Source organism: Equus quagga, chromosome 7 (genome assembly GCF_021613505.1).
Source record: "Equus quagga isolate Etosha38 chromosome 7, UCLA_HA_Equagga_1.0, whole genome shotgun sequence".
Taxonomy (NCBI): Eukaryota; Metazoa; Chordata; class Mammalia; order Perissodactyla; family Equidae; genus Equus; species Equus quagga.
In genome coordinates this window covers 40,104,844-40,171,096 of record NC_060273.1, presented here as the reverse complement: position 1 = coordinate 40,171,096, position 66,253 = coordinate 40,104,844, and the positions used below count along the sequence as shown (strand labels likewise).

General features: G+C 55.1%; 6 protein-coding genes and 1 non-coding gene across 19 annotated transcripts; 3 read left to right on the top strand and 4 right to left on the bottom strand.

Moving 5' to 3' along the window:
- Positions 1 to 9,485: 9,485 nt before the first annotated feature.
- On the top strand, positions 9,486 to 13,129 carry ABHD11 (abhydrolase domain containing 11). 5 transcript variants are annotated; one of them, XM_046667499.1, is made up of 7 exons: positions 9,506 to 9,698; positions 9,970 to 10,807; positions 10,970 to 11,105; positions 11,784 to 11,957; positions 12,126 to 12,296; positions 12,406 to 12,587; positions 12,871 to 13,129. In XM_046667499.1, exons 2-7 carry the CDS (start codon positions 10,689 to 10,691, stop codon positions 13,121 to 13,123), a joined length of 1,035 nt encoding a protein of 344 aa, XP_046523455.1. In that variant the 5' UTR covers positions 9,506 to 9,698; positions 9,970 to 10,688; the 3' UTR covers positions 13,124 to 13,129. The 5 variants fall into 5 exon arrangements, with proteins under 5 accessions (XP_046523458.1, XP_046523455.1, XP_046523459.1 ...); XM_046667501.1 differs by having other exon boundaries at positions 9,539 to 9,698; positions 12,825 to 13,113; XM_046667502.1 differs by lacking the exon at positions 12,126 to 12,296 and having other exon boundaries at positions 9,486 to 9,698.
- LOC124242450 (bicaudal D-related protein homolog) lies at positions 13,048 to 38,239 on the bottom strand. Of its 2 annotated transcripts, none has more exons than XM_046667507.1 (7): positions 38,157 to 38,239; positions 21,241 to 21,349; positions 17,207 to 17,331; positions 14,083 to 15,245; positions 13,707 to 13,801; positions 13,360 to 13,480; positions 13,048 to 13,276 (listed from the first exon to the last, which is right to left on the bottom strand). In XM_046667507.1, the coding sequence occupies exons 4-7, from the start codon at positions 14,299 to 14,301 to the stop codon at positions 13,130 to 13,132; spliced, it is 582 nt and encodes a 193-aa protein (XP_046523463.1). In that variant the 5' UTR covers positions 14,302 to 15,245; positions 17,207 to 17,331; positions 21,241 to 21,349; positions 38,157 to 38,239; the 3' UTR covers positions 13,048 to 13,129. The 2 variants fall into 2 exon arrangements, with proteins under 2 accessions (XP_046523463.1, XP_046523464.1); XM_046667508.1 differs by having other exon boundaries at positions 13,375 to 13,480.
- On the top strand, positions 23,309 to 39,631 carry STX1A (syntaxin 1A). 4 transcript variants are annotated; one of them, XR_006889451.1, is made up of 10 exons: positions 23,309 to 23,364; positions 31,056 to 31,133; positions 31,480 to 31,579; positions 34,216 to 34,290; positions 35,027 to 35,100; positions 35,188 to 35,296; positions 35,384 to 35,457; positions 36,193 to 36,330; positions 37,737 to 37,930; positions 38,246 to 38,282. XR_006889451.1 is itself a non-coding variant. In XM_046667504.1 (10 exons), the coding sequence occupies exons 1-10, from the start codon at positions 23,335 to 23,337 to the stop codon at positions 38,321 to 38,323; spliced, it is 867 nt and encodes a 288-aa protein (XP_046523460.1). In that variant the 5' UTR covers positions 23,309 to 23,334; the 3' UTR covers positions 38,324 to 39,631. The 4 variants fall into 4 exon arrangements, 2 of the variants coding, with proteins under 2 accessions (XP_046523460.1, XP_046523462.1); XM_046667504.1 differs by having other exon boundaries at positions 37,820 to 37,930; positions 38,246 to 39,631; XR_006889452.1 differs by lacking the exon at positions 38,246 to 38,282 and having other exon boundaries at positions 36,193 to 37,156; positions 37,737 to 37,858.
- A 751-nt stretch (positions 39,632 to 40,382) lies between these two features.
- BUD23 (BUD23 rRNA methyltransferase and ribosome maturation factor) lies at positions 40,383 to 51,410 on the bottom strand. 3 transcript variants are annotated; one of them, XR_006889414.1, is made up of 13 exons: positions 51,287 to 51,410; positions 51,157 to 51,194; positions 49,404 to 49,499; positions 49,232 to 49,314; positions 49,036 to 49,132; positions 46,980 to 47,076; positions 45,955 to 46,005; positions 45,110 to 45,195; positions 44,841 to 44,886; positions 44,632 to 44,690; positions 42,745 to 42,838; positions 40,780 to 40,869; positions 40,606 to 40,643 (listed from the first exon to the last, which is right to left on the bottom strand). XR_006889414.1 is itself a non-coding variant. In XM_046667171.1 (12 exons), exons 1-12 carry the CDS (start codon positions 51,332 to 51,334, stop codon positions 40,589 to 40,591), a joined length of 846 nt encoding a protein of 281 aa, XP_046523127.1. In that variant the 5' UTR covers positions 51,335 to 51,408; the 3' UTR covers positions 40,383 to 40,588. The 3 variants fall into 3 exon arrangements, 1 of the variants encoding a protein (XP_046523127.1); XR_006889415.1 differs by having other exon boundaries at positions 40,607 to 40,643; positions 42,745 to 42,802; XM_046667171.1 differs by lacking the exon at positions 42,745 to 42,838 and having other exon boundaries at positions 40,383 to 40,643; positions 51,287 to 51,408.
- Positions 41,306 to 41,437, bottom strand: LOC124243151 (small Cajal body-specific RNA 20). Its single transcript, XR_006889645.1, has one exon. It is a non-coding gene; the product is annotated as a small Cajal body-specific RNA 20 (non-coding RNA).
- A 126-nt stretch (positions 51,411 to 51,536) lies between the features above and the next one.
- On the top strand, positions 51,537 to 54,129 carry DNAJC30 (DnaJ heat shock protein family (Hsp40) member C30). Its single transcript, XM_046667173.1, has one exon. The coding sequence runs from the start codon at positions 51,542 to 51,544 to the stop codon at positions 52,220 to 52,222; it is 681 nt and encodes a 226-aa protein (XP_046523129.1). The 5' UTR covers positions 51,537 to 51,541; the 3' UTR covers positions 52,223 to 54,129.
- A 5,039-nt stretch (positions 54,130 to 59,168) lies between these two features.
- VPS37D (VPS37D subunit of ESCRT-I) lies at positions 59,169 to 63,162 on the bottom strand. Of its 3 annotated transcripts, none has more exons than XM_046667519.1 (4): positions 62,972 to 63,162; positions 61,450 to 61,621; positions 60,876 to 60,958; positions 59,169 to 60,258 (listed from the first exon to the last, which is right to left on the bottom strand). In XM_046667519.1, exons 1-4 carry the CDS (start codon positions 63,107 to 63,109, stop codon positions 59,896 to 59,898), a joined length of 756 nt encoding a protein of 251 aa, XP_046523475.1. In that variant the 5' UTR covers positions 63,110 to 63,162; the 3' UTR covers positions 59,169 to 59,895. The 3 variants fall into 3 exon arrangements, with proteins under 3 accessions (XP_046523475.1, XP_046523476.1, XP_046523474.1); XM_046667520.1 differs by lacking the exon at positions 62,972 to 63,162 and adding an exon at positions 62,703 to 62,945 and having other exon boundaries at positions 59,169 to 60,252; XM_046667518.1 differs by lacking the exon at positions 62,972 to 63,162 and adding an exon at positions 62,703 to 62,939.
- Positions 63,163 to 66,253: the final 3,091 nt, after the last annotated feature.

The window sequence follows — 66,253 nt, the reverse complement described above, 5'->3', positions numbered from 1 at the left end:
GACATATGCTACAATATAGATCAGCCTTGAGCATGTTATGCTAATTGAAACAAGCCAGTCACAAACGAAAACCCACAAATATTGGATGAGTCCACTTGTGTGAAGTACATAGAGCAGTCAAATTCATAGAAACAGAAAGTAGAATGATGGTTACTGGGGGCTGAGAGGGAGGGAAAAGGGAGTTGTTGTTTAATAGATACAGTTTCAAATTTGCAAGATGAAAAAGTTCTGGATAGGGGCCGGCCCAGTGGCACAGCAGTTAAGTTTGCCCATTCCGCTTCAGCGGCCCGGGGTTTGCCGGTTCGGATCCCAGGTGCGGACATGGCACCGCTTGGCAAAACCCATGCTGTGGCAGGCGTCCCACATATAAAGTAGAGGAAGATGGGCACGGATGTTAGCTCAGGGCCAGTCTTCCTCAGCAAAAAAAAAGAGGAGGATTGGTGGTAGATGTTAGCTCAGGGCTAATCTTCCTAAAAAAAAAAAGTTCTGGATATGTTTCACAACAATGTGAATACACTTAAAATTACTGAACTGTACTCCACGGTTAAGATAGTAAATTTTACATTATGTGTTTTTTACAGTAAAAAAAATTTATATAGAGGGAAAAAAATTCGAAGATAGGTAAGAAACATGGAGAGAATATTTGCAACATATGTAACAGAAAAATGGTTAATATACCTAATATAAAAAGAGTTCCTGCAAATCAACAGGAGAAAGTATAACGATCCAATAAAATAACTGGTAAAGGAGAAGACGCAATTATTAAAAAAAACTATCAAGGCTAGTAAACATATGAAAAGATGCATCACTTCCCCATGAATTGGTATTTCTCTAAATTCTCTAAATGAAACAAAATTTTCTTCCCCATTCAGACTGGGAACTTTAAACACTGGTTGTATCATGGAGGGCCCAGCAGGAAGCACACAGCATGCTAGGTTTTGAAGAGATGTTATTGGAAGGTCTTACGTACAGAGAGGTCTGGGTAGAGTTAGGGGATTCAGCAAAGGATACTGAGGTATCGAGAGACTAACACTGGGGAGTTGTTACCACCCCCAAGCCCAAAGCAGCAACAGAGAAAGCCGAGTTACAGGAGCCAGGTTGAAAGATGGAGCTGTGGGAAAAGGGTTCCTGGACCACAGCCAGTGGAAGGAAAAACCCTCTGCTGGAACCACAGCAAACCAGGGAGCAGCAGGAGAAACAAAATACCTCAGCATCTCTCTTTTCTCACCCTCAGAAGCCAGAAGGCAAGGATGATACAGTCTGCAAAGGTCACTCCCAGAGGCAGAGAAGGGAACAGAATGGATTTGGGGAGAGTAACCAGCACCTTGATGATATCCAATATTTCAGAAAAGAACAGCAGCTAACAATTTTTAAGTGCAAGTGTTGAGGGAAGAGTGGTATTATCATCATCATTCCCATTTTACGGATAGGAAAACTAAGGCAAGAGGTGTTATACTATTTGTCCAAATTTCACGCAGATATTCCACAGGGGAGCTGACCCAGCCAGCCTGGCTTGCTAGAGCCCAGGTTTTGAACCACTGCTCTCCCCTGCCTCTTTTGTTTTCCTCTTTCCTGTTGGTGAAGTATATATTGATACAATAACTGATTTTTGAGGGCAATTTGACCACTTCTATTAAAAAATAAAGTACTTGGGCCAGGCTGGTGGCATAGTGGTTAAGTTTGCATGCTCCACTTCGGCAGCCTGGGGTTCACAGGTTTGGATCCCGGGCACAGACCTATGCACCACACATCAAGCTATGCTGTGGCAGAGTCTCACATACAAAATAGAGGGAGATTGGCACAGATGTTAGCTCAGGGCCAATCTTCCTCACCAAAAAATAAATAAATAAAGTCCCTTATAAAAACAGTCGGAGGGGCCTGCCCCGTGGCCAAGTGGTTAAGTTCACATGCTCCGCTTCGGCAGCCCAGGGTTTCGCCAGTTCAGATTCCAGGCGCGGACATGGCACCACTTGTCAGGCCATGCTGAGGCGGCGTCCCACACAGCACAACCAGAGGGACCTACAACTGGAGTATACAACTATGTACTGGGGGACTTTGGGGAGGAAACAAAGGAAAAAAAAAAAGAAGATGATTGGCAACAGTTGTTAGCTCAGGTGCCAATCTTAAAAAAAAAGTCTGAAACCCAGCAATTCCACTTCTAGGTAACTTTGCTCAGAAACACACAGTGTGCAAGGATGTGGGGTATTCGTTTTATGCAGCCGTAGATGACTGGCACAGACCCCATCCCTGCTGCACGGGTAAGTCCTGATTAGACTAAGCCCGTCATGGTGGTTGGCTCCCTTCCCTCCATGGCGATTGGTTTAGAGTGGGCATGTGACAGTTCCAGCTCAGGAGACAAGAGGGAAGGTCTGTCGGGGGCAGCAGGGCTAGGCTTCCACTTTCCTAAGAAAGACAGCACCGCGTCTTCCCCTGGATGTTGTCCTGCCAGGTGGTGACATCTGGAATTCTATTACCAACTTGAACCTCAAAGAGAATGAGCCCCAGGAGAAGGACATCAGTCTGGAGAGGAGGCACCTGGAACCCTGGAAACACTTTCTCTCTAGTAACCGTCTCCTCCCCGGGGCCCTCCTTTCCTCCAGCTCTCTGGCTGTGGGAGATGCGGCCCTTCTTATTGCTCAAGCCGATTTGACTTGGGGTTTCCAGCCGAAGATGTCCTAACCAGGACAACTTGGCTGCCGTAAAAAAGCAACCAAGTACAATGTCTCCTGTAAGTAGTCTTGGAGAAAAATGTTAAAAAATAATCAAATCTGAATCTGACCAATTTTCTAGATTCAAAATCAACTTACAGGACATGCAAAGGAGAGAGGAAGACATTAACCCAGAATCCAGTCAGCAAAGTGCAGATGTGGAGAACTCCACAGGGCAAATAAATAGGTTCTCCAACCAAAAAATTCCAAGGGAAAGAAAAAGAGATGTAGAGAAACCTTAGAGCAGTAGAAACTTAAAAGACACAGCCACCAATCAGAGTTCTGGACCTTCACTGCCTCCTGATTCAAACTTCAAGTTTACGGAATTTGTGAGACAATTGAACAGTGAGTGGATAATTGATAACATTGAGGAATTAAGTACTACTTGTTAAAGTGTGTAAATGATGCAGTGGTTAATATTTAAAAAACTAAAAAAATCTTTAACTTTGAGAAAAACATACTGAAATATTTACAGACGAAATGGTATGATGTCTGAGATTCACTTCAAAATACAACGTGCAGGTGGGAGAGAAGATACGCGGGGTGTAAATGAAACAGGATTGGCCTAGAGTTGATAATTGTTGAAGCTGGGCGATGGTGATAATGATTCGATCTTCCTTCATACGTGTTTAAAATTTTTTGCAATAAAAAGTTGTGGGCCAGCCTGGTGGTGCAGCGGTTGAGTTCACATGTTCCGCTTCGATGGCCCAGGGTTCGCCGGTTCGGATCCCGGGTGCAGACATGGCACCGCTTGGCATGCCATGCTGTGGCGGCATCCCACATATAAAGTAGAGGAAGATGGGCACGGATGTTAGCTCAGGGCCAGTCTTCCTCAGCACAAAGAGGAGAATTGGCAGCAGATATTAGCTCAGGGCTAATCTTCCTAAAAAAAATTAAATTAAATTAAATTAAATTTTAAAAAAATAAAAAGTTTATTTAAAAACGGTGGATCTGTATTGACGTATAAACATCTCCCTCAGAAATATCTTCTTTCACTTACATTGTGAAATGCCACACCCTCTCTAGTGTACTCTTCACACCAACATGTAAACACGTTTGTGTATTGCCTATCTTTAAAAAAAAAAAAAGTTTCCTGGACTTCACATCTCCAAACAGATGCCAGCCCCTTTCTCTGCTCACCTTCTCAAGAGTTATCTCTCCCCTGATCTTCCTCCCTCCCCGCCCACATGCCCATCAGCCACTCCTGTCTGCTCCTGCCCCACTCCAACCTGCTCCTGGCAAGGTCCCCAGTGGCCTCCAGGTTGCCATGGCCAATGGTCGCTATTCTATCTGGGGCTTACTCCCGCTCTCAGCACTTTTGACATAGGTGGGTTGATTATTCCCTCCTCCTCAGAACTCTCAGCACGCTTCTCCTTGTGACACCACCCTCACCTGGCCTTCCTCCTCCCCTACCCACACTCCCCTGTCTCCCTTCCAGAGTCCTCCTCTACTTGACCCCAAGCATCCTCTGTCCTGGGCTCTTTTCTCTTCCTTCAATGCACTATTGTCCCCTTTGAGCGTCTCACCCATTCCCATGGCTTTAACATCCTCTAGCTCCTGGACCTCTCCTCCGCGCTCCCCACTCATGCACCTAGCTGCCTCGTTGGACGCCGTGGAGGTGGTGGAGGGCAGCGGTTAACAGCATGGCCCCTGGAGCCCAGCTACTTGGGATTGGATCCTGGCCCTGCAGCTTCCAAGCTGTGTGATCGTGGGCAATTAATTAACCTCTCTGTAGCTCAGTTCTCTCAGCTATAAAGGAAGGACCATAAATAATACATGGACCTTCTCATAGTCATTATGAGGATTAAATGAATTGATGGACACAAAGCACTTAGAACAGAGCTTGGCACATGTTAAGCTCTCAGTAAATGGTAACTTATGATAGCTCATGGCATCTCAAACTTAACATGCCTCAAGTGGAACTCCAATAGAACCCCGCCAATAGAACCTCCACCAATAGTGGAGGGAAAAAAGGTTCTGCTCCAGCCTTCCCCATCTCAGTAATTGCTGCAACTACCCACCCTTATGTTCAGTCCGGAAACCTAGGGATTGTCCCAATTCCTTCCTTTCTCTCATCATCTTCCTCTCCACCCATCCAGTTCTTCATCAAATCCTATTAATTCTAACTCAAAATATATCTGAAACTCATTACCTCTGTCTACCTCTGCAGCCACCTCCCAGTCAAAAGTTGCCATCATGTCTCAACTGGACAACTAGAATAGCCTCTTTCCTTGCCTTCACTTCCCCTCTAATCTGTGCCCCCACCTTCTCCCTTCTCCCTGCAGCTGAACAGTCCTACAAAAATGTAAATCCTGTCTCTCCCTGCTTAAACCCTTCACTGGCTCACATTTCTCTTAGAATAAAGACTAAATTCCCTACGGGCCCCTGCTTGGACCAACCCCAGCCCATCTCATATATGCCTTCTCCTCTTGCTTTCTCTGTTCCAGCTTCCTCTGCCTTCCTCTCTGTTCCTCTAACAAGAGATGTTCTTGTGCACCTCAGGGCCTTTGCACATGCTATTCACGCTGCCTTAGAACACTTTTCCTCCTGGCGTTCATATGACTACTTCCTTCTTATCCTTCAGATTTCACCTGACCTGAGCCTTTTCCTTACCGCCCTACTTAATATCTCCCACCCCAATTATTAGTAAACACAGCACCCCACTCACTGAACTTATCACAGTTTGTACTTACATATTTCTTTCTTTCTTTCTTTCTTTCTTTTGAGGAAGATTAGCCCTGAGCTAACATCTGCTGCCAATCCTCCTCTTTTTTTTGCTGAGGTAGACTGGCCCTGAGCTAACATCCATGCCCATCTTCCTCTACTTTATATGTGGGACGCCAACCACAGCATGGCTTGCCAAGCAGTGCCATGTCTGTACCTGGGATCCGAACCAGCGAACCCCGGGCCCCCGAAGCGGAACATGCAAACTTAACTGCTGCGCCACCGGGCCAGCCCCTACATATTTATTTCTTTGTTTATTTGTTCATGGCCTGCCTCCCCCACTGCAGAGTAGAAGAGCCAGGGGATTTAAGTCAGTCTACAGACAGACGTGCCATGACATTATTTCCTTGATGCTCCATTCTGCTGAGGCAGTTGGAAACGAGTTGAACTTCAATCCTCCTGAGGTTGGGCCACAATTCTAGGATATTCAGCAGGGCCAGATGTGCTGGGGGGGCAGGTAGGAGGCTGAGGGGAGGAGAAGTTGGAGAGCATGCAGCACTCAGGCCAGAATGGTCACTGTTGAGACATCAGCATCCTGTCTCAGTGGCCGTTTGGTCCTGGGGCTTGCACTGTGTCTGCTTCAAGTGTGGGACTGGGAAATATTTTGCAGCTTGCCTGTGGCCCTACCTGCCTGGTAGACCCATGAGCCATTCCTCTCTGGGGACCCTGCCAAGAAACAGGTGGCAGACCCCCCTCCCATTCTTGGCCAAGATGGTTGTCTCAGCTGAGGTATTCCTTCCCCTGGGGGCTTCGGCTTTTGAAACACAGAAACCAGCTTTTCTACTCTTAGGTCTGCCACACGCTTCCCCGGGGGCAGAACCCAGAGCACGGAAAAATAGGAAACTGCAGGAAGGAACAGACTAGATTAGCATGGAAATACATTATACGTTTGGAAAAGATCATGCTGAATACCATGCAGGGAAATGACCGAAGGGGCCAAACTGGGCGAGTCCAGGGAGGCGGTGGAACGCAAGGGAGAGATGGGGCAGCAGAGATGGAAAGTGGATGGATGTGAGAGCTATTTGGGAGATAATCGTCAGAACCAGGTGAGGGAGTGGATGGGGGTGGGGGAGGAAGGCAGAAGGAGGTGTCGGAACAACTCCAAAGAGTCTGCCTTGGGATAGAGAAGGCTTCGCCATGGCACCCGCTGTTCCCACTTCTGGAACACCCTCCTCCGCTGTAACCCCTCCACCTGGCCCACTCCTACTCATCCTTCAGATCTCCATTCAACGTCACTCCTGCAGAGCCACCTTACCTGACCCCAGGGCCCGTCAGATTCCTGGGTTTTATGCTCTCACTCTCCTTTGCATATTTACTGGGCGTGTGAGTACACATCCGTTAGCATCTTCCCCACTAGACTGTCAGGTCTTGAGTTGATCTGGGCTCACCCTTGCATCCTAGTGCCTGGCACATAGTAGGTCCTCAATGAATGAAGGCTCCAAAATGCAGGCAGAGGAGGCTAGAGTGTATTCCGAACGCTGGTGTTTCTCAAGGGGAATGGAAGTTGCTGGGGTGCAAAATACATAGACTCCCCACACCACCTCTGCTCCAAAAGAGGTGCCCTCACTCCGCCTACTTTAAGAATCTGTGCGTGTGTGATGAGACTGTTGCTGGGGGTACAGTGGCTGGGCACAGGAGTCTGAAAGGAGAAAAGCTGAACAGAGTTGCTGTTAGCAGGGCCTGTGGGGGTTTCTGGAGCAGAGGAGTGGGAGACGAAAGCAGGAGATGGAGAACCCGTGGGCCTGTGGGGAAGCTCGGAGGCAGGAGGTGTGGGTGGGGCCCCCAGAGGTGTTCTTTACACCAGAGCTAGGGGATCAGCATGCAGACCCGCCTTCTATCAATGGTCCCCAGAGGCCTCCCCAGCTGCTCTGAAAAAAATAAATATAATCCACTGTTGTATGGTTCACAAGTTTATTGTTTTGTTCATGGCTATGTCTAGAAAGGCACACAGTAGAGGCTCCCAAAAGTATCTGTTGATCATTGAAGGAAAAATCGAATGTTCTCAAAGTACTCAGGGAGTCTGGGGAGGCAATGGGATTACCATTCCCACGTGGGACAGGCTGCTGCGGGATTAAAGATAATGTATATGAAAGTCCTGGCAGCTTAATAAACTCAGGTTCAAAATCTGAGAAGAGAAGCGGGGCTGGGCGTTAGGGAGATGGGAGGGGAAGAGGCTGGTGGGAGTCACACAGGGGCTCCCCTAAACCTCCAAGGGTCTTCCGGGAGCTGGATCCGCCTCAGCACTATTGACACCCCTGCCCCACCCGGCCAGCCGGCAGGAATTTGCCCCATGACCTCCCCAGGCACCCTCCTGTCACCATGGCGACCAACAGCGGAACAAGCAGCCTGATTGTCCCTGCTCAGCGGGGCAGGTGAAACCCTGGCCACGTGACCGATACTGGGCCAGGTGCAGTTATGGGACACCCACCGCCTCCCAGCCTTAACCCATTCCATGCCACAGCCACCCGGGCTGGCCGCAGTGTCCCTGCCGCCTCGGGCCGCTCCCCTTGGGTGGGACGAAACACACGGAGCACTGCTCTAGGAGTCACAGTGGCCAGGAAGGAGTCGGACTGGGCTGTGCACAGGCTGAGTGATTTGGGGCTGACCTACTTTGCCTCCCGCGTCCCCATTTTCTCCCCAGTAAAATGAGGATGACACCCTCCCACTCACAGGGAGGTGGGGACTGCTGGGAACACGGACGTGCAAGTGTAGATGTGACCTCCTCAAGGACGTAGCGCGTACTCCGTTTGCACCCCGTTTCTCCCCCATCACCTCAGCCTACCAGGGGCTCCAGGAGACCACTCCTCCAGCAGCTTCACATCCCCCATGAGTGACAGCAAGTCCACTGGCCGGGTCCTAACATGTTGGGGAGGGGTGGGCAGCCCCAGGTTGACCCCTCCCCAACACACCATTTCCCGAGTCCTTCCCAGGCAGCAACAACCCGTCTCCTGGCCCCTTTGCTTTCTTTGGAGTGTTCAAGTGGAAACCTCAAGCCGACTGGTTTTTCTGCTTGCCAGCGAGGCCCTAACCAGCCATGTGACAGGGCTGGGGCCCAGGACTCAGGGATGTCTCAAGGTCCTTTCTGCCCCTAGACCCAGGGCTCTGGCTCCCAGCAGATGGTCAAGGGTCCTGGGCCAGACTAGGCTGGGGTGGGGGTGGAGGACAGTTGGAAACCACCTTTGAAATACCACCCTTCTGAATCACCAACATTATGTCACTTCCCTTCCCTTTCAGTCTCAAACTCTAGAAAAACACCCTGCTTCATCATCTCCTCCAAGGACCCCTCCCAGGCCTGGGACCACTCCCCATCTGGGGCTCAGATGCCCTCATCATTCCCCTAATGACTATGCTGGCAAGAAATGATCACAGCACCTGGTGTGTTTAGAGTCCCCAGTGACCTCAAAGCCCTCCTCTCATTAGAAGAAAACACCTGCCAGTCCCCAGGCTGACTCAAGACGGGGGCCATTTATTAGGTAAGGCATTTACCAGCTAGAGTTAGGATGCATCCTACTGGTCCTTACTCCATCAGGCCTGCCCTAAAGAGGTTGGGGAGAGGCCGGGGTAACCCTGGCTAGCCCAGGGGTCATCTCCTGGAGGGGGCACTGACCCAGCCACCAGCTGAACCTTCACCTGAGCCTCAGCTCATGCCCTGAATCTCTCCCGGACCATTCAATAAAATTACTATTGCACTTTGCAACAGATAAACCAAACGACTCCAGTCCTGCAGGAGCCCCCAGCCCATGGTGGACACAGAGAAGGCCGGTTCCATAATACTGTACAGTAGACTCTGACAAATGCTTTGAGGACATGGGGTGGATGAGATTCGTTTCAACTAGGGAAATCTGGGAAGGCTTGAGGAGGTGGCAGTTGTCCGGGACCTTAAAAGATGTATAGGACTTGGACAGCTGGCTATCTGAGGGGCAGACACAACGTCCCAGCAGGGGGAGTTGTGGGGTAAAGATCTAAAGGGAGGTGCACAGTGTCATCCTTGGGGTGCCCGGTTGGGGAGTAAAAGAATGTGGAGCATAGGTAGGAAGGCAGGTAGGATCAGACTGGGAGAAGCTTGGGATGCTGTGAAGTTTCAACTCTCAACTTTACAGATGGGGAGTCCCTGAAGGTCTCTGAGCAGAAGTATGCTGCAGCAAGAGCAGGTACTCTTGCAGCTGCCGAAGGATGCACTGCAGTGGAAGCCAGCTGAGACCTGAGCTAATGCCACTGCGGCCACCACTACTCTAGACTGGGGAGAAAAGATAAAGATGGCAACAGGTCAGGGCTCCTGAGGGAGGCGATTTCCCTGCAGACTGTGCTGAGTTCTATGGGTGGGAGGATTGTTTATTTCTCTGCTGGTAAATGGGGGTGGGGGTGGGGGTGGGTGACGGGAGCATATCTGAGGTATTTCAGCTCAGCGCAATCAACGCCCTCTCTAGGACAAATACCTGGCCTCCCCCCTTGACCACATCAGGAATGACAAACCAGACAGAGGTTCTGCTTCTGCCTCCTGTACAAGTCATTGGCTTCAGTTTCCCCCTCTATACAGGACGCGAGTGGAGAGCAGTTGCAGACGACCTCTAGAGCCCCTCCTAGCTCTTTCTAGAGTCGACGACTTCAAGATGGGTAAGAGGTACTCCCACCGGCCTGCCTGGGCCCCGGGCTGTGGAGCACGGCGCCTCCAAGCTGGCGCCCTGACGACCAGAGCCACTCCTGACGCCTCTCGCCAGCGCCCGCCCGCGGCACGGAAAGTATGGCACGCACCCAGGGTGGTGCGTGAGGGCAGAGGAGCAGGACAGGAGCGCGGCCGGGCATGGGCCGAGGCAGGGCCTTCTCGGCTTGCCATGGACCTGCCTCGCGGCAGCCCAGACCTCACGCCCCAAACCCAGGACATCCAGAGCGGCGGGGACCGGATTCCCAGACCGCAGGGCCCGGACACGCTGCGAGGAGGCTGCGCGGGGAAGGGCTGGGCGGAGCTCCGCGGGGGCGGGGACAGGTGATTGGGTGGCACCGCCAGGGGCGTGTCCAGGGGCGGTGCTCCCGCCTGCCGGCGCGTTGGCTGCGGGGATTACGTAAGGGGCGGAGCTGGGGTACGGAAACAGACTCTTCTCTGGGATTACGTAAGGAAACGTGAGCGAAGGAGGGGAATCCCGCGATAGGAGGCGGAGAGAACGGAGCTCCAGTCGGAAGTGGGCGGGGCTCTGAGCGAAGGCGGGAGGTGGAACGAGCGCGCCGGCCCAGGTGCGCTTCGGCCGGCGGTTCTGGAGCATGCTCCGCTGGGCCCGCGCCTGGGGGCTCCCCCGTAGGGGCCTCCGTCCCTGCAGTCCCAGCTTCTCCACGGGGCCCGTCGCACCCAGCAGCAGCGGCCGAGGCGGCGCCGAGCCGAGGTCAGTCAAGGGCACCCGGTGGGAGACGGTCCTTCGCTCCTCCCCCTCCAGTCCGGTCCCGACGGCCCCGCCCCCTCCCTTAGGCCCGCCCCCCCGGCCCCTCCCCCAAACCCCTTCCCCAGCCTGCTCAGACCCTTCCCCCATCCTTGCTCCTCCCGACAGGTCGGTGCCTCTTTCCTACAAGCTTTTGGATGGGGAGGCGGCCCGCCCGGCCCTCGTCTTTCTGCACGGACTCTTCGGCTGCAAAACCAACTTCAACTCTATCGCTAAGGCCCTGGCCCAGCAGACAGGCCGGAGGGTGAGCTTCCGGGAGAGGTGGGGTCCCGCGGGAGGCGGGGACTGGGCGGGCGGGGCCAGTTTCTCTGCCCTCGCTGCTGGGCTCCAGCTGAGGAGTGGCGTGTCTCTCTGGGCAGACATGAAAGGACAGGTTGGCCATCTGAGGATGTGGGCTGCAGGGCAGACCCAGGCCCTAGATGGACCCCATTCATTCCCTCGTGCTTGCATTCATCCAGTCCTTCGTTCGTGTTGTAGATTTCCATCTGTGGGGTCCACTCTGGGCTAGGCTCAGCTGTCCAATGCCTAAGCAACAACACCCTCCCTGCTAAGGGGCTAGCAGCTACTTGTTCACCAGGGACGGCAGGGGGTGTATACCTCTTACAGCAGCCCATGCTTCTGTGCTCCAACCCTTGTAATTCTTGGCGTCTCTTCTTTGTGGGGTTGCCACCCAGCCAGGCCAGACCTTCAGAAAAGATGTCACACTCTTTGGTTCTTCTCCTCTTTGGCAGAGTGGCTCCAGGTTCTTCATCTGGGCTTCCTAGGCCTGGGAACAAGGCCCTCTCACCCTCTGGGCCCTTCTTCCACTTCAGGATCTCTCCCCAGGTTCTCCACCCTTCAACCTGCAAGTCTCCCAGGCCTTTGACTGTCTGTGCCCCAAATATGGATGCCAGCGCTGCCTCCTTCTCACCCCACTTCCCAGGTGCTGACAGTGGATGCTCGTAACCATGGTGACAGCCCCCACAGCCCAGACGTGAGCTACGAGGCCATGAGCCAGGACCTGCAGGACCTCCTGCCCCAGCTGGACCTAGTGCCCTGTGTCCTCATTGGCCACAGCATGGGAGGCAAGACAGCTATGCTGCTGGCACTACAGAGGGTGAGCTGTCCCTCTCTGGGGCATCCTCCCATCCACTGTAGAGCCTGAGTGCCCAGCAGTCAACCTGGGACCCAAGCCTTGAATGGCCAAGTTCAGGATCCGGGAACTATGCCTGAGACCCGTTGTACCTGCCCTAAGGCTGGTCCCCAGTCCAGTTCTCTCCCGCAGCCAGAGCTAGTGGAACGCCTGATTGCTGTGGACATCAGCCCCGTGGAGACCACATCTAGCTCAGACTTCCCAACCTACATGGCAGCCATGAGGGCCATCAGTATCCCTGACAAGGTGTCCCGCTCCTGTGCCCGCAAACTGGCCGATGAGCAGCTCAGCCCTGTCGTCCAGGTGATGCACCCAAACCCTTGGATAGTGTTGTGAGCCGGGACCCGTTAAGGGAAGAGTGGCAGCCCCAGGCCTCACAAGGAGCACCTCCCAACTGCCAGACCCTCCACAGGACATGGCTGTGCGGCAATTCCTGCTCACCAACCTGGTGGAGGTAGACGGGCGCTTCGTGTGGAGGGTGAACTTGGATGCCTTGGCCCAGCATGTGGACAAGATCATGGCCTTCCCACCACGACAAGAATCCTACCCTGGGCCAACCCTCTTCCTCCTCGGTGGAAACTCTCAATATGTGCCGTAAGCCAGACTGGGTGGCGGGAGGGCCATGCCTTACTTCTCAGTCCCCAGCCCCTCCGCCTGGGGAGCCTGCCTCCAGGAGGACTTGGGCGTGGGCAGGGGGCGCCTGAGAGCCAGAAGCAGCACTGGGCAGGTGGGGTCATGTGACTCTCCATCTCTCCCTGCTCTGCCTCCTCTCTTTCTCTCCCCATCTTCCCTTTTTCACCCCTTCTGGGCGACGTTTTCTTCGGTGGACAGTCCCAGCCACCACCCTGAGATTAGGCGGCTCTTCCCTCGGGCCCAGATGCAGACCGTGCCTAATGCTGGCCACTGGATCCACGCCGACCGCCCGCAGGACTTCCTGGCTGCCATTCGAGGCTTCCTGGCCTAAGAGTTGCTGGCCAAAGGGGACACAGAACCCCAGGCTTCAAGGCCCTGTCGTGTGCTCCACATTTCTGCACGGAAGAACTCAGGCGGGCACTGAGGGCGTGAGGGTACAGAGGGTCAGACCTCAAGCTTTAATGAATAAAGACACTGTTCCCAAGGTCCTGGGCTGAGCTCGCTCACCGCCATCGTCCCCACCGACCCAGGGGGAATCGGACCCGCGGGGCCCTGGCAGTTCCGGGGTCCACGGGGTCTCCCAGAGTGCCCCTGGACTCTCTCTGCAGCTGACTCTCGACCCGCTGCCTCACCAGCTGCTGCATGTCCTCCTGAGGGCAGGAGAGCTGATTCAGGGCCCACTCGGTGCCCTTCTCCCCCTGCCTCCCAGGCCCGGCCAGCCTTCCCACCCTACCTCCCAGGCCTCCACCTCCTGCCTCAGTCTCAGTTTCTCCTCCAGGACCTCCAGCAGCTGGGCCTCCACAGCTCGCAACTTAGCTCTGCATGTGTCCAGCTCAGCCTCCACTGCCCGCTTCCTGCAGACGACAGGGAGAGCAGCCTGAGGCTCAGGCCCTGCCGATCTGGTTCTGGGCCCTGGGGCTGAGCAAGTATGGCCACAGCCTCTACCTTGTGACAGGGTAGGTGTTGATGTGGCTTTTCTCCTGGAATACCTGACTTCCCCCCTCCCCTCCTCTCGCAGGACTGAGCCCTGAGGGTGAGCCGCCCACTGCTCTCCCACCCCTGCAGGCAGCTGCCTCTCACTTGGCAATGGCTTCATCCCGCTCCTGGAGGACTTGGTCCAGCGAGGGCTCTGTCTGGGTGTCCCCCAGTGCTCCAGCCGCCTGGGATTCTGGGGTCTGGTTGGGTGACAGAGGAGGGAGCCGTGATCTGGGATGAGGCCCCACCCTGGGACCTTCCACCCTGGCCTTGGTCCTGATGCTGATGTCAGGAGTGGGGGGGGTCTGGGACGTTCTGCACCCTCCCCCCAGTGCCCCAGTCTCGTGGACCTCGGAAGTAGAGCAGACTTCCAGACTGGACTGCCATGCCGAGGGGGAGGTGTTTGGACCCCCCCAGCGGGGAAAGGAGTTCTCACCTGATCCCCAGGAAAGAGACAAGGTGGGTTCAGAAGGACACTTACCTCTCGACGGCCCCAGACAGGTTGGCCTGGTGACTGGGACTCTTGTCGGCGGGGTGTGGCAGACAGAGGACAGGGCCCTTTGCCCTCCCTTCCGGGTAAGGCACTCCCGGTCAGGCCCCGCCCCCAGCAGGCCAGCCAGGCCCCTGCCTTCTCTTCTGGATCCTGGAGCTCTGGCCAGACCCGGAGCTCCTCAGCCCCTTCCTGTCCAGTCACATACATCCCTCACCCCAAGGGGGCGCTCTACCCACATCAGGAGATGAGAAAGGAGGAAAAGAGCCAGGACTGCTCCCATGCTGGGACACAGGTGTCCCAGACCCCCATCCTGAAGAGCTGGCATCTTGGAACCCTGAATGGCATCACCCACACATATAACTACAACCTTAGTTCAGCAGAAAACTAAAGGAAAAAAGTTTCATCATTCCTGGCAAATTCTTCCTGACATCTTGAATGTCCATCCTCCCTAGCAATATGGCTCATTATTCCTCCAACATTCCCAACGTTCTGATCCTTGAGCATGGACGGGTCCACTGTGCTCTGGGGGTGGGGGCATGGGTCTGGGTATCCCACACCTCCCTTCTGGTGACTGTTGAGCACACCACTGACATCTAAGATGTAAGAGGGAATTTCCTCCATTGAGAGGCCTCTTTAGCAAGGTTACTTCTCGAGGATCAGGTCCTCAGGTCAGCCCTAAACAGTAAATACTTTCTCCAAGACCCCCCAGGAAACCCCCTGCAGACCTGACTCCTGGTTGTTGTGGGTCCCACCCAGCCAGGTGTGCCTACAACAGCCAAACTCCACCGTTTGTTTGGTTGAACCCTAGGTGAAGAGGTGGGGTTGAGCTGTGCCCCCAAAGACACTGCTGTTGTGGAGGAGATTCACTGTGTTTCCAGAGATTGCTCTGCGCGATCCAGGCAGGACCCCTGGTCTAAGGGACCTCCAGGGCAAGAAGAGATAAAGCACAGATACAGTCAGAAAAGAGAGTCAGAGGCCTGGGGCAGTGGGGGCACAAAGGAGGCCCCCCGTGCCCAGACAGTCCCAGGAGTTCCGCAGGAGCTTGTCCAGAATGCGTCCTGCAGGCTGGTGGGAGTCAGCCAGAAGCAGCGAGGCATTTCGTTTATTTTAACTTTTCATTTGGAAACAACTTCAAATTGCTCTTCAGTGTCCTTTTAGGGTAAAAGAAAAAAAATCTGATATGGTACCAAGCATTGTACCCAGTTGTCACATCTCTCTGGTCTCCCTCAATCTGGAACAATTTGCAGCCTTACTTTGAATTCATGACCTTGACATTTTTGAAGACTACAGGGAAGTTATTTTGTAGACTGTCCTTCAGTTGGGGTTTGTCTAATCTTTCCTCATGATTAGACCTCTATTAGACATTTTGGGCAGAAATATCACAGAAATGGGGCTGTGTTCTTGTATCCAGTATCATTTGGAACCATGACCAGTGGTATTAATGTTGATCACTTGATCATGATTAATAAGTATTGGGGAAGGGAGGTACTTTGAAGCTATGAAACATCCTTTCCTTCATCCGACTTTCACCCATACGTTTCAGCATCTGTTGATGTTTTCTTGCCCAAATTAATTATTACTACAATGGTTCACAAATGGTGATTTTGTTTTCTTTTTTCTTTTTTTTCTTTTTTTGCTTTTTCTCCCCAAATACCCCCAGTACACAGTTGCAGGGTTTTTTTTAGTTGTGGGTCCTAGTTGTGGCATGTGGGACACCGCCTCAGCATGGCCTGACGAGCAGTGCCATGTCTGTGCCCAGGATCCAAACCGGTGAAACCCTGGACACCAAAGCAGAGCCTGCGAACTTAACCACCGTACCTCGGGGCCGTCCCCAGACAAATGGCGATTTTCTAATTTCATCATTCCTTTTACATTTATTATATGGCATTCTATTGTAAAGAACTTTCTCTTCATCTCCATTTATTTATATCAGATGGACTTGTGGTTTCCTGTTTCATTCAATGGATCATAACCCATTCCTATCATTTATTTCGATGCTCCCACTGTCCCAGGTTTGGTCACTGGGTGCCCCTTGCTGACCTCTTGTGTTGATATGTGCCATCACTCTTTCAACACTTCCTTTCCTTCTAGCTCCACAAGATATTCCAGGGTCGTCTTGTTTTTCCCTGCCCCAGCCCTGGAATTAGCCATTTCTGCAAGAATATCTGGTTCTTTTTGGTGGAGAATGGTATTTAGAAACAAAGATCTGGGTGTCAGCTGTGCTCATTGCAATTAGAGTAATCTGTATGCCCAGGCCCGCTCAGCAGACACACATTTTTACACATACGTAAACACATTTACATCTATGTTTATTTCTTTTTCTGTGTGGTGGTTAATTTTACTTGTCAACTTGACTGGGTCACAGGGTGCCAAGATAGGTGGTTAAACATTTCTGAGTGTGTCTGTGAGGGTGTTTCTGGAAGAGAGTAGCATTTGACTTGGTGACCTGAGTAAAGCAGATGGCCCTCCCTGATGTGGGTGGGCATCCTCCAATCTGTTAAGGGCCCAAATAGAACAAAAAGGCAGAGGAAGGTTGAATTCTCTTCCAGACAGCTTGAGCTGGGATATCGGTCTTCTGCCCTCCACCTGGGACTTGCACCATCGGTGCTCCTGGTTCTCATGCCTTCGGACTCAGACTGGACTACACCGTGGCTTTCTAAATCTCCAGCTTGCAGACAGCAGACTGTGGGACTTCTCAGCCTCCATAATCACATGAGTCAATGCCTCATAATACATGTTTTTCTCAATGTTTATCCTGTTGGTTCTGGTTCTAATAGAACTTATACATATTGAAAAAAGTTTATATTTAATCCTGAATTCCAGTCCAATGGCACAGGGTTCATCCTAGCCTTCCTCCATTCCATATTTTACCCCCCTCCCCAATGTCGTCAATATATTTCATAATTTGTTCAGTCTCCCTGTATGTAGCTAGTCCCCCCAAAACCTCTGGGCTCTCCCTGACATAGATGCCCCCATTGTGTGGGCTTGGCTCCTGCAGGGCTGCCCTCCCACCCAACTCCAGCGCCATCCTCGTGCATGGCCCTGCCTGCCGCTGGGCTGTCGAACATTCCTAAGAGCGTCACATTCATTCATTCGTTCCACAGATACTTACTGGGCACCTGCTGTGTTCCAGGCATGTTTCCAGGTGAGGGACATTAAGAGGAAGACGGACGAAACGCTCTGACCTCACGGAGCTCGCCCTCTAGGGAAGGGAGGGAGGCCAGATGGTAGGAGGTGCTGTGGAAGAAGAGAAAGCGGGAAAGGAGAAGGAGGAAGGACCAGGGCATTGCTATTTTATATAATTCTCTGCTACCCTAAGGAGATCACATACTAACCTACCACTTAGATGAAAAATAACCGTTCTCATGACTTGGAATAATATTTCCAGCAACAGCGTCATTCGTGGATTCAAAAAGTTTTGTATTTCTAAGCACAAGTGAAGATGACGTATTCGAGAAAACTGCATTAGGGGGCTCACAGGAGGTGCTAGGGATGACACGTGACAATGAGAGGCAGAAATGCAAGTGAAGGGTTGGAATACACTTTCACACGCCGTGAGAGTGGAAAAGAATTGTTTTGAAATAGTTATTCCAAAAATGTGATTTTAAATATTTAAATGCTACGTGTTTTAACTAAATGTTCTAGGTAGGGAGTTGATAACCTCACGTGTAGCCCTAAAAGTTTAAATTAGAATTTGGGGCCAAATTTATTTTCTTTTAATCTTCTCACTGGGGAAGGGAGGAAATAAGCTTATATTCAGGCATATAGCGAATTCCATCACAAGGCTGTGCCTCAGACATCGCACGCCGAGCAGTCAGACTCATTCCTCAGCTGCCCACATCTCCCTCCTCCCCACTGCCTGGGCTGGCCGAGCCCTCACCTCAGGGCGGAGCTGGAAGATAGTTACAGGTTGGGGTGGGGGGGCGCCAAGAGAGGGAAGGAGCTGCCAGCAGGATGGCGGGCTGGGCTTTGTGGGCAAAACAGCTGGGATCTGCAGGGCTGGGGGGCTTACAAACCGTGTCACCCAACCCTCCTGACCTGGTGTGTGTTTATCTCCCTAAGCCTCATCGTCCCCATCTATGAAGTGGAACTAATGCAGGGCCTCCCTGATAGGGTGAAACGAGGCGAGGCCCCTCACTTTGTACAATAGTGGGCCGGGTCAGACCTCCCAGGAGTGGAGAAAGAATAAGCCTGCCAGACCCAAGAAACAACAACAGAACTTCGCACACACACGCACACACACACACACACACACTCTCCCCCCCAGCCACGGAGCCTGGGTCAGCTGCCCTTCCTGCTCTGCACCCCCACAACTCTGCCCCCAGGACAGCTCTGTTCCTGAATCTCACACAGCTGCCTCCTCTTCCTCCTCCAGAGCTCTACAGCCCCTCCACTTCCCCATCATTCTCTTGTCACTGTCAAGGTGTCTCCCCCACCAGCCTGAGGCTGCTGGAGGACACGTGGTGACTGTCCTCCCAACCTAGGCACTCAGGTGCTCAGCAGTGACGACGTCCTGGAGGCAACACCGGCCTTGCCCAGCAGGTGGCAGCAGTTCCCAATACCAGGCCTCTGGGCAAGAGGCGCCCCCCCCCCCCCCCCCCACCAGCCCGCCTGTGGGATGGAAACCCCAGACCGCACCCAGGGGCTGTGGGAGCCCCAGATGCCCAGCCTTTCCCTCAGTCCCCTTTATAGGACACTGCTCAGTCATGCCTGCACGTGTTTATCGCTCACTCCACAAACACACTTTCTGTGCCAGCCTTGGGAAATCAGCAAGAACATGACCCTGTTCCTTCCCTTGAGATGTGCCCATCCAATTGGGGGAAAGATGCCTCACACAGACTGTGTCCACACAGGACAATAAGTGCTACAATTGGGATAAATACAAGTCTTTGTGGGGCCACACAGAAGGAGCCCAAAACTAGGTAGTCAGGGACACGATGTCCAGGTGCACAGGAGGAAGAGGGAACTGGGGGAGAGTGTGCCAGGCCTGAGAGGAGGGTGTGGAGTGGGCGTTATTGGGAGGGTTGCGGCCTCCAAGAGGTGAGGCAGGGCCAGACCACAGAGGACATGGAAAGCCATATTAGGGTATCAGGATTGCCCCCAGGGCAATAGGGAAATCTCACGGCCCTGAACAAGTGTGCAGGGGTGCAGAATGCCAATATTGGGGCTTAGAGATGCCCCTGTGACTAGAGTGGGGACAGGGCTTTACAGAGCATTGGTCTGGACTGAATGTCCATCAATAATCCACAGTAAAGAATGTGGTGGGAGTGACTTCTGTTATGGGGACTGCCTGGTTCCCCCGGGGAGGAAGCCCTGCTCTCTCTCTATCCCTGTCCCTGTTCACACCCCTGGTCCAGAATGCCTTTCCCCAACTCTCCACCTGGCCACCTCCTACTCATCCTTTAAGCCCCAATTCAAATGCCCTGCCTCTGCGAGTGGTCCTGATCCCAGGGAGTAGGCTGCCCTGGGGACCCATGGTATCTTGTGCAGCAGTTTCTCTTTTTTTTTTTAAGGATTGGCACCTGGGCTAACAACTGTTGCCAACCTTTTTTTTTTTTTTTCTGCTTTATCTCCCCAAACCCCCCCTGTACACAGTTGTATATCTTAGTTGCGTGTCCTTCTAGTTGTGGGATGTGGGACGCCACCTCAACGTGGCCTGACGAGCGGTGCCATGTCCGTGCCCAGGATCCGAACCCTGGGCCGCCACAGTGGAGCACGCGAACTTAACCACTCAGCCACGGAGCCGGCCCCCTGTGCAGCAGTTTCTATTTTAGCCCCCACCATGTTTCTGCCTCCTCCATCTCTGCCTGTCCCTCACCTGTCAGGGAACATTCCAGTTCTATCTTCAGCCCTTGTTTCTTCTTCCATAGAAACACACACACACAGACACACATGCACACACTCCCTGCACCGTGGCCCACAACTTTCATCTCCAGCCCAAGCCAGACTACTCCTTCCAGCCAGGCAGCCACGTTAACTGCTCGTTGACCATCTGCACGTCTCCCCTGGATGTGGGGGCAGGCCCCTTAAATGCTACCCGTCCAAGTCTGAACTCCTCCCCTGCCCACCCCCACATTTGGGATCTGCTCCTCCTCCAGGTGACACTTACGCTCTTATCTGCACATGGTCAGTCACCAGGGCCTGTTGCTTCTAGTTTGTAATATCTGTCATGGTTTTACAACAAACATATTCTTTTCATAATTGAAATAAAGTATAGTATTATTAAATAAGTCTCTTGAATGCCTCTGACCCTTCTTTCCAGCCGGACGGGTCCTGCTTCTGTTCAGTCACAGTTTCTCAGGACACCACAGTGGCCGTTCAGCGTCCAGCTGTCCTCCATGCTGTGACAGAGGCAGCTTTAAGAACCGCCTATGCTGGCTGCTTCTGGCTGGACCTCTCCCAAGAATTCCAGACTCATAGAGGCAATGGCCTACTTGCCCTCCCACTTAATAGGCCCAAACCTGAAATGCTGATTTACCCCGCCCCCAAGCTGCTCCTCCTCCAGTCAGCCCCCACCTTTGCAAACGGCAGCCCCGTCCTTCCGGGTGTCCAAGTCAAAACCCAGACTCCACTCATCCTTGAGCCCTGTCTTTCTCTCAGCTGGCTCCACCTTTAAAACGTATCCAGAATATGGCCACTTCTCACCACCACCGCCGCCACCACCTTTGTCCCAGCCACCTGCATTATTGCAATCGCTTCCCACAGTCAGAGCAGTCCTGTGAAAGCCCAAGATGAATCAGGTCCTTCCTCTGCTCGAACCCTCCCAGGGCTCCCATCCCACTCAGTGGAAAAGCCCAAGGACCCACAGTCACTTAGAAGGCCCCTCTGCGACTTCTCTGACTTCACCTCCTCTGAGCTCTGCCCCACCCGCCATGCACCAGGCATCCTCGCCTCCTTGTTGTTTCTCCAACATGCTGGGCATGCTCCCTGCTCATGGTCATTGCAATTGAAGTTCTCTCTGCCCAGAATGCTCTCCCGCTAGAGACCTACATGGCTCACTCCCTCACCTCCTTCAGATATTTACTCCAATGCCACCTTCTCAGCAAGGCCCTCCTTGACCTTCGAATTTAAAGCTGGGATCCCCCCTTAAACCCAGCAACCCCACCCATTCTTTCCTACTTTATTTTCCCCATAGCATATTCTCACCATTATAGATGTTATTCATTTGTTTACCATCTCTTTCCTCTGCTAGAATGCGTACTCCATAAGGGCAAGGACTTTTGTCTGTCTTGTTTTCACGTCACGTCCCCAGCATCTAGAACAGTCAGCACATAGTAGATGCTCAATTAATACTCTTTAATTAAAGGAATGAAAATCTGACCCTCAATTGCCTCCCCTGGTCTGTGTAATCAAGTTTAACATTCAAGGCCTCCCTCTCTGGCCTCATCTCTCACCCATGCTTACCCTCACACGTGAGCGCCACAGCAGGCTGCTGACCTTCTCCAAATGCTCCCCCACCCCCGCCCCCACCCCAGTGTCTTTGGGAACACTCCTGTCCAGAATGCCTGTACCACTCCTTGATGCAACCTCACTCCTCGAACGCCACCTCTGGGAAGCCCTCCAGGATCCCTCACATATTGAAACCATGTCTGTCTCTCCCACTATGCTAGGAGCATCTTGAATGCAAAACAGTGGCCCCACAGCGTGGTTTCCCAGGAAATGTTTGACGAATGATTGAATGAGGGTAAGACCTATTATCAGAAAGGCAGAGTTTAAGGTGAAGGGCGCACACTCATTCTTTATTCATTTTTTCTGCTACCCTTTAATATGCGTCTCAGTAAGTGATGGTTGGCATGACATTGGGGTTCTCTAAGACCAGAAGCTGTGTTTCCCCTTCCTGCCCTCTCCCCACAGGGTCAGACACTGGGCTCTGGGGGTGTACCCATGACCCACCCCACTGAATCAGCCTGCACACAGTTAGGCAGCACCTTCCCTGCCACCTGTTCCCTGTAACCCCGGGCAAGTCCTAGCAGGTGAGTCCCGGTTTCGCATCTGTCAGACTACCACCAATACTTGCTCTGTGGGACACTTCAGGTTGAGGTCTGGACAATTGGAAGGGGTGTGGCTGTCTCTCCTGCCAGGCCACATCTGAGCTAGTCTCGGGGCCAGATTTTCCAAGAAAGGAGGGATGGCTGGGACAGTGTCTCCAGCCTGCCTGCCAGCCAGCTAACCTGTGCCCACAGTCTGGGAGAAATGCCAGGCTCGGACACACTGGGCAGCAGGGGGCTGGCCCAGCTCCAGAGCAACACCTTGGCAGCCCTGGGGAAAAGGAGGGGGAGCGCTTGGCTCGAGGTCAAGAGGGTCTGGGCCAGGACACAGAAGGAACAGCTGGGTGTGTGTGGCTGCCATCTGAACAAGAGTCTGGCAGGGACCAGAAAAGGAGCATCTGCTACTGACTAGCCCCCACCCACCACCCCTCTAGGGTACTGCTAAGATTTTCCCATTAGTGCCAGAGGGAGCTGGGCCTCTGATTGGGATGCCCCCAGCTTGTAGATAGGAAGTAGGATCTCAGGCCTGAGGCTGGGACCTAGGGCTGAGATGAGGGAAAGAGGGACGTGAGGGCTATAAGTCAGATCGCCCTTCCCCAAAGACAGAAGGTTTCCTACATCCTTCTGGGAGTGGAAACTAAACGAAAAGCGTGGTCACCCAGCAGCAGACCTGTGAACGGAGAAATCCTGGGGAAGAGGGCCCAGAGCCTGAGTCGGGGTGAGATGAGGGGGAAAGTGGTAAGGGTAGGGGCTCCGAGGCTGGAACTGGGGAGGAGGTTTTTGGAGGGGGGTGCTGGAAGTTCCAAGGCAATAAAATCAAGGCGGGGCGGGGTCCAACCTCCAGCAAGTACCCAGGGATGTGAGGGGCTCTGGGGGTGAAGATCCAGGATCCAGAACGAGGGATGCTGAGCGGCTGAGTCGAGGGCAGCTTGAAGCAGGGCAGGGAGCAGGTGCTCTGGGGCCCGATCGCAGGCAGAGAACCCGCGTCGAGAACACAGGGGGACGAGGTCCCAGGCTTCGACCCCAGCAGGGGACCCTGTGGGGGATGGGGGCCGGGAGCCGGATTCCCAGCCCCAGGTGCCAGGCTGGGGCCCAGCCGGACCGGCCGACGCTGGGCGGGGCCGGGCTGGGGGCTGGGCCGGGGTCCCGGGGGCCGGGGCGGGGCCGGGCTGGCGCTGCGCAGCCGCGGGGCGGCCGCCGCGCATGCGGGGCTCATAAGGCTGCAGCCGGCGCCGCGGCCACTCCCGGGAGCATGAAGGACCGAACCCAGGAGCTCCGCACGGTGAGTCCGGGCCCGCGCGTCACCGCGCGCCGCCGGCGCCCCGCGCGCCGCTCTCCCCGCCGGGCTCCGGCGGCCCCGCGGGCTACAGCCCCTGCGCCCCGGCCGCGCCGGAGGGAGCGGTGCGGGGCCGGAGACCCCGACCCCCTCCGGGTCCCGCCCCTCGGACCCTCTCGGGGCCACGGGCTCGCGTGAGCTCGGGCCCGTTGGCCCGCGGGCTGGAGGCTGGAGCCTGGGGTCCTGGATAAACTTTTCGGCGCCCCCGTGTTTTGGGGGGTCGGAGGGGTATCATCGGATATCGGTGACGGGACAGGAGCCTGACCTCTCCCTCGCCCCGCGGAGCAGGTCCCGTCTATGTCCCCCCACTGTGCCTCATCACTGAGCCTCCTGTACCCCCTTGTGGTCTCGACAGCCGGCAGGACCGCGGTGGGAAGGGGCCGGGGCGGTCCCCTGCCCAGAGCCCGCTGCGGGCGCGCTGCGGAAACCCGGCGGGCGGTCGGGTGGGGCGCGCTCCTCCGACGGGCGTGGTCTCCCGGGGCTCCCCGACGCCCCCATCCCCTCCCGTCACCTGTAGCTCGCATCACCTGTGGCTTCCCATCCGCCTGCGATCAGGATCTGCTGCCCGCCGGGGTCCCTGAAAGGTCCAGACCTGCCCTCAGCCCACCTTCCCGGCTTCTGGGCAGTCCGGGCTGGCTTTCTAGACCCTTCCGAGGTTCCCTGGTCTGATTCCTACCTGAACCTATTTTTCCACCTGTGCCTTGGTAGGCCCCTGGGGTGTGGCTGTAGGAGCGGGGTTTTGGGGGGGTAGGAGGATGCGCAAAGGTTGTGAGTCAGAGCCCACCTTCTCCCAGCCCTGACGGAGACCCTTGCAGCCTGCTCCTCATCAGCAGGGCCCCCTTCCCCTGGCCTCTGCCATTTACCAGGATGTTCACACCTCTGCCCTTAGGGATGGCTATCCGGGGGCCTGTTGGGGGCAGTGAAGGAGATGAAGCCTGGCTGTAGGGAGGAGGCATCAGAGGTCTAGACGGGGTTGAGTCTCATCAGACCTTCTGATAGAGCACGCTGCTGGCAGACCCTGCCTGCCAATCTCTGGGGAGACTCTGGGCTCCCCAGTCCTCCCCCTGCTGCCCAGCTTAGAGCCAGAGACCTGGTTCCCTCATAGGGAAAGTTTCAAGTGTCCTTTGGCCTTTCGATCACTTGGCTGTCCACTCTGCTCGGGGGCTCCCTGCGTTCATGCCTGGGTCTCCCCCATTATCCAGCCTTGTCTGCTGGGCGTCGTGGAGCTGGGAACTGTGCTCTCCTGCCTCCATCTTCCCCTGCCCTGCTGCCAGCCCCCACCCTCCTGTCAGACCTGTGTGATTCCTGGCTGAGTGCCCAGCCCCTGGAGAGAAGAAGCTGGTCCCTCTTGTCTTATGTGGTGTCTAAACACTTCACCAGCCAGCCCTTGCGGCTGCCCTCAGTTTCCTGTCCTTGGGTGAGTCAGAAAGAAGGTTGCGATGAATGGCTGTGTGGTGCATCTGCTGATGTTTGGGCGCCTGGTGGTCAGATGAGAGTACATGTGGGCACCATGTGGTTGGGCGAGCACCGTCCTTTACATCTAACAGGGCCTTTGGCTCATCAGCCTTCATCCCCTCTGCTGAAGGGGAAACTGAGGCACAAGAGAGAATTGACTTGTCTGGTAGATCAAGTGGGGTGGTAGAAAGAGGCTTTGCCTGGTCATGAAGATGGTCAGACTTAGGCTTGCCTGCGACTGGGGGATCCTCAGAACTTGGGTTGTAGGGAGCTAACCCTAGGTCTCGTGCTCTGGTGTGTGTCTCTCTGACCCCTTCCCCCTACACACACACGCGCGCGCACACACACACACACAGGGTGGTCCAGGGTGGTCCCCTAGACGGTGAGGCCTTGCTTCTCTGAGTCTACTGAGGCTTCCTCTCCAGACGCCACACCAGGCGTTTGGAGCCCCTGCAGGCTGCTGTACTCACTGCTGGGTGGCCCTGCCCACTGGTGTTTCTAGCCGCCTCAAGGAAGAGCTGGCAGGAGCCCACCCCGGCTGGGGTGGAACGGTTAGTCTGGGGGGCTGCCATTCCCACAAGGCTCCTGCCCTCTGGGTCTTGGGTTCCCATCTATGAAGTGGAGGCAGGAAAACCTAGAACCCAGCTTCTCAGGGCAAGAGGAGTGCTCACAGGTCTCCTGTCTCTGACTCCATATTTGGGGGAGACCTGGCGCCCCAGGAGTCAGAATTTTCAGACCAGAATCCCCAGAACTAAGAGGCCAGTACTGGCTGGGCTGGACAGGGGTGGTGCTTGGGACAGTGACTTGTACCACCCCCAACACTCGCTCCCTCGTCCCCTCCTCCTCCTTTCCCTCCCGACGCCACCACATTTGGAAGGGAGGGAAGGGAGCTTATTTATAAAAGTCACACTTGGGGAAGGAGCTGGCGCGTTTCCTCCGTGCTCTCCAGCCCTCCAGCCTTCTCCAGCCCCCACCTCTCATGGGGCTCATCCTCCCGTTGTGCAGACAGAGCATAAAGGGATCTTCGGGGGCCACTGTGGGGGCCTCAATGCTGTAGGCAGCCCTCAGAGATCAGAAGGGCACCCTGGAGGCCTAAGGGGCACAGACTGGTCCAGACTCACATAGCTGGGAGACTTTGGGGCAAGGTGTCCCCAGGCAACGCCGTTCCATCCCAGGTACCCTGGATGCAGCTGCCACTTCTCCCGAGTTCAGAGGCCTCCCTGGTTTTCTTTCTGAGGACTTCTTGGAGCTGGCACACCCCTCCCTTGGCCCAGAACAGTGTTGATCTACGTGCTAGACCATGTGGGGCACATGGAACCTGCTGCAGGAGCCAGAGGACAGACAGAGGAGGGGGAGTTGGGGCAGCCAGACCCTGCAAGAGGCCTTCCTGGAAGAAGAGAACTTGGGGTGGCCCAGAAGGAGGAGTTGGATTTGAATGGGAGGAGGGTGGGAAGGGGGTCCAAAAGAAAGGACCAGTAAAGCAGAGAAGTGGGAATGCCCAACCAAGAGAGAATGGTGGGTGGTCCCGACACCCGCTCTAGAGCAGGGCCCCGCTCACAGGAGTGGCCAGGCAGGCCTGGATGGGGAAACCCAAGGTCCCGCTTCACCCACCAGTTCCCCTTTAGCTCTCATTGCTGGGCAGAGACCAGGGTCCTGGGGCAACACCCGGCTGGTTGGTGCCTTAACCTCCCTCTGCTCATTTCGTCTGTACAATGGAGCCAGCAGGATCTGCCTTGTAGAGTAGAGCAAACGGGTGAAGAATAGGCCCAGGGTGGGGCTGCCTCCTTCCCTCCCACCACATCCTTGGCGTTCCCCAGAAGAAACCATGGATTTGGGCGTATTTTCATCTGGGGTGCAGCTGGAAGGGCCTGCAGGAACTATCTGGTCCAACCTCCTATCTTACAAATTGGGAAACTAAGGTCGAGAAAGGGCTAGGGAGTTATCCAAGGTCACACAGCCCCTGGGAACAGAGCCCAGTCCCTTTCCATGGCCTAAAGCTGCCTCCCAACCTCCTCTGGGGCCCTGCTAAGGGGCAGACCCTGCTGTAAGCAAGGACCTAGTGGAGGAGGGAGTACACAGGATGGGGGGAGGGTGAAGGGAGCGGGATGGAGAGCCCTCGTCCCTGGAGACCCAGCTTGGCCTCTCACACACCCCTGACTCAGCTCTGCTCTAGTGATGTGACTCTGATTAGTCATTAAAAAGATGAAGGGGAAAAGTAGGCCTGAAAGCAGACAACAGCAACTCCTGCTTAGCAGGAGTGAATCAACCCTGCCGGCAGCTGCCAGCCGGCCCCTCCCCTGGGACCGGCCTGGAGGCTGCCTGCTCCCCACCGGCCCCTGCCCCCGCCCCCCAGGGTATCCTGGAATCCTGGAGCCTCTGCCAGGAGAGACCACCAGGGCTGCTGGGCCTCCACCAGAGGCTCTCTGCCTGGTGGTGTTCTCTTCCTGAAGGTCGCCTGGTGGGGGCAGCACTCCCCCCCCCTTCATTCCTGATTGCATATGTCCCCCAGTTTCTGCCTTGTGGGGCCCTTGGGAAGGGGGGTTCAGGGGAGGGGGCTCAGGAGAAAGAGGTGGAGCCACTTTGGCCGGGTGGCAGGCAAGGTGCCCATATGATGTCTCGGTGGCTTCGTCCGGAAGATGTGTGAACCTTCGAGCTTGTGCCTGCCCCACAGCTCCAGCTGCTACCTCCCTGCCGGTGCTGCCCAAGTCCCCACCTCCAGCCCAGCCCTGTCTCCGGAGCTGTGACTGCCACTCGGAGAGGGTTGGCAGACTCCCAAGGGCGCTGGGGCCCTGATCATTCAGCAAAAATCTGGGTGCCCACCTTGTGCATGATGACCACCCTGGCTAGCGCAGGACACTAGGAAGACGGCATGCCAGCCTGGTCCTAGTTCTTTTTTTGGTCAGAAGTGTGTCTGGGTTGGGGGCAGGAGAGGTGGGAGCTGACATCCTACATCCTTGTCATTTATTCAGTGTCCAGTGATAACTGAGTGTCCAGTGGGGTCTGAGTTAATCTGGAGGACACCTCTAGAAAGGTGCCACAGGGCTCTGGCTTAGATGTGGATGAAGTTGCCGGGGGCAACAGAGTCACAAGCCATCAGATTCTCACAAACTGGAACAAGGATCAGAACAAATGAAGAAATGAAACAGGAAAAAGGACCTTCAGTTGAGCCCCAAATCCAGCTGAGTAGACAGTGGTGGGGAAGAGCTTGGGGCTTTCCTTGTTAGGAAGTGCTGTATGTTCACTTAGGTGATCTCTGGCTGCATTAACAGAGGTAGACCATGTGGAAAGTGGGAGGGGATGGGTCAGCTCTTTGGCACTGCTCAGACCACAATCAGCAGGCAGATTCAGTTTGTATCCCTGTACTGCAGGAGAAGACAGAGGCCGAGTGGAACAAGTCTGGGGCAGAGGCTATAATTTGGAGCCCCTGGGAAGGATCTGAAGGGGAGGGAATGGTCAACTTAAGAAGAAAAACCTAGGGAGGGTGTGGATGCTGCTTCAGACCTCTGGCAGGGCCAGCCCAGGGAGAGGGCACCAACAGGTTCTTTATGGTCTGGGGACAAGCCGCAGGAAAGGGAAGGACTTTCTGACAATTGCGGCTGGCTCAGATAGGCAGAGCCACCTGGGAAAGCTAGTGAGCTCTCCATCACAGGAAGCATGCAAGTTAAGGCTGGAAGCTGCGGCCAGGGTGACTTTTCAGGTCCTTTAGAGCCCGAGAGTCTGTGACTTTGGCTCCAGCAGGGATGTGAATAGAGTGAGGGGAGCCAGAGGAGCAAGATACTGACCCAGGGGACCTGAGGAAGGCTTCTGGGAGGAGGTGGCATCTACAGATGTGGGGAATGTCAGCCTCGTGGAATCACATTCCAATCAGAGGGAACTGTGTGGGGAAAGCAGGACAGCCAGTGGATTGTAGGGGACGGGAGATCGTTGTAGGTGGGGTGGGGCAGTGAGGTGAAGAGGAGGGCTGGGTGAGAAGTCCTGGGGCGGAAGAAGCCGTAGGACTGGGGAGGAAAGGGTCCCCTGCAGCATCCCCTCAAGGGCTTGCTTGGAGCCACGGCTGGTTTGACCACAGCTGTGAGGGTAGGCCCTGGACCCTCCAGCTGGCTTTGGGGCCAGTCTGAATGCCACTTCCAGGGTGAGCGCCCAGCTGCGCGCCCCAGTCCAACCCAGGCCTCAGGTCTCCCTTTCTCAGCTCTACCCTCTTAGGTGGAGAGCCGGGAGGAGGGTGTGGGCATCTCTCCTGCCACCCTCAAGTCCAGCCTTCAGTCCTCTGAGGAGGTTGTGGAGGTAGCAGGTCAGAGCTGGATGCCTGGACAAGATAGGTCCCCATTTCACAGATGGGCAGGCTGAGGCCACAGAGGCCTCCCACAGGTCTGTGGCAGTGACTCTCGTCTCTGAGAACTCAGGTGGCTTGTCTTTGGCCCTAGCTGTCATTACTCTTTCTGGGAAGGGAGCAGGAAAATTCTCCTTCCACGCCTTCTCATCCACCCCTGCCCTTCTCTGGGCACAGAAGGCCAGAGAGGGCAGGGCGCTGAACGGCAGGAGCTCCTGGGGCCACCTCCCAACCTGGCAGGCTGCCCAGGAGGGGGAACCGGGCTCCTCCAGGCTGCACTCTGGCTCAGCTCCTGGGCCTGGCCTAAAAGTGGCTTAAAAGGGTGGAAATGGCTCCTAGATGCTCTGCTTCTATGGGTGGGCTTGGTGGGGGGAGGGAGGCCACCTGGTAGCAGCCACAGGCACTTGTGGGAGCGAGGAGTTATTTTAGCTGCTGGGGGAGGAGGTGTGAGCTCTTGATGAGAGGCCCCCCCCAAGCCACCTACATAAAACTCCAAGCAACCCCCTCTCTTGGTTGGTCCCCACTTTGGTGGGGTAGTAGGACCCCAGAGCCCAGGGGCACCGCCTTCGGAACATGCTGTGTGTCTACCTTTTTCCAGCCTCCCCCTCTGCAGCCAGGCATCACTGTGCCCATTTCACAGAGGAGAAAACAGACCCAGGGGGAAGTCCCTCGGCCAGTCAGTATCTGCTGGCCCAGAACCGGCCCTTCCCCAGCACACTCGTGAGGCCCAGCCTGCCGGGTCCCTCAGCTTCCCCACCCCCTTGACCTTGGCCTGCTCCTATCCTTGGCTCTGATGTGAGAGAGTAGCGAGGTGAGGGCCAGTGCCGAGCCAGCTGGCACCACCTCTTGTGGGGCACTGAGATATGAGGTGTGACCAAGCCCGAGAACCCCAGTCCAAGGGGTGATGGTCTTGCCCTGGATGTCCTTGCCATGACTGTGGAGAGGACCCTTGGTCTTGCCACCAGAGTGGGCTGACCCTGGCGACTCCAGGTGTATTAGGCAGACAGTAATGAGCATGGCCAGCATGCAGGGAAGGCAGAGGTGTAATTATGCCACCCCACGATGGGCTGGCTTTTGTACAGCTGCTCCTGGGCCAGTGCCTGGGTCAGCGGGGTGGGGCCTGCACCTGCACCTGAGGCCCAAGGCAGGCCGCCAGCCAGGTGACAACATGACTGGCCTCTCTGGGCCCGGAAGGAAAGAGGATCAAAGTCCAGTGTCAGGACTGACAAGGAGAGCGGATCCCCAAGAGGGCTGAGTGGCAAGGCCAGCACCTCACAGAGCCCCTAGGGCGGTGTCTCTCACGGCCCGTGTCTGAGCCATCCAACCTTTTGGGAGGGAGATGGTGGTACCCAGGCTGGACAGCCCCCAGCCTCCCCCTCCAGGGCCCTCCCTGGAAGGGAGTTTGGGAACTCAAGGCCCCATCTTAATTAAAACCATCGGGCCAGGAGAGTAGAGAACGCTGGCTGCCAGGAAGCCTATCTCAGGCCAAGTTTGTGAGTTGGGGCCACTGGCGGAGGCACCAAGCCCTGAGGTTTGCTTGACCGAGGGTGTGGGGTGTGCTGGGAGGACACGTGTCCTGTGGGAAGGGGCAGGAGCTGAGCAGGGGAAGGAGGCCTGGCCTGGAGATGGAGACCTGGTCCTGTCACCCACTTGATAGGCAAGGCCTCTCTGTGATTGCGCTGAGGGCACAGCCAGGCCTTGTCCCACCAAGAGGTCGGACGGGTGGCTGGGGCCCTGGAGCTGCAGCCTGCGAGCCTCCTATATATGGATGCTGGACAGTTTGGGATCCCAGTCCAGCAGGACCCAGTGGTCCCACCACAGGTCCTGCTCATGTGTGCACACCCCTGTGCAGGCCAAGGACAGCGATGATGATGACGATGTCACTGTCACTGTGGACCGAGACCGCTTCATGGATGAGTTCTTTGAACAGGTGGGAGCCAGCACACCCCGCCTCTCCCTGGACACTGGTAGGGCTGTTACACACCTGTGCCAGGCTCAGCAGCCCAGAGGCACCAGTTAATGAACCCGTTTTGAGGGTAAATAGACTGAAGCTCAGAGGGGAGTCAAGTTTGGGATTAGAACTGCCTGCTTCTCCCCACCCTGGTCCAGGATACTAGAAGCAGCCAGCCTCACCTCACGCCCCCTGCCCCCCCGACCTGAAGCCTAGCCCAGTCTCTCCCTGAGCCCTGACCTCCAACCCCGTTCTGAGCGAGCCCTGAGCCCAAGAAACCCCTCCCTGGATTTTCTCCTCCTGGCCACCTGGCCTTGGTCCACAGGTGGAGGAGATCCGCGGCTTCATTGACAAGATCTCTGAGAATGTGGAGGAGGTGAAGCGGAAGCACAGCGCCATCCTGGCCTCCCCCAACCCTGATGAGAGTGAGTGTGTAGGTGTGGGGCCGGGTTTCAGGCCCCACAGGCCTCCAGGAAGGTCTGCTGCTGGGGAGGTGCACCTGGGCCTGGCCAGGTTGGGGAGGGCTCCCTAAGAAACCTCAGGAAATAGCTGTCCCAGGCCTGGGCTTGGGGGTCAGTGCCCAGTATCCCTGCTGGACCCAGGGCCTCACGCAAAGACTTGCATGGTGGGAGGGGTGGGGTCAGGCAGCCAGCCCTGCCCCCCAGGTAAGCTGGCCTTTTTCTAAGGCAGCTGCTGGCTGCAGCCCTAGGATGTTGGGAGGGAGGGAAGGAGGGAGGGAGCTGCCTCGGATCAATAGGAGACCTCTCAGCCCAGCCCCTCCCTTTCCCTGCCTCCCTGGGGAGCAGATGGCAGCTCAGGCGTCAGCGCTGTGGGAGGGCAGGCCAGCCAAACAGGCAGAGCTTCCAGAAAGAGCTGGCAGCCCTGGCACCTGGCCACCGGTACCCCGGAGCTGGGCATTCTCAGGGCTCCAGGAGGTCACCTCTCTCCCCGCACACAGGGAGCCCGCATGTGTCCGCATTCCACTCTGTTCCCAGACGGGTCCCCAACCCGGCTGTCAGAGTTCCTGGTGAGGTGCTGATTACTACACGATTATGTGCCGGGCTGGCAGCACGCAGGCCCCACATCCCCTCCTCTCAAGGGGGTGCCCCCTCAGCCCCAGGGGCAGTGATGGGCCTGCTTGCCTCCTCTCTCACTTCTCCAGCTTTCATGGAGGGTGCAGCCTGCACCTGGTGGGAAAGCCCGGGGCGAGTTCCTGCCCTGGCTGCTCTTGTGGTCAAGGGGAGGTGCCCAGGGCTTGACGTCAGGCTCATTTCCAGCACTTCCTCCCTCACCCCAGGCACAGTGGCATCCTCAAGCACCCAGAGGAAATCTTTCCACAGCCCCAAGGTGCACTTGAACCCGAGGCCAGTGCCAAACCAACCAAACCAAGTGCCAGGCCTTTGGAAGGCAAAATGAGTGCGCTGGGAGCCAGGAGACTGTCCCAGGAAGGGGTGGGAAGGGAAGAGGGACAACCCAAAGCAGCGCACACGTCTAGGGCAGCCATCATGCTCCCCTCTCCCCAGAGATCTGTCTGGGGGCAGTGGGTGGGTGGCTCCTGGTCAGGGGGCGCTGCCTGTGTGAACAGAGTACTGTAAAGAGCTGCCGAGTTGGCCTCTCACCTGCTGGCAGACAGGTGGCCGTGCGGCAATGGAGCTGCTCAGCTCCCCACCTCAGCTCCCTTGTGCCACCTTCAACACTCACTTCTCCCTGTGTCATACAATGTCAGTCGCCACCAGTTCAGAATCACCACCCATGAGCTGAGCAGTCAGGACCCAGCTGTCGGTGATGTGGGCTAAGGGCACTTCCCAAGGGGAGAGGCTCCCCTTGAAGGGTTCTAGCACAGAGGCAGAGCAGAGGTAACAAGGAGTCACAAGAAGAGATGGCAGGGAGTGGGGGGCCTTCCTGGGCCGAGACTTGCTCTGCTCCTCTGGGGGCTGCCATCCGGGCTGGGCTATTTTGGGTCTGAGCAAAAGAGGCTGAGACGTCAGAGCAGCTGGTAACCAAGTTTTCCTTTGTTCATACAAATCAGGAGCCCTCCTCCGCACCTTGAAGCCCCTCGCTGCTCTCACATTCCACTTGGGACGTGGCACCCACCTGATCGGCCACTGTCAGTGTCTCTCCCCAATCCCCTAGAGGAGAAGCCCCAGCCCAGAGGCAAGCAGAAGGAGGATGAGAAAGGTTGCAGCCAGGAGCTCAATCCGGGGGCTGCCCTGAGGCTGGAGCGCTACTGGGGCCCATTACTCCCCCCAGCACCCCAGAAGGAAGCAGCCATCTTGCACCACTTTGCCAGTCAACCCCTCACAAGGAGTAGGGCAAGCTCGGCACCCCCATGGCCTCTGCCAGCTTCAGGGAGATGGTTCCAGTTGGCACAAAGGCCAGCAACACCATGCCACTGCCCTCCCCCAACTTCACCCTCATACACCCAGCTCCCTGCTACGTCCAGAGCCGACTATGCCCCAGGGGGCCTGCCTATTTGAAGCTCTTCTCCATCAGCTCCCACCCAGGCCAGGTGCCTCCTGTCCCCACTGGGCACTCAACAGTTGGCCTCTACTCGTCAGCACCTATGGAGGGGGCTTTGTGAGGAGAGCAATGGTTGCCCCACCCAGGGTGCTTGACAGAGGGGCTGGCTTCCACGCCTCTGGCCCCTGCAGCCTGTTGGCTGGATGCTTACCCCCCTGAGCCACCAGGTAATGCTAGGTGAGCCCACACCCCCCACCTTGCCTCAACCAAGTATCAAGTAACTGTTCCCCAGAGCCAACTCCAGCATCACCAGCTGCTCCACAATTATTTCTGCCTTAAATTTAGACCCATCTGTTATCTGCAGGGGGCGGGGGAGCCAGTGAAGGAGGAAGGGAGGCTCCTTGGAAGGCAGCATGAGAGAGGGGGTGAGGCTACAGCTGTTGTGGCCCTGGCCCTGGGTTGTAGGGGCAGGCAGAGCCTCAACCAGGGAAAGAGGGGAGACCCAGGACTCAGGGTCTGCCCAGAGTCCCCATCAGCCTGAGCCTGAACATCAGGTGTGAGGAACCCAGGGTGCCTCCCCTCACTCCTTCTCCCTTCCCAGAGACGAAGGAGGAGCTGGAGGAGCTCATGTCCGACATAAAGAAGACAGCGAACAAAGTGCGCTCCAAGCTCAAGGGTGAGTCTGGGCTCTGGGCCTTGTCTGGGGGTGGGCGGCACCCCAGGCCTGCCTCCCCCACACAGCCCTGGGCTTTCACTAACTCTGAGGGGGTACTCTGGGCCTTGCTTTCCTTCATGAGGGTGCCATCCACTCAACAGCTACCTGGCAAGGCCCATTTGTGCCAGGCTCTGGGCTGGGCCTCGGACAGATGCCTGAAGCTTCATCGAGAGCATGCTCCACTCTGGGCTGTGCCCCCATTCAGCTAAATAGGGTTAAAGGAGTGGCCAGCACTGCCTGGCCCACTCAGAAGCCCCCGTGTGCTTGTGTGAGCACAGACATACAGGCCCTGCCAACGCACGGGCCTACGGGCCCGTGCCCTGCAGGCTGGGGACACCTGGCCCTCCCCACTCTGGGCATGGCCCCTGGTTGGGTGCAGAGCCTCCCTGAGCAGGAGAGAGACAGGGTGGGCCTGAGCCACCAGGCCCAGCACAGAAGCGCTCACACACACAGCGTTGTACGTACCCGAGGCCTCACAAGTGGGTGTGCATTTATGCACACACTTGCACATGCCTCACACTGGGAAGAGCCTTCTCCATCAGTGCCTGGTGCCCTCTCTTCCTCTGTTTCCGATGTGGCCCCACTGACAGACCACACAAGACCCCCAGGGGCAGTCCTGAGCCAGATCTGGGGGGTGTGGGTCGGGGGCAGTGGTGAATGGGGGCAGATTGTGGCTTAGCAGCCATCTGTCCCCCAGGCATCGAGCAGAGCATCGAGCAGGAGGAAGGCCTGAATCGCTCCTCGGCGGACCTGAGGATCCGGAAGACACAGGTGCAGGCCAGACTCTGGGGTGGGCAGGGGCCTGAGGCTCTGGAGCGGGGCCTGACCCATGCCCCCCCCCCCCTCCCGGACCCCCAGCACTCCACGCTGTCCCGGAAGTTTGTGGAGGTCATGTCCGAGTACAACGCAACGCAGTCTGACTACCGTGAGCGCTGCAAGGGCCGCATCCAGAGGCAGCTGGAGATCAGTAAGCTGAGCGGGTGGGGCCGGGCTGAGGGGCCGGCCGTTGCTGTGCTCCTGGGGAGGTGGGACTCAGTGTGACCCCTGCTCGCAGCTGGCCGGACTACAACCAGTGAGGAGTTGGAGGACATGTTGGAGAGTGGGAACCCGGCCATCTTTGCTTCTGGGGTGAGTGTGGACCCCAACCCTCCCACTGGGACCCCGCCCACCAGGACCCCTGGTGTGTGTGCAAAGTGCTGGGTCTGGGCAGTATTTTGACACAGCCACCTGGTGAGACAGGTTTTAAAGAAGGGTGAGTCCCAGAGAGGGGAAGGGACCAGGCTGAGGTCACCTAAGTGTTAGTGGCAAAGGTGGAATTAAGACCCGTCTCCTGGCTCCTCCCACTTCCTTGCTACCCCTTCCCCCATTCTCAGGGCCTTTTACTCGTCCCAGAGGACTCGGTGCCCTTAGCCATCTCTACATTCAGGTGACGCTTGAGCAGGGGGGCCTTGTGAAGGAGGTGGCACACAGGGTGGGAGGCAGCTAGGGGATGTGGGTCCCAGGAAGAGAGAGGGGAGGGCAGTTACAATCAGTGGGAGGAACGTGGTTCAAGCCTGGGTCCTTGGGGCAGTCCACTCCGGGTCTGTACAAGGCTGGTGGTGAGCACTCACACTTAGCAGGGACTCCGTGCAAGCACAGGGGGAGTGTTGTTAACCCCATAGTGCAGACAGCAAATCGGGTCTCAGAGAAATTAGGTAATGGCAAGTAAGGGCCAAGCAGGAAGTTGGGGGAAGCCTCAGTCCTGCTTCCAGAACACTTTGCTCAAGCCCTGCCCATCCCAGGTGCCTTCACCCTTGGCATCCTGCTATCCTGGTCCCCCTTAAGCAGGCCCCTGGGTCCCAGCCCCCTGCTCCTACCTCCTAGATCATCATGGACTCCAGCATCTCGAAGCAGGCCCTGAGCGAGATTGAGACCCGGCACAGTGAGATCATCAAGCTGGAGAACAGCATCCGTGAGCTGCACGACATGTTCAGGGACATGGCCATGCTCGTGGAGAGCCAGGTGAGGCCTGGGTCCACTGCCCTCCGCCCCAGCCCCCAGCAGCACCCAGGGCTGCAATGACCCCACCCTTTCTGCCTGACATGCTGCCCTGCCCGGGAGGGACCAAGTCTTCAGGTAACTAAGCCCCCGCTGTTGAAACTGCCTCCAGAGCCCTGCCACCTGAAGGACCCTCTCTGCATGGCTCGGCCACCAGGCCCCAGGCGCTGCATGGCTCTGCATGGCCCTGGCCACCTACACCCAGCCTTGTCCTGTCTTCTTCACTAGCTGTTTGTCATGTGGGCCCTGTCAGGCAGAGCAGTGACCAGGACAGCTGAGGGCCCACTTCCTGGAGCTGTCGTCTGTTGGGCGAAAGGGCAGCATAAGTAAATAAATGGAATATTCTCCAGTTGTGCCAGGTGCTCAGGAATGTTAGGAGGCTATGTGATAGAGCAGTGGTTCTCAAACTCGAAAGTGCCTGAGAATCACTTGGAGGGCTTGTGAGCTTCCTGGCCCCAGTTCCCAGAGGTCAGTAGTTCAGGGTGGGGGCCCTTGCATTGACATTTCTAACAAGCTCAAGGGGGATGCCCATGCTACTAGTCCAAGGGCCACATTGGGAGTGACACTATGATAGAGTCCCTGCGGTGGCCGTTTTGGACAGGGTGGTCAGGGAAATCCTCTCTGAGGAGGTGGCCTTTGGGCTCTGAAGACTTCTCGGGGGAAGAGTGAAGAGCTGGCCTGGGCAGAGGGACCAGCAACCCCACGGTCCTGAAACTGGCAAGAGCCTGACATATTTGAGGAGCAGAAAGGGGGTCCATGCAGCTGGAACACAGGCGTAGTTGGAGATGAGGTAGGCAGGGCCTTGTGGGTGGTGCTGGGTGTCTGGCTTCTCTTCTAGACCACAGGGTCTTAAGTGTGGAAGTGGTGTCACCCAAGTTAGGAAGCAGGGAGGCCCCAAGGAGGCTCCTGCCGCCACCGGGTGAGAGCGCTTGGTGATGTGGACACCAGTAGGGCGGGGGACTTGGGACTTGGAGAGAGAGTGGGCACGCCACTGCTGAGAGTCCTGTGGGGCAGCATCAAGGTTGGAGTGGCCTTTGGGGGCAGCATGGGACCAGACTGCTGGGCCCAACAGTGTGGTGGGGCTCACTGTGGTCACCTTGTGAGCTATAGCCAGACACCAGCTCACCTGCCCCTGCCTTCCTCTGCCTGATGCTGTCCTTTGTCAGGCTCCAGGCACTGGGGTCAGGGCTCCAGCTGAGTTCTCTGCATGGTCCCCACACCCTTGGCTGAGACTGCATGGCCAGTTCCCTCCCCATGATGGCTGCTCTGCGGGGAGAGGCGGGAGCTCCCCAGGGTGCCTGGCCAGAGGGGCACAGGGAGACACTGGACCCTATCCTCTTCACCACCCCACTTTTCTCTCCTAACCTCAGGGTGCTTTCCCGATGTCCTGCCCTGAGCCCCCTCCCGACCCTGAGGGGGGCCCTCTGGAGCTCCAGTACCCCCCGCCCTGCAGGGGGAGATGATTGACAGGATCGAGTACAACGTGGAGCATTCGGTGGACTATGTGGAGAGGGCTGTGTCTGACACCAAGAAGGCCGTCAAGTACCAGAGCAAGGCACGCCGGGTCAGTGGTCCCAACTCTGCCTCAGCCTCCGTCCCGCATGCACCCATTAGAGCCCCCAGACCATCACAAATCCTTCACCCGACTCTCAGGCCTTTGGCACCCCATTGTAACACCTGCCCAGACACGTTCTGGCCATCACCTTCCCCCCAGTTCAATCCCCCAGACTCTCCAGCCTTCACCCCTCATCATAGCCCCCTCCCCAGTGGCCCCAAGCCCCTTCACTCACCTTTTGTGCCACACGCCCCAAAGCTCTGCCCAGAGCGCTCAGCCTCCCAGGCACTGTCTGAAGCTGTTCTTCCTGCCTCCCTGGTACAGAAGAAGATCATGATCATCATCTGCTGTGTGGTCCTGGGCATTGTCATTGCTTCCACCTTTGGAGGCATTTTCGGATAGAGAGCACCCCACCTGCCACTCCACTCTGGATGGTCCACCTGGAGGAGGCCCCCTGGCTGCTGCCGCCTTGTGGCTTGGAGCTCCGTCCTTCCTACTCCATCCTGCTCCTTTTTCTGCCACAGGGCCCTCCGTACCCACCCTGCCCTGAGCCGTCATGTGCATGATCTTTGTAACAGTGCGCGTCTGTACAGAAGAGGCAGAGGGGAGCCAGGCTGGAAACAGCCAGCGGGGTGGCGATGGGTCAGCAAGGGACAGACTCAGGCCCTGGCCCAGGCTGTCTCACGCTTACCAGGCAGGGCCGCCCAGGGTAGCCATGGGCCCCTTCCCCTGCCACAATCCCAATCATCCCACTCTGGCCTGGGGTCCCCCCTCTCCTGGGATCAAGGCCCTCTCTGGACCCCAACCTTACCTCCTCCTGACCAACCCATCTGCCCCATCCTGTCCTCTCCAGCTGTCCCCCTAAGCCATGCCCCCTGAGGGGTGGGGACCAGCTGGCCACATGGTGCTGCTTTTCAGGTTAGGGGAGGGGTGGCCCTGAGAGACAGCCCAGCTCTAAGCCTCTAACAGCCAATCACTGCCAGGGAGGCTCAGGGTGCCGTGGCCAGGTGGCTTCTGGCAGTGTCAAGACCAGGATCCCCGCCCCCCGCCTTCACCTGGGGCTCCTACCCCCTGCCTAGGGGCAGAGTCCGACAGGTCTGTGGATGCCTCAGCCTGACATTCCCACAGCACCAGGAGCAACCCCTCTGGGCTACGCCTGACTCCAGGTAACATTCTGGGAGAGGCTGGCTGGTGCCCCAGTCAGGCCTCTGCCCTGGCTGAAGCCCACAGCCTGGGCCAGCCACTCCCCAGCAGGCCTTAGTCAGGTCCTGAAGCCATTGTGTTGCATGTTTGGGACAGTGATCCCTGCTCTCTTGTGCTCTGGAAAGTCAGTGTCACTTCAGGCCTGCAATCACGTCCTGCGCTTGCTGTCCCCCGTTGATGTGCCACATGGGTGTCAGGTGTCTCGGATGCAGTATTCAGCAGCCAGCCAGGAGGGGTACCTCCAGTCTCCCCATCTTGGGGCTTTGCAAGTTGGAGATGTGCCCCCACCCCAAGACCCCTCTTCCTCGTTGGCAGGCAGGGAGTGTGCATGCAAGTGCATGCCATAGGGGACGGGCCACGTCTGTGCCCCACCTTCCCTCAGCTTTGCTCCTGCCCAGTGACTGTGACCACTGTCCGTGTTGCCTTCTTTAACAGCGACTTACCCCTTCCTTCACCCCTCCACCAAAGGTCTTGGTACAACCAGCTGCCCATTTTGTGAAGTTTTTATGTAGAATAAACATTTGTATCTGTACCATGCCTCTGCCCAAGGTTTCTTACTGTCACAGTGTCATGGCCTTAGAACTTGGGGGTGAATGAATGTATGTGTGGCTAAGGGAAAATGGGCTCAGCATCCCAACCTCTCCTCCTCGGCTTTCAGTGTCCAGTCCCTCTGGCCCCTCCACCCCAGCCTGAGTCTCAGCTCCCGCTTAACACCTGATGCCTGTTGTGTACCGCCAGCCCACACCCACCCCCTCTTCCCACTTACTGCATCCCCTCTCTTATCAGCCTGCTAGACAGTCCCCCACACAATCCAGTGCAGGACCTGCCCTTCTGACCACTAATGATCAGACAGGACACAAGCTCCTGAGGCAACCAGGCGCTGGGCTGGTGAGGCCAGCAGCTAATGATGGCTCAGGGCCAAAGGTCAGCCTGGGCCACTGGGCTGGATTAATACCTTCAGACCAAAGGGAAACCCAGAAGCCTCGGGCCAATGGGTATCACAGATACATTGCATCCTGCCCATCCTCCCCAACTTTGCCTAGTATCGTAATAGATATTCTTAGTTATTATAAAATATGTATTAAACATATAATTATATATATAACATATATAAGGCAGCCCTAAATTAAAGGAATCTACCTGTGCCCCCTGTAGGTTCAAAGAGTGCTTTTGTACATTATATTCTTTAAACCTCACTTGTACCTGGAGAATCAAGTAGTATGTCTCTCTAGGACCACAGAGCTGGAAAACGCCAGAGTGCCACAGAAAGTGGTTTATTGCTTTTAGAACAAAATAAGATGCTCTCAGAACATTTTTTAGTGAAAAAAATAACTTTTAGAACTTTAGAACTTTTCTAAAACACTATGTTGTCAGCTGAAGTAGGCAGTTCAATGTAGAAAACTTGGTGGAGGCGAGTGCCTGGGCTGACGGCACAGCTCGCGGGTGTGCGGACCAAGCAGCCGCTCAGAAGCGGGGCTTGCGCTTGCGGCCGGTGTACTGGGTGTCAGGTCTTACCTCCCTGTGGTGAAGAAAGGATGGGGCGGGCAGAACAGAGAGTCTCAGAAGAAAGAACGAACCCCGGGGACCCCTCTGGATGCAGGCGAGCCCTCAGTGGCAGACCCCCGCCCCCACCAGCCTGGCCCTCTGGTACTTACTTGCCCTGACGCCTGCGGCGCTCCTTCTTCTCCAGCACCCACTCTCGGCTCTTCCTCACCACTCCCCGCCGCGCAATCCGGTATGGGATCCTGGGCAGGAGACACGGCTATGAGCCGAGGGATGGAGCAGCCTGGCTGTCTCCCACGTGAACCCAGGCAGGGAAAGCAGTGAGCTTCCCTCCAAGTTAGGTGGCCTCTGACGCCCCTTCTACAACAGAAGTCCCCACTCCTGGACAGCCCTCTTCCTGGGAACATCTGCTGGGGCCACAGCAGCTGCTATCAGGAAGGCAGGAGATGGGAGGCCCCACTCACTCGCAGGCATCTCTGTGGTACGTGACCACTTACTGGGTATGGGTACAGTCTGCCTGTGGAGCAGGCAGGAGGCCAAGCTACTTTTGGGGCAACGCAGGCCAGGATTGGCTCATGAGAGCCTGGCACTATCCAAGGAAAGCCAGAGCACCATGCCCACTGCTGCTACTGCAGGCCCTAGCCTGGTACAGACCAAGCAGGGGCTCCCAACCACCATAAATGTCTGAGGTAGGAAAACAAGGCTGCCCAGCTCACGGCAGCCCCAACGATGATCCTCAAAGCCTGATCTGGGCCTCCAATCCTGGCTGAGGAGAACAGGGAGCCCCCACAGCCCCACAGGAGGGAGGCCCTGAGAACAGGGGGTGCCTGGGCCCCAAACCACATCTGCAGCTGGGATCAAACCGTTTCCAGCATAACTCACACCTTGCAGGGCCACTTGCCATTGGAGTAATGACCACTTCCTGAGCACCTGCATGCACGGCCCACAGATGCTCTACACTGGATATAGGCCAGCCTGGCCCTTCACTAGCCTGAGATGGGGCTGTGGCAGAGACCACCCACACTAAGCACAGCGAGGGCAGGGAGGCCCAGGAGCTGCTAAGGGAGTGACGGGGAAGCAGCACATGGTCTGGGAAAAGCAAGTGGGCCACAGAGACAAGCTGGCTGGTATTTCTACAGGCAGAAGATGGGGGCAGCATTCTAGACAACAGGCAATATGCAAAAATGAGGGAGTGTCAAAGGACTGAAGAGGAAGGTGAGGGAAGAGAAGACAGTCCCCTGTGCCTGGAGCCAGCGGTCCAAGAAAGGGAAGGGCAGGCTGGGCCAGTTCACGGAGGGGAGAACGCCAGCAAGGAATGTGTTCTCCCTTCAATAAGCAGTGGGGAACCAGGGAACAACACACAGACCCAGACTGTAAGGTACAGAAAGGCAGCGGGTCATGGAAGAACCTTAAGAGGGCCTACAGCTAAGGGGCGGGAAGTCTGACGGGACAGGTGCAAAGCAGAAAGAAGGCAGCTGCGACTGGGGGGCGCAGATGCAGGACTAAACCCCAGGAGTCTCTGAGGAAGCACAAGCTGGGGCAGTGAATAGGGGCAAGATGTGAGCCGCAGAAGGACAAGGGGAAAGAGCATCGGCGGAGAGAGAGGCAGCAGGTGAAGATGGTGAGCGCCCCACACCACAGGCGCCAAGAGGGAAGTGGTGGTTGAGCAGCAGCAAATGCGAGAGGCGGGCTGAGGCGTTCAGGAGAGCAGTTTAGGAAGGGCAGGGTGGAGGCCGGGTGCGGAGGATCCAGGAACACACAGGGGAAACAAAGTGGATGGGAAAAAATCAGAGATAAATTAGGTAAAGATTTTAAACACTTTTTCTTCACCTATTTATATATCGTAAGTGACCTGAATGTGATTAGACAGAAGTGACAGTAACATGAGAAGCCCCTGAATATCCCTCCAATAGACAACAGCCTCCTCCCCTGCCCTCCCCACACCTGAGGACTTGAAGAGCGGGAGCCTGCAGCCCTGGGGAGACGAGGTCTGTGCCCGGCACCGTGCTGAGTCCTGCACGAACACACTCTCTACTCCTCAACACACTGCCCAAGTGGGTGGCAGGATCCCCCTTTGTAGACAGATGCGAAATGGATGCTCAGGTCACACAACTTACCCCAGTTTACAGTTAGGACGTGTCGTCTGTAGACACCGGTCTGAGGACAAGAGGGATCCTAAGATGGATGGAGGGAGTTAAACAACTCTTTCCTCTGTGAAGGAGAGGAGAGCACTCGCTGGGAGCAAGTGGTGGGCACCTTAGAGCAGACAACACCTAGAAGAGCCTCCAAATCCCCATCAGGAATGGCCTGAGGAAACTAAGAGGATGACCACGGAGGGCCAAGGGGTCAGAGGGCACAAATATGTAGTGGACACGAGGAACACACTCATGATTTCCACCACCCGTGGGCCTTCCAAACTCATTCTTTCTCTGCCCATTTTTCAAGACTTTTCAGTCCTATCAGCCAGAACTAAGGAATAACCTCCCTCTTCACTACCTTGTAATCAGTTATTCATTCAACAAATATGAATATGTTTTAGCAACAAGATACTCTTCTGATGTCAGGGATATAATACCAGTCCCTACCAAATTTTCATTCTAGTTGGGGATACAAATAACAACCAACTAAGCAAATATATGATTTAGAGCAGTTAAAGGTATTAAGGAAAATTTTAAAAGGTAAGGAGAACTCAACTGAAGATACTGAACAGAGAAATGGCAACATATGACTTATATTTTTTAAAAATAAAAAGGAAAAGATCAGTCTTGCTGCTGCACAGGAAATAAATGGAAAGAGGCAAAGACTGAAGCAGGGAGACTAGTGAGGCAGCTTTCAATAATCCAGGCAGGGGTGGCGGGGATTCAGCCAGGCGGAAGAGGGGAAACGGCTGGAACCGGGATGTACATTGAGGCTGGGGGTGGCAGGACTGGCCGATGGATTGACCGGATGGGAGATGTGAGGAGGACAGGAATGACTGAGGATGGTAAGAATGGTAAGAAGGATGGGAAGTTTGGGGGTGAAAACCAAGAGCTCTGTCTTGTTGGAGACACCAGTGGGAAGTTCAGGTACGGACACTTAGGAGGCAGTTCAGAAATGAGAGGCGGGGTTGAGAGCAAGTATGTAAAAGCTGGAGTTACGAACCTCGAGTTGGTGTTTAAGGCAGCGCAGAAACAGCAAGCGTCCAGGCTGGGCCCCAGAGTGCCCCAGAGGAGGGCAGGCCAGCAGAGTAAGACCGAGAAGGAACAGCCAGCAAGGCTGAGAGAAAACCAGGAGGGGGGCAGGAGGCCAAGTGAGGAAAGTGTTAGGGAGTAATCGGCTGTGTCAGCTCCTACTGAGCAGGCAAGTTACAGTGAAGACAGAGAAGGAAAAAAGATGAGAAGCAACAACAGATTTGGCAAGATAGGTTGATGGTGGCCTCGACAAGAGCAAACTGATGAGCCAAAGAGGTCTGAGAGAATGGTAGGGGAGGCAGCAAGGACAGGCAAGTGCGAGAAGTTCTGTTATAAACAGAAGCCAACAAACAGGGTGGTAGCTAGGAGCTGTTATGAGGTTAAGGGAGGACCTGTCCAAAAACAGCAGAAACCTTGCAGTACATCTGGATGCTGGATGGGAACGACCCAGGAGAGTAAAGACAAGGATGTGGGAGAGGGAAGGGAGAACCACGGGAGCCAAGAGGGGAGGGGGTGCAGGATGTTGGTGGAAGTGGCAGCCTCGGACAGAGGACAGCCCGCCAGGAATGGCAAGGCGGACGACAGAGAGGAAGGGGATAAGGCTGTGTGGCTGCCCAGACATCCACAAAGGCCCCACCACTCAGCCCAAGGCAGGTGCAGGTGCAGGTACAGTCGCAAAAGGTTCCCTAGTCCTGTTACCACCCTTGTGTCACTGCCAACTCTGAACCGGAGAGGTTTCGTGAAAGCAGAGAGCAGAGGAGTCGTCTTGTCGCCACTTGCTTTGCCATGTCTGACAAACCTGGTGGCAGCAACTCCCTGCACCTCAGGCGTTACCTCCCACTCGTGAACCTGGACTCCCCGGCCTCCTCTTCCTCCACATTTCCGTTCAGGCCCTGAAGGAACCAAAGTACTCTTAGATCACCCTGGAGATCTCTCAAGCCCTCTGCCCCACCTCATAAGGCCTGAGCCCTTCCAACAGGTACTCGGCCCAGCCCCACAAGGGAACCAAAAAGACACAGGCCTGCAAACTCAAGGTCCCTCACCTTTGGCACAAAGGTCGAAGGTCCCGAAAACAAACAGAGGTAGAACCTGAAACAAGAAAGTGCAGAGGGCTGGGCTAATAAAGTTTTGCAGGGCGAGACAAGTCCTCCCCCTCCCTCCCATCTACAGGTCCAGAAAGGGAGAGCCTCCTGCCCGTCGGGGCCCTGTGACCCACCAGCACCACTCTGGCCTAGAGTCATCAGTGGCCTACGAGGCCATACCACCATCCTCTCTCCTGCAGCACGGCGGCATGCTGGCCCCCAGTACTCACTTCTTTGCTTTGGTACTGTTGGGGTAGTCCACCACCACACCTCCAGTAAAGCCAGCCCTGGTGGCCTGGGTGGTGATCAGCTCCAACTGATGAGAGAACGGTGGTGAGTTAGGCAGGCAGGCTGGAGAAGCAGCAGCTTCCCCTCCATTCCCCTTAAGCCAGTCTGGTCCCAGTACGGACCTTGCTTGGGAGAACTGAAGGTTTTCTGTATCTGACTGTTCCCAATTCTAAGTCCCCAAAAGCCACATAGATGAAACTGCAGGTTAGAACCAGCCATGGCATACACCTCCCTTGGGGGGATTACAGAACAGGCAAGCCCTTAATTCTCACTTTCTAGCCCAGGCACCCATCTTCCCCACTCAAATCTCAGGAAATGAATGGCCACCTATGCAGAGGCAGACTCATTCATGTTATTGGTCAGGGACAGCTCACCACTGTCTTTCACAGTCTGTACTTCCTACCCCACCCCCTCACTCCTCATTCCTACTACATTACACTCCAGAGAACAGACAACTGTTAATGTTCTCTCACCCACTGCCCTGTCTACTCATTTGGTTATGGAAATCACCTGTTATACCATCTTATCCGTCAAGAGAGGACAAACGTCCTACCCCACTCCTACAGGTACCACTCTTCTTCCTTAGGACATTAGGTCATAAAACGTGCCCTCGGGGGCCACAGGGACCACTCTCGGGTGCTCACTCCCTCCTTTTCCCACCTATCAGCATAAGGATCCTTGTTCTGTCACTCTCCAGCAGCAGGAGGAGAGGTGAGTGAGGAGCAGGACAGTTTACCTGCTGCGGGTCCCTCCCCTTCCCTGCGCCTCCAGCAGCCAAGGGGCTCACCTGTTCTGAGTTCTCAGGGTACAGCTGCAGGACTGCTCGGGATCCACGAACCTGCAGAGAGAGACACTGCTGTGTTACAAACATCCCACGGGTCAGGACACAGACACCTCTTATTTACTAATAGTTACTGAGTTCCTATTATGTGCACAACACTGTCCTTAGGGCCAGGGACACAGCCATGAACGAGAGAGACAGCCCCTGAGCTTTTGGAGTTCCCATTTTAGCGAGGGAGGCAGCTAATTTACAGTAGTGATGAAGTGCCAAAGAGAAAACAAACTAGGACAAAGGGATGATGAGTAACGCAGACTGCTGAGTTTACTTTCGGTTCAAGGAAGGCCTCTCGGAGGGACACCGGAGCAGAGACCTGAAAGCAGTTATAAACACAAAAGTAAAGCTAACAAAGGTTCTCTTGATGGTAATTAACCACCCTGCTCCCCATCTGAGCATGGGCAGTACGGGAGGGGGTTGGGGGGGGTTGTGAGCACTCTGGAAGGCATCCTGTGTGGCCTGGACATGATGCCCCTGCCCTCACTGTGTGAAGTCCATGCCCCAAACCAACTTCTGATTAAAATTCAACATAGTGGGGGCCAGCCCAGTGGCGTAGAGGTTAAGTTCGTATGCTCTGCTTCAGTGGCCCAGGGTTCACAGAGCGTGGACCTACCCACCTCTTATCAAGCCACATTCTGTTGGCATCACACATACAAAAAACAGGGGAAGACTGGCACAGCTGTTAGGTCAGGACCAATCTTCCTCACCAAAAAAAATTCGGCATAGTGGACAGAGGAATTGCAATCAGTCTCAGATTTTGACATCAGTGTCTTCTGCATTTCATCAGGGAGTCTCAGCCCACTGAACTTTCTGTTTAGCCTGAGGACCTGGACAAAGTAACCACAATAAGGTCCTGCCATCCCATGTGGTCCCATCTGAATGGCCTTCCCATAGGATGCCTCTACTTCATCACTCTACCTGCAGGGCAAGGGAGGGACAGGCAGTCAGCCCACATGGGGAGGTGATCTCATACTCACCAGCACAGAATAAAGAGAAGAAAAAAAGCAGTACAGGCGCTTGGCAGGGATGTCAGATGTCTTGTTAGCATTACAGAGCCACTGCACAGCAGAAATGCTAAAAAAGGAAAGGAATCTGGTCAGGAAGGGGACCAATACCCACTGCTCCCCCTGCCTCTTCAAGACTCTAACACCATACACATCCTTGATCTCCAGGTGAAACCCTCCTGCTCACCACTCTTGGCCTGTGTAGGTCCACTGCAGGTCACTATTCTACAGCACTGAACCAAACAGGGTATAGAGAGGAGGAGCATTCACTTCCTTGCAGCCAGTCCTTGTTTCTACATGCATCTTAAGTTTAAAATTACTCAGCATGTCAAGGCTGCCTCTGCCACCTACCTCTTCATTCCCTTCCTCCAATCAAAGAGAACATGCCTTACAGTACCCACACAAAGCCATTCACTCACTCTCCTCCTCACTCACCTCCTTCAAGGATACCTGCCAAGCGTCTCCATAAGCCCCGGATTGAAAACCTCGAGCAGCTACTTACCATGTCCTCCTTTCGGGAATGCCCCTCCTCAGTGCTGCGCACACACATCCACAGAACCCTAAACCCCGCAGCTTTGTCTGCCTGCCTCTCCCAGTTTTTACTTCCCTCCACTACTCTCCTGGGTCAGCACGCATTACTGTCTCGATTGCTTCAACCACCGAACTTAGCTCTCTTCTCCTCTTACATGATATTCCTAAAACACAGATCTCATCTTGCCACTCCCCATCAACCACAGAATAAAGCCCCAACTTCGAAGGATGGAGTTAAAAGCCTTCTAGGAACCAACCCCATGCAATCTCACCTTCCATGAAATTGCTCATTCATCCCTATGATCTATCAGACTCCTTTCTCCACCCACTTCTGTGCCTTTGCTCACACTTTCCTTCACTCAGAAACCCTCCCCCTCAACTCTCCAGATCCCTCCCCATCTTCAAGGCCCAGCCTCAGCCCCTCCTCCCTCCTCAGGGGTTTCCTGTGCTCTCTTGCTTCTCCTCACAATGCTGGTGGGTCCCACAACTCCCAAGTCACACCCCACACTCGGCCTCGTGTTCAGCTGTCTCGCCCACATCTTACAGCACCCAACCAACCACGGAGAGTCTTAAAAACAGGGACTGTTTTAGTTCCAAACTCCACAGCACCTTGTGCAATGTCTTACACAGAACAAATGTTAAAAAAAAAAAAAAGCTTGCCATACCATCTCTCCTTTAAGACAAACAAAAAAAATGACTATTTACTCCTAAAACACACAGACCATATCACTGGTCTTTGGTTTTCCACAGCTTAGGACATCTCACCTAATCATCACGAAAATGCAATTGCTATCCTTGAAATGTTTCCCACAATCTCGCTTGCAGAGGTAAGCTGATCCCTTACCCTGGAGGAAAATCTGCAAACCCAGATTTTCATTACTTACCCAGGTACCTACTGTTGACCCAGGACCAGAGGAGGAGGCGTCCCTCCAGGGAGGGCTAACTATGACTTCCTCCCCAGGCCTTCTCTCCACCCCATGGACCACACACCACACCACACTCGACACAACTCACCAAAGAGAAAGGACAACTTCACGCTCCAGACAGAAATTTCAGTGTTCTAAGCTACGTTATCAAAGTTCTATGTACAAACTCAAAATTGACACAGAAAGGACTCCTAAGCCACCGAAGTGACTGGAGCAGTGGGGGCACTCTCCACCACAGAGAGTGGAGAGACGGGAACAAGATGGCTGCCGGGGCGACAAAATGGCTCCCAGAGGCTGGGACCTCCACCCCTCCCCCGTCCCGGCATGAAGCAGACAAAGCACCTCTCCCAGAGCTGCCTGAACCCTGAACCCTGAAGCCAGCAGTGCAAGAGAATCAGAGGAGATAGTTTCCAAATACAGAAAAATACAGATCTGGGGGCCCTGCTCTAACCTTATAAATCTGAAAATCCTGGGGAATGTATATTCTTAAGTATCCTGTGGGACTCCGCTGTATAGCCAGGTTTGGGAAGCACTGGCCTGAAGGACTAAAGGCAGGACGTGAAGACTCTTACCTGATACAACCATCAAAGGAGCCTGGTTTGAAGGGGAGGCCCTGGCCCATGTCCCCCAGAAGCAGGTCTCCCTCTATCTCTCGGTCCAAAGCCGCATCTACATCAAAGAAGAGTAATTCAGGGAAAGAGACCAGATGCACAGCTGCTGCATACTCATGAGGGCAGTCTACCCCAGTGCTAAATAGGACGTACTCACCCAGCATGGCAGGGCTGATGTCAATGCCCACCCAGTAGTGCCCTTCATACGAGAGATAATCTCCACTCAGCCCAGAACCACAGCTGGAAGACAATCAAAAAGGAACTCGACAGTGTGAGCAGCAAAGACACTCCACTACCTGGACAGTTAGAACTGGGCCCCAGGTTCTCACCCAATATCCAACAGGTAACAGGGCCGATCCTCGGGCAGATAAAGGAGCTCCAGTGCTCGCCTAGCCATCTTGGTCTGGACATCAATCATCCGTGAGCTGGGAAGGCAGAAACACAAGCGAGCGATAAAGGAGTTCTAGGCTAAAACCTCACCCAGAGCAGAAACATCCAGAGAAAGGAAAAAAGGCACAATCACCCAGAGGTACTCTCCCGGTCACCCAACTCAGTCACCAAACTCAACCACAACTATTTGAAAATGACCCAGAAGTCCATGTAATACAGCAACAAGTTATTTTGTGACACAAATTCTAACTACACCAGCTGCAAAGCTAATGTGAAGGGATTAACTAATGACTAACCATAGGGTATTTTCAACTCAATCAGGATTTGATGTTGTACTACTTAAGAAAGAGTTTTCTGGAAGAATTTACTCTGCTATATAGGGATCAACAACGCAGAACGAAAATCTATGGCAGTGATGTCCATGAGAAATATAACGCAAACCACATGAGACTTTTTTTTTTCCTGAGGAAGATTAGCCTTGAGCTAACATCTGCCGCTAATCCTCCTTTTTTTGCTGAGGAAGACTGGCCCTGAGCTAACATCCGTGCCCATCTTCCTCTACTTTATATGTGGGACGCCTACCATAGCATGGCTTGCCAAGCGGTGCCATGTCCGCACCAGGGATCCAAACCGGTGAACCCTGGGCCACCGAAGCAGATCGTGCGCACTTACCCGCTGCGCCACCGGCCGGCCCCTACATATGACTCTCTAGTAGCCACAGTTAGAATGAAATTAAATAAATACGTAAAATTAACTGTAATAGTCGTTTCTCCAACCCAAAATATCTAATAATACATTTTACTTAACCCAATATGCTCAAAATATCATTTCAACACATCAACATATGAAATGATCAACAAAATATTTACATTTTCTTCATACTAATTTAAACCAAACACATTTCAATGGTTGGCTGATGGCTACCGGTTACCATATTGAACAAACAGATCTATAGCATATCTGACTTTCCCAGGATCAAGGGAAAGAATCACAGAATCACACATAATAGTTTTCAGAATGCGAAACACAGGGCTCTGCAGCTGGAAAAAACTTTGCATTTGCTACATAATGACGATTGGGCCAGAGATTTTTGCTGACCTTCTTCCTGGTCTTGGACTCTAAACAGAAAGGAGAGAAGAGGTATCTGCAGAATTTTCTACAGAGTAATGTATCAGAAAGGGTAGGCTTGGGAGTCCCTGCTCTAGCCTTCACCCGCTAAATGACTTCGTAGTTATACAAATAAGTGCCCTCCGAGAAATTCAGATACTACACCAACAGCTGTCATGAGGAGTTAACTAGGTAACTGTAAACAGGCGCACACATTCTAAAGGAATTCTAGAGTAAGCATTCTAAGAATGTCATTTCCTGCCCCCCAACAGCACTGACCCCTTACACATATCCACTGCCTCCTATTTTACCACACGCTTAAAACACGCTGTCACATTAAACTTTGAAAACGACCTAGAGAGAGTAGATATAATCACTCCCATTTAAATACTGGGATTACCGAGGCCCAGAGGGTTCGGAGGTTTACTTAAAGTTAACTTTGCCAGTGGGGAAAAACGGGACCAAGCTGGGTCCCTTCCTTCCCTCAGCCCCCAAATTCTGCGTGTTTTACAAGCAACGTCCGCAATCCGGGCAACTTGCCGGTTCCCGACCCCCGAGGCCGCGCAACATCCAGGCTCCCCTTACTTGCGCACGTATTTCCGGGCTTCATTCTTGTCGTAAAACTGCGGGGAAAAGAGAAAAAGGGAATAGCGGGAGGAATCAGAACGCAGAGGCCCTAAAGGAGAGAGGAGTGCCCGCGGGCCAGAGGCCTCACCAGCTCCGGGGGCCCGCCGTGCTCCGGTCTCCGCCCGCGACACGCCATCCCTGAGCCTCGGCAGCACGACTGGTACCGGCGTTTCCCGGAGCCCGGCTTTTATGTCATCAGCCCCGCGACCGCCTCGTAATACGCATGCTCCATCCCTGTCCCCGCCTCCTTTTTCACTCGATTGGGCTACAGGGCCTACGCGCCGCGAACACCGCGCTTCCCATTGGCCAGTTCATCTTGCACCGCCCGCCCTATCCATCCAAGATGGCAGCCAAGCGCGGTGTGAGGTGCCCGCGGCTGTTAATGTGGAGGTTGTGGCAGGCCGGTGGAGCGCCACAAAACCTGGGATTCGGCTTGCGCCTGGAAGTGAGGTCTTATTCCCCGGGCGACGGCCCCTACTCTCGCACGGCGCTCTATGAGCTGCTCGGCGTCCCCTCCACAGCCACACAGGCGCAAATCAAGGCGGCCTACTACCGGCAGTGCCTCCTCTACCATCCGGACCGCAACTCGGGGAGCGCCGAGGCTGCCGAGCGCTTCACGCGCATCTCCCAGGCCTACGTGGTGCTGGGCAGCGCCACCCTGCGCCGCAAGTATGACCGCGGCCTGCTCAGCGACGAGGACCTGCGCGGACCCGGCGTCCGGCCCTCCAGGACGCCCGCCGCCGACCCCGGCCCGCCCCGCGCCCCGCCGCCCGCCTCGCGGGCCCACGGCCGTGGTCAGGCCGCGCCGGACGCCAGCCGCACCATGTTCGACTTTGACGCCTTCTACCAGGCGCACTACGGAGAGCAGCTGGAGCGCGAGCGGCGCCAGAGGGCCCGGCGAGAGGCCCTCCGCAGGCAGCAGGAGGAGCGGGCCAAGAAGGGCTTCCGCTGGGACGACACCCGGGACACGGCTTTCGTCTTCCTCCTCCTTGCCATCTTCATCCTCGTGGGCTTTCGGTTTTAACCGGAGAGAGGAGGGCAGGGAGCAGCCGGTCAGCCCCACGAAGATGACCTTTCCCGTCTTCTCGAACCCTTTGCCATTTATAGTCTACCTCTGCTGGGGTCCGAAGGAACTGCTCTCCCTGTCCTTCCCCACCCACCCAGCTTAGCCGCGGACCTGCACATCCCTCCCACTCCGGTCCAGAAAGGGAGGCTTTTCGATGCCCAAGAAAAAGGCCCCAAGATGAAGAGTCCCGAAAGCCCAAGAGTGAAGGGTTTTCTAGAGTCCCTTGGGTGCCTGCTTCCAGAGGTTGACAACTTCTGGAACACTTGCTCTGGCTTTGTTGTAAAGTCCCGAGCAAGCATTGGCTGCTCCTGCCCCACGCTTGTACCGTGGGGCTCCTCTGTAACCTTGAAACGTGCAATGTGACCAATTGTTGGCTACCAAAAGAAAATTTCTGGGGTTGTACGAACCTTGTCTTTCTGTGAGTTCCCCAAGCTACAGGTGAGACCTGATGTAGGGTAAGAATGTGATATGTGGGAACCTTGCCATTCTTCTGTGGTCAGCCCCAGACCCCGCTCCCCGTTCTGTGGGTGGCATGTGGGATTGGGAGAGCAAGGTCATCGAGTACGCAATGGACTTTCCTGTGCCCATACTTATCTAATGGATGACCTTGGAGCAGTTACTCTGTGCACGTGACTGCAGAGGAGCAAATCATTTGCTCTCTTGAGGTCTGTCACACTTTATTATCCATAGTTCTGATGGGCTCAGTGGTTAAAATATGATGCTGGTAGAGTCAGATTTATCCTTGGGACAGTGTACCTGTCACTTGGTCATCCCTTTACCAGCCAACCCCATCGCTAAGTGTGCAACTCATCCCCTCCCAGAAATAGAACAACTAACTGAGAGTTTGAGTCGCCTGAATGTGGCCCAGCCTCCTGTTTAGCTTGCAGTGCTTATCATGCGCCCCATAAGCCAAGTCCTTGCAACACGGCTGCTGCGGCTGTGGGTAATTTGGGGAGTTTGGAGTAGAGAAGACTGCTAGAGGGACAGGAGGCACGTGGTGGAAACTCAGTTTCTTATGGAGAGCTGGCTGAAGCTTTTTTTTTTTTGTCTCGTTTGTGCTAAGCAGTTGGTCGTCGCTTGGCTGGAACTGTAGTAGTCAGGCTCCCTTAACCCTGTTCTTCGGGTGTGGGTTGGCTGTGAGATTGTAGGTGCTCAAACGTTTATGCACTGAGTGTAAAGCTGTGGGATAGGAAACCTGTGCAAGAGATCTACCACAAGGGTGTGGACCAAAGTCGAGGTTCTAAACAAAATCAGAGGTGCTTTGGTATATTAATACCAATTCCTGCACTTAGTCTTTTGTGTGAAATCCTTGTATAAATTGGGATAAACCCACAGCGATTTGAACTTGGTCGCTTGGAATCCATTCGATTCTCTGGCCTTAGAGACTGCAGGCAAGCTCTTAGTCATTGTCTTTGCAGTGATCATACAGTTCAGGAGTGATGGTTCAGACCTGCTGGCTCAGCAAGCCTGGGCTTGGGGGAGGGGCAAATGTACTTTTAGAAAGAACATTTAATGTTATTATGTTTCATATTTGGAAAACAAGGCGAAAGGTCTGTTCTTTTTTAAATGCAAACTACAGTAAGTGAAGATTAGTAAAACGTACAGAAACTAGTGATTCTCAACCAAGGAGTTGGAGCATAGCAGTGTCCTTGGGGCAAGATTCTGTGAAAGTTTCTATCAAAAGGGGTTGGAGTTCTTTTGGATTTTGTCTGTAAAAGTACTAGTGGTCTGTAATAGCTGGGGACCTTTCTCATGGGCTGCTTGACATAGACCTCTCAAGTTTGTTTTCTCTCAGTGAAGATTGCAGCCACGAACATTCCCTGGGGCACCAGAACATACATGGAGATAGATAAAAAGTTCCAGAAGCTGGGGCGGGGGTGGGGTGGGGGTGGGGGGGGTCGGCATCCAGACTGTGTGAAACTTCTGGAACGTTTCAGAACATTCCATGCAACTCGAAGCAGGGTAGTCAATAAAGTTTATTAACCATCCAACTGTAAGTCTCTCTTTAGGCCTAGAATTAGGCCCACTCTACTCTTGCAGTGCCATCCTGCCTGCCTCAGGTTTTTTAGGCCAGAGCTGAATTCTGAGAGACCCCATTTCCTTCCTACCCTTCTTAAACTGAGTCTGGGCTCTTGATGGAAGGGGGAGATGTGTGAGAGACTTCATTTCTTTCTTTCTTTTTTTTTTTTTGGAGGAAGATTAGCCCTGAGCTAATATCCACTGCCAATCCTCTTCTTTTTTCTTCAGTGAAACAGATACGGCAAATGCACTTTAATAAAGTGCTGTCATTCACAAGTATTGTTACCAGTCCCTTTTATACTAATATTTATTTGTTTACTTATTTATTTTTACAATGTTTGAACTTTATTGGGACAGTCTTCCTCTTTTTGCTGAGGAAGATTGTTCCTGAGCTAACATCTTTGCCCATCTTCCTGTATTTTGTATGTGGGACACCACCACAGCATGGCATGATGTGTGTGTAGGTCCGCACCTGGGATCCAAACCAGTGAACCCTGGGCTGCTGAAGCAGAGCACGTGAACTTAATTGCTATGGCACCAGGTGGCCCCATGTGTGGGAGGCTTTTTGAAGGACTCCCTGACTGGTTCCCGTAGTGTCATCCTGCCCGCCCACCACCCACAATTGTCCTGGGTCGTTCCTCTCTCAGCTTCTTACCTGCCCTGCGGAGAGAGGCTGAATCAGGCCGTGGACATTAGCCCCTGCCTTCGAGGGGCTGATCCCCAATTCCTGAGAATGCGGGAAGGCTCAGACATGCTCAACTTTAGTACCTTTTCTCCTTTTGGTCACAAACTAAAACAAAACTCCCTAGAAGGTTGGACCTACGATGGAGATGGACAGGAGGGGCCCAGCCTGCCCCAGGCTGTGCTCATTGGGCTGGAAATGGGGGCAAGTACAGTATGAGGCGAGTGAGCAGCATACACAGGTCGTAAATGGGGAGACACAGACAAGACCGGACTCAGAGGTGTACGTGTCTTGGGAATTGTGGTATTGTCTTTGGACTTGGTCAGGACTTTCTTTTATTCCTCTTGAGCCAAACTGCTTTTCCCGCTGTTGCCCTTTCTTTGTTACTGAGTGAAATACAGATTCCAGTTCTGAGGGAGTAGGATTTCTTGCTTCCATCCGAGACTCTGGCATTTCATTCACTGGGTGCACCCTGTCCTCTGTAATGGTCCCAGCATGAGCCACAATGAATAAGGATAGTCTCTCTTAGGCCAGTGGATTGTCCATTTGGTCATTATTGCCTCCTTATGTATATATATGTTGTCCTCATAGCCACAGCTGAGGCTGAGGCACCATGAGTGGAGCCCAAGTGAGTGGCCACCACACTCCCTTTTGGGGAAATGGTGGGGGATGGGGGGAGCAGGAGGTGCTTATTTCTCAGAGCTTTGGGCTTCCTAGAAGGTCACCAGATCTCATGAAGCAATTCTGAGAGGGACAGCTGGTAAGTGGTGGTGTTACTTCAGTCCACTCTTGAATTCAGTGCTCAAGAAAAGTGGGCTCTGTCCTGGCCTTTGCCTCTTCTCAGGTCCCCAGCCTTGTAATGAGGTCACAGGCTGCCACCTGCCTATGAGCAGGATCCTAGAAGGCCCGCCTTACCTGCCCTCAGCCACTTGGCTCTCAGCCCTGGCTTGTAGCTCTGGTGGCCATAGGGTTTGTGCAAGGCAGCTGAGGTTCCTCTGTTAGTGTGTTAGGATGATAGTGAGACCTGGGTCTGCACCTCGTGAACTTGCGTGTACCGAGAACACTCAGCACACTCATCCCCAAGAAGCCAGTGCAGAGGTCATCTTTACCATTTGTCAGGAGGTCATGGTGTCACTCCAGATCTACCTGTCTCACCACTGTCTCTTAGAGCTGTCGGAACCTGGGGTCCTGGGCTCAGTTGGCCCTGCCATTCTGCATCTGCCCTTTTGGCGTTCACATGCTCAGTCCTGGGAACGGACTGCTGCTTGACAAAAGAAGGCCTTTCAGGAGGGCCAAGAACAGACTGAGATTCATGGTTCACAGGCCACAACCAGCCCACACACAGTGTTTGGCTGTGGTTGGCATGGTGCCTTAAAATAACTTTAGCCAACATTCAAAACGTGGGAGACTTTGCATAAAAATCTAGATTTCTGACTTCTCTCAAAAAATGAGAAAATGTGTCGCCACTGAGCTCGCTCATACCTGCATTACCAGCTGGAAGAAGCTGCAGCATCTGCCTTTTAGATAGGACATTGCTCCCCAGTTCACTGCACTGCCACTGAGGGGCGAGTGTAAAAGGCCTTGCTCCACACGCTTGCACCATTTTGCTCACAGTAGAGAAGTATCTCTGTACCCCATGTCTATCAAGAGGAAAAACCAAAAAAAGGACCATGCATTTCCAGGAAAATGGGGGAGAGTGTATCTCTGTGGAAAGGGACTGCCTTACGCCTCTGTGACCTTCCTGGCCCCCGCAGGCATTTGAGTCTGCAGATGCCTAGGCTACATCATTGGTTGTTACCGGAGCTCACACTTTATGCAGGGAGGAAGAATGTCAATCTTACTTTCTTTGTGAGACAGGAAGAGTCTTTGAGAAGTCCCCGGCAGTGGCAAGGTCCTAGACAAAGCCAGAGGTCCCTTGGTACAGTAACACCAATTCCTGCACTCAATCTTTTGTGTAAAATCCTTGTATAAATTGGGATAAACCCTCAGCTAGTCCAACTTGGTCTCTTGGAAACCATTCGAATCTCTCTAGCTTTGGAGGTCAGGGGCAAGTTCTTAGTCACAGCTTTGCAGTGACCACACGATTCAGTGGTAAAGATTTGAGCCCACACTGGTTCAGGCCTGCTTAGCTCGGTAAGCCTCGATTGGCAAAAAGGTACATTTAATGTTTAATGTTATGTTTCATATTTGGAAAACAAGGAGGGAAGCTTAGGAAAATGCTAAGAAGCTAGTGATTCCCAAACAAGGAGGTGTACAGAACAGACTTTGTTGAGGGGCAGGAACTCTTTGTTTTTATCAAAAAGGGGTGAGAGTTTTGTTATTTGGGCAATTTTTGGGTTTTGGTGTGTAAAAACACCTGTGGTCTGTAATAGGTGGGACCTTTCTCATGGGTCCCTTGATGTAGTCCCTCAAGTTTGTTCTCTCTCACAGAGGATTACAGCCAGGAACTTTCCCTGGGGCCCCAGAACCTTGAAACAGAGAATTCTAGAAGTTGTCAGGCAAGAGAGAGCCCGGACTGCCTGGAACCCTCCAGAATATTCCATGTACCTTCAAGCAGGTGGGTTAAATTAACTATCCAACACTAAGGCCTTCCCATGCCCATAACTGGGCCCACTCCACTCCGGTGGTATCTGTACCCACCTGCCTCAGGTGATTTTCATGCTGGAGCTGAGCACTGAGGCCTCACTGCCTACGCCCTCTAACACTGAGTCAGAGCTCATTGAGGAAAGTGAGGGGTGTGGAATGCCCTTTGAAGGACCCCATCTTCTCCCCTCCCAGGCCTTCCCTTGCTTGAGTCCTTCCTTTCTCTTCTTACCTGCCCTGGGGAGGGGAGGCTGAACTAGGCTCCAATTCACGATAGTGGAGGAAGGCTCAGACACGCCCAGCCTGAGCCCCTTTCCTCCTTTTGGTGACAAACGAAAATCTCCCTAGAAGCATGGACCAGGAATGAGAGGTCAAGGCAAGAAGGGCCCAGCCTATCCCAGGCTGCACTGAGAAGACAGGTCTTCCAGGGCCAGTCTTCTACCGTCTCAGGCAGACACCCTGTGGTTCCAGTGTCCCTCAGCCCCCAGCAGCTCACGTGCTAGCAGTGAAGGGAGTAGGGGAGCCAAGGCCAGTGTGGGGTGGAGATTCTCAAGTGGGCGCTATCCGTGCTCTGACTGCACCCTACTGGGTAAATCCGACTGTCTGGACTCAAACGGGCCAGTCCCTCCAACCATTGCCTAAATCTCTAAAGATCCCATCAAGCAGGCACTCAGGCACTGCTTGCACGTCTTTAGGAATGGGGACCATTGACCTCCAGTGGCAGCCCTGACTTAACGGCCACCCACTGAGCTGAAATCTGGCTCCCTGTGGTTCCCACCCTTTGGTCTCGGCTCTGATGTGAGTCAAGCTCTACAGGACCTCTGCCTCTACCTCTCTAGCCTTTAGAGAGTCAAAGACTAACATTACACACATCTCAAACAGATCCCTCGACTCTTCCTCAGGGGAATTAGTCCCGATCCTCTTTCTCATCGTTTACTCCAACGGTGCTGTTTTGGAGGGGTCCCTCTTACATTGTAAAACTTCAGTGAAAAATAGAGCCAACCCAGTACTTCCTTCTTTCTAGATGGTTGTATCCCTGTTAACAAGGACCAAGATCACGCGAGCTTCAACAGCACTCTGACTTTCCCCTCTTATTTGCAGGATCTTCCATGCCTCCTTGCCAAACTTCATCTCATTAGACTTGACCTAAGCTGATCCAGGGCTTGTTCCCGCTCTCCCAACTTCTTGTCCCACGCTCACTGGCCAAGTTGGCCACCTAGTATTTACCCTAGCTGAAGACAGATCCCTTCAGCCCTGTAGCACCCCCTCTGTCGCTCAGTGGGGTGGTCATTTGGCAGGCAGGTACCATCCTGATTGGGCTTACAGGCAACCCAGGAAAAGAAGGTGCATACAGCTGACACAGCTGGAGAACAGTGATGGAGATGTGCTTCTGGCCAGAGGTGCTGGGAAGTTAAGAGTTAGGAAAGACTCCCATGGGTTGGTAATCAGAGAAGCTTCATGGAAGAGGCAGGAGCAGTGCTGGACCCGAAGGACAGCTGGGCTTTGGATGGGCAGAGAGGAAGGGAGGTCATCTCAGGAGGAGGAAGTACAGGAGCTGAGATGTGGAGGCTGCAACAGCAGAGTGGCTGGTGGAGGGAGCAGAGAGGAGGCGGGCAGCAGCATCATCCTCATCATCACATTTATTGACGGCCCCTGGGAGGCGGGGCTGGGGACAGAACATACAAAGACAAGGACCTGCCCTCAAAAAGCTTCCATTCTAAGGAGACAGGGACAGAAAAATACAGAATGGTCTTTCCTGGGGATGGCCCACTCTCACCTGTGCAGGTCAGAAGCCCCTGGCCTACCTTGCCCCAGGGTCTGGAGCATGAGTGGGGCATGTAGTAGCCCCAGGGCCATGGTGACCCTGGCCCCACAGCTGGAGCCTGACCACCTGGCTCCTAGGCGGCGGCCCCAGAACTGGGGGAAAGATAGGCTCAGGACATGATGGAAAACACTCCTGTCGGCCTTGGCATTGTGCGAGCCCAGTGGAATGGTGGGTGCAATAGGCCCCCTAGGCAGGGCCCTTGGGGGAAGCGGGCACCTTCCCAGGCCCCCAAGAGTAAAGTTCTTTCATTGGGGCTGGCCCATCACCAAGAGGCCCCAGCCGGGGAGAAAAAAAGGCAGAGTTTCTTCAGTGCCAGAGGCATGACACCCTGCCCATCCCACCCCGGCCCCCTCATTGGGCATCTTCCAGGTGACCCTCCTCCCCAGTTCAGCCTCCAGGGCCAGGGCCTGCCTGAGGCCAGGGGAGGGGCCTGCCCCTCCCCCCACCCAGGCAATGGGGGAGGAGGAGGAGCCACGCATCAAGTTTGTCTGGGCCCCCCACTGGGGGGCCTTACCCTGGATCCTACCGGTGGGGGGGCTCTGGCTGCGATGGCCGTGGGCTCAGCAGAGGGGCTGGGCCAAGGGGGCACCCGGGGGAGCCCTTCAGTGGGGGCACTGGGCGGGAGTCCAAGGGGGGCAGGCTCCGGGGCACTGCTGGTGGCCCCCGGGAGGCCCCGGTGGGCAGGACGGCTGCAGCGGGGAAGGGTTTGGGGGGATCCGCAGCAGCAGTGGGGACCGGCTGAGCAGACCGCTCCCGGCGCCGCAGCAACTCCTGCAGCTTCTCGGCCTGGGTCCGCCTCAGGTGGGCCAGGGCACGGCCTCGCTGGAAGGCAGGCAGGAAGGCCTCCAGGCTCTGCTCCCCCAGCAGCAGCTGCTCCATCTGCTCCTGGGACAGGAGGAAGGGACAGTTTGGGAGGAGCATGGCCAAGACCTCTCTCCCTCCCACCCTGAATCCCTTCCAATGGCGAGCACCCCACACTGGGGGACAGGGCACCTGAGTTCCAGCCTGGGCTGCCTCTGACTTGCTGAGTGACTGTGGACAAATGTCCTCTACTCTCAAGCCTTTGACTTCCTTACCATTGCCAGACCTTCTGGGTCAGTGATGAGAGGATCAGAGAAGGGGACACACCTGAAATAGACTTGCATGTCTCTCATCAAGGCCATGGCCAGGGCCTCCCTCCCCCACCTCCTTCACTGAGCACTGTGCTCCCACCCCAGCCCTGAGAAGTCTGTCCCAGCTCCTCTGTAGACCCATCCTTCACTGCCCTGAGACATTAACAGGGGAGCCCGGGGTGGGGGCGGTGTCACAGGTGGGGAGAGTGAGTCCTGCAGTCCAGTGCAGACAGCTGGACAGCAATGCAGGGGGCCCTCCTGGGGCCAGGCCCTCAGGCAGGCTTCCTGGGGGAGGCATTCTCAAGCCTGCGTTGTAAGAATAAAGGCAGGGGGATGACGATAGGATGGGTCTCCCTCCCTGTCCCCAGGCCCAGCCACTGCTCCCCTCACCTCAGCCTCCTGCTCAGCTTCTTCCAGCTCAGCCTGCAGCCAGCCCAGTGCGCAGTGGGGGCTCCAGCGATGCATGCTGTCCTCTGAGGGCCACGGAGGGACACAATGAATAGCCCCTGCCCTCAGGGCCTGTCGCCCAGGACAGAGCCCCAGGGCCCAATCCTGACTCAACCTGCCTGTGATTCTGTGCTTCCCTTCCCCTCTGGAGCCTCAGTTTCCTCCTCTGTACAATGCCCACGGGATCAGTTTGTGCACCTCCCGCCAAGGTTCTGTCCCCAGTGCTGGTGCAAAAGAGGAAGCAGGGGCTTTGTCTCCTAGAGCACCCGAGGCCCTTGGGTATCGGGCCCCCTTTTCTCCCACTGCCCAAGGCGCCCCCTCTGGCCTCTCCAACCCAGCTCTGCTCACCGACCGCTCACTTCCCCAACTGAGTTTTCCAGGAGTAGCACCCATCAAACTTGCCCAGGGAATAGGTCTGCCCAAGTCCCACGCTTCAGAGCCTAGCACTTCCCAAGGCCAACCAGTCATATGGCCAACTGACCCCCACCCCAGGCGGTTCTCCCAGCTGTCCCCTCACCCAGTCGCTGCAGCTTGTCTGCGCAGCTCTCGGCCACCTCTCGAAGCTCCTGGTACTTGATGGCCAGGGCAGCCCGGCCCATCTCCAGGCGGGGCCGCAGCGCCAGGTTCTCCTTGGCTAGCGCGTAGTTGGAGGCCAGGCATGCCTCGCGCTCCAGCTGCAGGCCCTGGAACTGCCGGCAGAGAAGAGCCAAGAGGCCCACTCAGGGAGTCTGCCCACGTCTACCTACTGCCACCCTGAGCAACAGTGCCAGGGGCCAAGCCAAAGGCACCCCACCCTTCAGGATGGCGAGCCAACAGGTGGAGAGACTGCACGAGGCCCGGACCAGGCTTTGCCATGAGCTCCCTCTCTGGGCCTCAGTTTCCTCTTCTACAAAGTGAGCTGAAAATACCTACCTTATAGGGTTATTGTGAGACTGGAGTGAGGAAAACTATGAAGGCCTCTACAAATGTTAGTTAATTTTTAATTTTTCAATTACTCCGTCTGCTCAGGTCCCTGAGGAGTCCCCCTCCCTCCTGTCCTATTTCCCATGCATGGGCAGCTTCCCTCTCATTCCAGGCCTTTGTCTGCTTCCTCCTCAGGTGTTTGTGCTGAAAACACTCCCACCCCTGCTCTTACTCTCCAGAGTGATGTCTCCACCCTGTCCCCACATAGTAACCCCTCAAGCCGCCCTCTCTTCCCTTCACGCCCCCTCCTTCTGCCCTCCAGCGGAATCCCCACACCCCAAGGAATACACGCCCCCTTTTCCTCCCTGATCCCCTAGCACCTGCTCCCAGCTTGCCTTCTCTTGCAGAAAGCAGACCCCCTTCCTTTCTTGCTCTGGAGAACGCTTTCTCCTTGTGTTTCTAGGAGGGTCAAGCCTCCCCTCCCTGCCCCTGGAGAACGCACTACCCTCCATCTGTCCCCTGTAGGATGCACATGCCCCTCCTGTCTGTCGCCCTCCAACAGACACTTTCCCTTTCTGCCCCCCCAGACAACCCGCCTGGGCCTATCTGCTGTGAAATATACAACTTTCTCCTATGGTGGCCTATGGAATACACACCTCAGCTTTCAGCACCCCTCCCCAACGGAGGACACAAAGCCCCCTCCTGCACCCCCAGAATGCGGAGGCCCGCCCCAATGGTCCCCCCAGGTGTCAAACAGGCCCCTACTTCTCCCTATGGAAGGCACCTCCCCTTTCTGGCCCTACAGGACGTGGGTGTGCGAGCCAGGGCCCCACACAACACAGCCACCCCGTGTCCCCCGGAACACACCTCCCCGGAGCATCCGCCGTAGGACACGCCTCGCGGCCATCCCGGGGGTGCGCGGGCGCCTCCTTGGGTCTCCCGCGCCCCACCCGCCCCAGGTCTGCTCCGGGCGCCCCCTCCCCCGGGGGCGGCTCCGCGGGGCCCACTCATACGTGCCAGGCTCCCGCGCCCACCGGCGGCCTCGCGGCCCGGGCCGCGCGGCCCTTGGGTCGGTCGGCAGGTCCGGCAGGCCGCGGCCCGTCCCCCGCGCCCCCCGCCCGCGCCCCCCGCGCTACCTTCCTGCTGAGCCGCACGATCCGGTCCAGCTTGGGCTCATCCTGAAGCAGGTCCCGGAGCTGCCCGGTGCTGAGGATCCCAAAGCGCCCCGGGCTGCCGGGCTCCGGCCCCGCCCGCGCCGCCCGGGCCCGGTACATGCCGCCCGCCCGCGCCCCCAGCTCGGCTGCTGGCTCGGCCCGCTCGGCCCGCTCCGCCCCGGCTCCGCTCCGCTCCGCTCCGGCTCCGGGATCCGGCTCCGGCTCCGGCCGCGCGCCGCTCCGCCGCCAGAGGGCGCCCCGCCCGCTCTTAAAGGGGCCGCGGCGCGGGGCTGCGGGTGGGGCGCGGAGGGGCGGGCCGCACCCCTGCCCACCCCGGCCGAGCCGCCCGGCGCCGTGCCTCCCGCGCCCGCGTGTTGCCCCGCAAACTCATCCTGCCGCCGCCCGCCGGGTATCCGAGGCTGCGTCTCTCCGCACCCCTTCTCCCGGCCGTCATTCACCACGCCCCCTGGGCAGGACTTTACAGTTTGCAGGGCTGTTTCACATTTCCCCCTCGGATTCACCCAACAATTTTCTGAGTCTGGCTGGGCGCCAGGAGCTCCTCCTCTGCTAACTTGGACAAGTCATTCATCTCCGCAAGCCTCAGTTTCCTCTTCCATAAAATGGGGTGATGACACACACTGAGGATCAGAGCGTGTGCATGTTAAGGGCCTTACCTGTAGTAAGTGAACACCTCACATGAGTTATTGTTATTTTAGAGATTCACAGAGATGATGTCACCTCCCCAAAGTGACATTACAGGTAAATGACAGTCTCAGTTCTTCCTGTCTGTGCGGTGTCCACAGAGCACAGGATGCCTCTCTGTGCTGGGCACGGGGCTAGGCCCTGTGGGGCATTGTCTCTGCCCTCAGAGAGCTCCTGGATTAAGGCAGAGTCCCATTCTCACTCAGCTTACTTTAGTATGAGACAAAATGGCAGGTGTCACCACACGATGTCTCCCTCTTTGATTCCCATGTGAGGCCAAGAAGATGCCATGTGCTTTATCTTCATAACTAGGTTTGGCCAGTGCCATTGTCAGGAAACAGACACTCAGAGATTAAAGCGCTAGTTTAAAATCAAACAGTGAGGAGTGAGCTTGTTCTATGTCATCACACTACTAAGATAGGACAGAGTTGGGACCAGGGCAACCAGAAAGTCTCCCCAGAAAGGTCGACATTTGAGCTGGGTTTTGAGGGATGAGTAGGAGTTCTGAAATTGAAGGAGAAAATAATGAAACCAAACAGAAGTCTATAAGCCAAGGCATGGGGGCTAAAGAGCCCAACAAGGACTCTGCCAATCCAGCCAGAGCACACTGGGCATGGTGGAGATGTCTGAGAAAGAGAGACAAAACTGATGGAGTGGGGCAGGACAGGCTTGTCGACAGACTGTGAAGGCAATGCTTTCTACATTTTTATGATAACTGAAATTTGGTTTTCCCCTTCAAGGCTGAGCTGGAACATCACCACCTCCAGGAAGCCCTCTCCACCTCCCCAGGTGGGGTTGTGTGCCCCTCTCCTCTGGGCTCCCACAGTCCCTGCTGTACCAGATCTGCTGGCGCCTTGCCCCTGGGATTCCCAGCCCCCAGAACTGTGCGAAATCAAGACCTGCTGTTTCAAGGCACCTGGTCTGTGGTGTTTTGTTACAGCTGCCGAGCTGACTAAGACATCCCCTCGACACTCTGCACTCCCTGTGTCCATTTCCTCCCCTCCTTATTCCTGCACTCAGTCTGACTTCACCCCCTCACCATTTCAAGGGCACTGCTCTGGCCAAGGCCAGCGACCCGCTTCTTCCTGCCAGAGCCCCTCTTTTTCTCATTCAACACCATTGACCACACAGCAGTCAGAGCCCAGATATTTCATAGCTGTCAGGTTGGCAAAAATTAAAAAGTCAGATAACATCAAGTGTTGGCAAAGATGGGAAGCACAGGAATGCTTATGTACTGCTAGTGGGAGAGAGAGAATCAATCCGCTTTGGAGAGCAGTTTGACAAACTCGTGATTCAAAGACACTCATCTCACACCCCCGAGCTGTTCCCCTTTGTGGTGGACAGAATAATGGCCTCCAAGGATGTCCCCAGCCTAATCCTTGGAACCTGTGAGTATGTCACCTTCCATGTCCAAGGGGACTTTGAGATGTGATTAAGTTAAGCATCTTGAAATGGGGAGACTATCCCGGAGAGAGGCAGGAGGGTCAGAGTCAGAGGAGATGTGACAGTGGAAGCAGAGAGTGAGAGTCAGAGAGAAACTTGAAGACGCTATGTTGTGGCTTTGAAGATGGAGGAAAAAGCCACGAGCCAAAGAACGCAGGCAGCGTCTAGAAGCTGGAAAAGGCCAGGAAGTGGATTCTCCACTGGAGACTCTGGAGGGAGTGTGACCCTGCCAATACTTTGATTTCAGCCCAGTGACACCCGTTTTGGACTTCTGATATCCAGAACTGTAAGATAATCAATCTGTGTTGTGTTAAGGCACTAATTTGGTAACTTGTTACAGCAGCAATAGGAAACTAATACGGGCTCCAAGGAACTTTCGCTCTCTTGGACAAGAACAGGAATGTTCACAGCAGCTCTACTTGTAATTAAGAAAAAAAAACTGGAATCAACCCAAATGTCCAACCCCAGGAGAATGGAGAGGAACTGGTGAACCTTCAGAGTGGAATATGGCGTACCACATAGCAACAGAAATGGGCAAATTACAGCTGCACACGTCAATTTAGATGAATCTCACAAACAACACTGAGGGAAAGAAGACGGCCTCGGAAGAGTACATTCAGTATAATACTGTTTATATATTTAGAATCATGCAAAACTATACTTCGTATTGCTTAGAGATATGTTCAAAGTCAAAGTATGCGCGCAACAAATACCAGTTCAATACCAGTTAGGAGCACGGCTGTCTGGCAGGGGAGGGGCGCAGTCAGGCAGGAGACACAGGGACTCCGACGGCACTGATAGTTCCGTTTCTTCAGCTGTGTGGGGGTACACAGGTGTGCACTGTGTTATTCTCTATACTTTTTGGTAAGTCTGAAAGCTTGCATACGAAATTAACAATTTTTTTTTTTAAAGATTTTATTTTTTCCTTTTTCTCCCCAAAGCCCCCCGGTACATAGTTGTATATTCTTTGTTGTGGGTCCTTCTAGTTGTGGCATGTGGGATGCTGCCTCAGCGTGGTTTGACGAGCAGTGTCATGTCCGCGCCAGGATTCGAACCAACGAAACACTGGGCCGCCTGCAGCGGAGCGCGCGAACTTAACCGCTCGGCCAAGGGGCCAGC

Coding starts and splice junctions, on each gene's coding strand:
- ABHD11 (XM_046667499.1), top strand. CDS start 10,689: ATGCTCCGCTGGGCCCGCGCCTGGGGGCTCCCCCGTAGGGGCCTCCGT. Junction 10,808..10,969: donor CGAGGCGGCGCCGAGCCGAG/GTCAGTCAAGGG, acceptor TCCTCCCGACAG/GTCGGTGCCTCTTTCCTACA. Junction 11,106..11,783: donor CCCAGCAGACAGGCCGGAGG/GTGAGCTTCCGG, acceptor CCCACTTCCCAG/GTGCTGACAGTGGATGCTCG.
- LOC124242450 (XM_046667507.1), bottom strand. CDS start 14,301: ATGTATGTGACTGGACAGGAAGGGGCTGAGGAGCTCCGGGTCTGGCCA. Junction 13,802..14,082: donor CTGTCTGGGGCCGTCGAGAG/GTAAGTGTCCTT, acceptor TCACCCAACCAG/ACCCCAGAATCCCAGGCGGC. Junction 13,481..13,706: donor CGGGATGAAGCCATTGCCAA/GTGAGAGGCAGC, acceptor TGTCGTCTGCAG/GAAGCGGGCAGTGGAGGCTG.
- STX1A (XM_046667504.1), top strand. CDS start 23,335: ATGAAGGACCGAACCCAGGAGCTCCGCACG. Junction 34,291..35,026: donor AGTGCGCTCCAAGCTCAAGG/GTGAGTCTGGGC, acceptor TCTGTCCCCCAG/GCATCGAGCAGAGCATCGAG. Junction 35,297..35,383: donor CCAGAGGCAGCTGGAGATCA/GTAAGCTGAGCG, acceptor CCCTGCTCGCAG/CTGGCCGGACTACAACCAGT.
- BUD23 (XM_046667171.1), bottom strand. CDS start 51,334: ATGGCGTGTCGCGGGCGGAGACCGGAGCACGGCGGGCCCCCGGAGCTG. Junction 51,195..51,286: donor ACGGCGGGCCCCCGGAGCTG/GTGAGGCCTCTG, acceptor TTTTCCCCGCAG/TTTTACGACAAGAATGAAGC. Junction 49,500..51,156: donor GCCCGGAAATACGTGCGCAA/GTAAGGGGAGCC, acceptor CTGCCTTCCCAG/CTCACGGATGATTGATGTCC.
- DNAJC30 (XM_046667173.1), top strand. CDS start 51,542: ATGGCAGCCAAGCGCGGTGTGAGGTGCCCGCGGCTGTTAATGTGGAGG.
- VPS37D (XM_046667518.1), bottom strand. CDS start 62,846: ATGAGTGGGCCCCGCGGAGCCGCCCCCGGGGGAGGGGGCGCCCGGAGC. Junction 60,959..61,449: donor AGACAAGCTGCAGCGACTGG/GTGAGGGGACAG, acceptor CGTGGCCCTCAG/AGGACAGCATGCATCGCTGG. Junction 60,259..60,875: donor AAGCTGAGCAGGAGGCTGAG/GTGAGGGGAGCA, acceptor CTCCTGTCCCAG/GAGCAGATGGAGCAGCTGCT.